Below are 72,089 nucleotides of genomic sequence, written 5' to 3'. Positions count from 1 at the left end.
CACCAAGAACAGCAGAGGTGGAGTGGATGAACTGTAAGACTGGAACCATCTTAATTTACTGGATCCCCTGAATGAACCACGCAGGGACAGAATCGATGCAAATCGCATGAGGGATTTTTATTAAAACCAGCATGCTGGGGCTGCCTTGCACACAAAGAGAATGACCCTGCGTCTTGTGCTGCGCAGGCTTTTATACTCTCCTCCATTAAGCACAATGATTTGCAGAACAATGTTACATTTAAACTAATTGGTTGTTAGGTGGCCAAGAGTCATTCCTTCAGAATTTGCCTCCACCCTTAAGTCTGCCTCCCCTTTCCCCTCTTTCTTCCCCTCTTTCTTCCCCTCCCCCTTCCCCTCTCTCTTCCCCTCCTCCTTCCCCTCCCCCTTGCGGGCAGAGGAATGCAACCCAGCCTTTGACCTTTTTAAGGTTTCCTGAAATATCTCGTTCAGAACCTGAATGAGTGCTAAAAAGGGCAGAGCTGGAGAAGTGATGCCTTTGGAGGAGCCCAGAAGATCATGTGTGGATCCCAGACATTGAAACAAGAAGCTGTAACACTGAAGTTGCCTTGGAGACCCCAAGATGTTCAAGATGCCAGAGCCACAGGATGCCTGCCAAGGGAAGCTGTTAACAAGATCCAGCCCAGGAGAAAGAACCTTGTTGCAGTCAACAAAGATGAAAAAGGAGTTGAAGATCTGAAGACGTTGACATCAAACATGGAGATGCAGAGTTTGGAGTTTGTCCAGCTGGTTTCCTGTCTTGCTTTGTGGATTACAGTTAAGTGATTGAATGAATCTCAAAGATCTTGAACTTTGGATTTTTAACACTGCTGAGACTGCTTTTGACTATGGGGGTCTTTTGAAGTTGGACTAAATGTATTTTGCATTATTCTATGGTTAGGTATGGCCCCATAGACTCGTGTTTGAACAAGCCTATGGGGGGCTATGGAGTGGAATGTGATGGTTTGTATATGCTTGTCCCAAGGGGTGGCACTATTAGAAGGTGTGGACTTGTTGGAGGAAGTGCGTCACTGTGGGGATGGTCTTGGAGACCTTCCTCCTGTCTGAGTATGCACAGTCAGATCCTGGCTTCCTTTGGATGAAGATATAGAACTCTCAGCTCCTCCTGAACCATGCTTGTCTGAATGTTGCCATGCTCTTGCCTTGATGACAATGGACTGAACCTCTGAACTTATAAGCCAGCCCCAATTAAATGTTGCCATTTATAAGACTTGCCTTTGTCATGGTGTCTGTTCACAGCAGTAAAACCCTAACTAAGACACCATCCCACAGTCAAAATTTTGACCCAAAATTGTTCCTGTCTAAAAGAACTGCAGGGACAAAAATGGAGAAGAGACTGGGGGAAAGGCAATCCAGTGACAGGTCCAAATTACGATCCAGCTCAAGGGGTGGCTCCAAGGCCGGACACTATTACTGATGTTACAGTGTGCTTACAGACAGGAGCCTAGCATGGCTGTCCTCTGAGAGGCCCAACGAGCAGCTGACTGAGACAGATGCAGATACTTACACACACTGATCTGTAGTCACGGACGCCTGTGTTTGAATTAGGGAAAAGCTGGAACAAGCTGAAGAGGAGGATGACCCCACAAGTCTCAACCTGGACCCCTGAGACCTATCAGAAACTGAGCCACAAACCAGGCAACATACTCAAGCAGAGGACTATCTGGTTGGGCCTCAATGGGAGAAGACCAACCTAACCCTTGGGAGACTTGAGGCCCCAGGAAGTGGGGAGGCCTGGTGTGTGTATGGGGGCATCCTCTTGGAGACATTAGTGTGTGTGTGTGTGGGGGGGGATGGGATGTAGAGCTGTGGGAGGGCAGACTGGGAGGGGAGTTAACGACTGAACTGTAAAAAAAATAGAAGTTAATAATAATAATAAAGAATGGTGACATTTGGCTTGCTAGTTATAAAAAAGTATGTACAATGATGGGCTAGAATGTCATGACTGTGAAATAAAGTTGTTTTTACTAAGATTGTAACCTTGGTTAGTGATGAAAATGAAATCACTGAGACTACCTGAACTCCTTATGAAAAATAAATCAAGCCAGGCAGTGGTGGCACACACCTGTAATCCCATCACTCTGGGAGGCAGAAGCCGGCGGATTCTGAGTTCGAGGCTAGCCTGGTCTACAGAGTGAGTTCCAGGACAGCCAGGGCTATACAGAGAAACCCTGTCTTGGAAAAAAAAATCCAAAAAAAAAGAAAAAAAAAAAGAAAAAAAGAAAAGAAAAGAAAAAGACGTCTATAGACTTGGCAATTATGTGGTTTAAAAATGTGAGGCCTCTTTGAAGGAATACAGGAAGATAAGTCATTCAGTTTAAAACATCTATTACTTTGGGGTAGAAGCTGCACGGGCAGAGGATGGTTATGAAGGGGTGGGGAGTTGCAGGGGATTGGAGGTAGTGCACAATGAGAAACTCACAAAGAATCAACAAAAAGTTTCCTCAGAAGTCACCGCTCTACTCCTTTATACAAGCATAAGTCGTTTGTACATTCGTTCCTCTTATTTTACTACCATGTACTCTTTGAGGCCAACTGCCTGGAAATGGCATGTGTGCCCTGTTTATGATTGTTCTGGGAGAGGTTATTCATGAGTTTCACGAGTTTCAAGTCTACTAGAATACTCTAGAGATTTTCTAAATGCTGCTTCATAGCAGTATGGCGCAATGCTTTACTTACAGGTCTTTCTGAATCTCATCAACTCATTTTACAGAGCAATATAATTTTCAATCTTCATAATGTGGCAGTTTCACAATATGCAGCCTCAAATTACTCATAAAGTATAGCAATCTGTATTTTCCCAGGAGAAACATGAACCTATATAAAATTTGCAACTGCTTTTCAGAGTCATGTTTTCATCACTGAATTTGTTTCCCAGCATTTCAAATGTGGGCTTAAGGTGAACAGCCGCAGGTTTGCTTCACACCCGACTTCTACTTTTTTGGAAAAAACAAAAAAACAACAAAAAAAAAAATCTTATGACTCTATCCTACTTTGATTCTTAATATGAATAATCTCACTTTTCTTAAATTTTTGTTACATTTCACTCAAAGATCTGGTGTTTGCTTCGTGAAAATATTTTTTAAAACAATTTTTTTTAAAAAAAACAGAAACAAGACTATATTGATGTTTTTCATTTTATATTATTCTTGATCTGCTTGTGTATATAGTGTTTGAGAAGCCCACAAGACCACCAAGGAGCTGATTCCAATGCACTCGCACTAGGGTCATTTTATTCAAGCTCGAGCTTCTGCTCACAGCTAACCCTGATGCAGGAGGATGTGAGGGTGAAGCCCCGAGCCCTCAGAGGAACAAGGTTTTTTAGGAAATGACAAACAAACAAGGTGGTTTCTAGTCTAGCAAGCATCTAATTGAATGACTATTGTAAGCAGACAGGTGAGTGCTCTGAAGCAAAACTATGCATAATCATAAACGGTCTGAAAGTACATCTGCAACAATCAGACTAATCCTGATTGGCTGTTGCTAGGAAGTAACTAGGGCATGGGGTATGGTCCAGAGACAAGTTATGTGGCTCTTCCTGGAACTTGGGTACAGCTTAGGTTCACCTGCAGGTTGAGTTCTCAGCCCCCCTTTTCTTTTGAAATGGAGATTGGTCCCAAAATGCTATAGGTTTGCCCTCTCAATATGAGCCATCCTGTGGTTGTTGTGAATTGAACTCAAGATCTCTGGAAGAGCCATCTCACCAGCCCTCACTTCTTTTTTTTTTTTTTTTTCTTTGTTTAAGCAAGGTCTCACTATGTAGCCCTCACTGGCTGGCCTTGAATTTATAGAGTTCTTGCTGCCTCTCCCTCCCCAGAGCTGGGATTAAAGTGTACCACTTTGCCCGGCTTCACTTTCCACTCTACTCCATTGAGACAGGCTGTCTGTGGTAATTTGAATGATAAATGGTTCCCTTAGGCTTATATATGTAAATACTTGGTCTCCAGTTTTAGAAGTTTATAGGACTGTTAGGATGGGAGCCTGGCTGGAGGAAGGCACTGAGAATGGCTTTTAGAATTTATAGTCTCACTCCATTTCCAGTTCACTCTCTGCTTCTTGTTACTGTCAGTATGCTGTATGATCTCCCTGCTTCCTGACCCCGCCCATATGCCTTTTCCACCGTTATGGACACCACGTGCTTTGAAAACATAACCCAAAATAAATGTTCTGTTTTGTTTTGGTTTTGTTTGTTTGTTTATGAGACAAGGATATATAGCCCTTGTCTGTGTATAGCACTATTCTGTAGGCTGCCCTGGAACTCAGAGATATACTTCTGCCAGCCTCTTGGTTGGTAGGATTAAAGGTGTTTACCAAGTCCGGCCTTAAATTCCTAAAATGACTAATATAGTCTGTGGGAACCAGAAGGGGGTGAGGCAGGCTGAGTCACAAACATGGGAAACAGACTCCAGAGATTGCATTGAGGTGCAGATTTATTGTATCACACAGCAGTAAGTGATTTTATTCATCATTTGGACCAATGGGGAATAGACAGGAACTCTGTTGTAGCCATTTATCTCAGTGGCTGCCAGTGCAGTGGTGCCAAGTTGCCAGTATCCAAAGGAACTTCCATAAAGATGGAGAAACCAGCCACTTCCCTGTTTCAGGGCCATTCTGAGGTTCCACTAATTTGCTAGAATCCTTTGTGTGTGTGTCACCAGGTATGCCAGCAGCCATGAGCACTGTTATGATTAGATTCATATAGAAGCCTCCCTCACCATGCACCTGGCTCCATCCAGGTGAAGTGGAAACTTAAACATCCTTTGGAAAGTCATTTGGATAATGTTTTGCTAGGGTAAATGTGAAGGACCGTTTCTCAGAAGCACACACAGGTGAGAGGATGTTCTGCTAAAGCAAGCCTGTGAAAGGACATGTGATGAAGGATTCTTTGCTAACAACACTCATAGATTGGTCGGCCTTACATTGAACAGTTGAGCTGTATTTTTGGGGACGCTAAAGAAAGAAATGCACCAAAAAACCCCTTCTGGTGGTGTGCTGCAGTTTCTTGCCTCTTTCTCGGACTCTGGCTGATTGGCAGAGTGATGCCAGCTGAGATAAACAACAGACACACAAGCTGAGGCAAGACCCGTAAAGGACACATGGTGTTTCAAGGGTATAAATAATACAATATGGATAGTGTCAGGGGCTGAGCTTGGCTTGCTTATAGAGCTACCTTAGAGTGCAACACTTGTGGGTCTTGCATCTTCGCTGATTTTCTCTTCCTGAGAGAGGCACAGCCTAGGACTTGTCCTAGTGTTCCTGCTGGTCCGTCCTGCTGACTCCTGCTGAGGCTGAAGCCTGGCTTGCTCTGTTAGGTAGTGTCACTGCTGCTGATTCATGTTTGCTATCCTGACTTTACTGAGCTAGACTGCTGGTGTATATCCATGAAGTGTTTGTGAGTAGATCAAGCTGCTGCTGCTAACATGTGAACCGAGCTTCTGATTTCCAGACAACATAGATGGGAGTTGCTCCAAAGAACCTTTCTAAACAGGTGTACTCCCCAAGCCCCACCGTATCCTTTCTTTTCCACTACCTCTGGTGGGTGGTGGGCTACAAGGGAGGTTTAAGAACCATCATTACAAATATGTTTTGAAAGAATTAAAGTCACACCATGGGGCCACAGCACCCACAACTGTCTCTAACTGAACCTGGACTTAGACTAGCCCAATAATCCTCTTGGCTCTACTCTCTACAATGGTGAGGTTACAGGGAAATTCAAGACACGTACTGCTTTTTATGTGGGGGCTCATGATTGCCCAGTAAGTGCCTTGGCCCACTGAGCCATTTCTCAACTCCCAAAATTGTTTTTTAGAAATTATTTTTATTTATGCATAAGTGTGCCTGACTATGTATGTATGTCACCTGGTGAGACCAGAAGATGACCTCAGGCCTCAGAATGCTTGCAGCTATAGTTAAAGGATGTTATGTGTATGCTTGAATTCAAACTCTAGTCTCCTAGAAGAACAGCAAGTCCTTTTAACCAATGAATATTCTCTCTCTCTCTCTCTCTCTCTCCCTACTTTCCTCCCTCCCTCTCTCACTCCCTTCCTCCTACTGTGTTTTTAAAGGCATTATCTTCTCCAATTCATAGCATAGATGTTCATACTTATAGATTGAATGTCTATAGTCTGTAATAACATCTATCCTTCCTTTTTATTCCTGTTATTGGTATGACATGAGCTCAAAGTGACATTTTTAACCTCCTTCAAAAACAATAAATAATGCCTCAGCTGTGAGATGTGTAACTTCTTGGCTCAAGATGAATTTCTTGCTATGAATTTCTGTTGTCTGTCGCACTGCAACTATGCCAAAAAGCAGAAGCTAGCAGATCATGAGCATTCATTGCTCTCTGCTACTTGACAATGGACTAAATATAATCAGCTGCCTCAGGATCCTGTCTCCATGACTCCCTTGCCTAGAAGAACTATATCACTATGCTTCTGTTTTATCTTTTCTCCTGTTCCTATGTTAAAATATCTCTGACCCACACAGTTGAATGAAGATAGGATTTATTTTGACTCAGTGTTCATGAGTCAGTGAAATGTTTCACTGCCGTGTGTAAGATAATAACAAAGTTTACATCATTTCTAGGCTGTTCATTCTGCCTTTGTCTTTAACTTGTAAATTTTGTATTTTAAGTTTCTTTGTTTCATTATTTTTGTACTTTAGTAACAGCACTGCCAAGTTTTAAGTATAGGTAAAATGTCAACTACGAATGCAACAGTAAATAATGGCATTCTTTCTAAAAAATAAAAAGAGAAGCAAATTACATAGCATTTTAATAAGATTTTACATAAAAAGATATATTAAACAAACCTGTGAAACTAAGCATATGGTTAAAGCATGTTATACCCTTAGTAACATATTCCTCTTAACTTCACAGATGCAGAAAGCATTAAGATTTGAAGATTGCTTAGATCATTTGAACTAAAGCCTTAGATCTACAATCAAGCTAAAGGACTTGACAAGAATCATGAAACTAATGCAAGCTTAAGCTGAAGCTGGAATCCAACACTGCTAATTTCTAAAACACCTCAGTCACACATCAAGATGCCTTTAAGTGATGAGCAATTACAGGAATGAATGACAACACAGTTTAGTGGAGTGTGCATTGTGTACTCACTAGAGCCAAGAGCTATATAAGCCACAGAGTAAAAGGAACTCTCTAGGAACTGGATACTCTTCATGGAGAGGTGTGACCTGTCAGATGTGTCTGAGGTATATGCACCCACTTGAGTTCCTACTACACTTGTTGCACCTTAAGAAGCTAATACAAGGAAAACAGGAAACATACATGTCATGTGTGTGCATACATGTCTAGTAGGCAAGCGAAGGTAGTACACACTTCAAGCAGATGGTCACATCATGCTCACAACCAGAAAGCAGTGAGCGAGAGTGCTCAGCTCTCTTCCTCCACGTACACAGCTTGTCTCTCAGGAGTGGTGCGGCCCACAGTAAATCAGACCGTCTCCACAGGGACTCCCAAAGGCCTATGTCCTAGTTATTCCACAGTCTGTCAGGTTGATACTAAGCACAAACCTTAAGAATGAATATCAAGCTATGAGCCCAAATAAACTCTTCTTCCAATAAACTGCTTTTATGAGAGTATTTTACACAGCGCTACACATAAAAATTAAGTCAGAAAAGTGGTACACAAACTGAGGGCATTGCTGGGGCCTTGCACAGACCTTACATTGTGGTTCTTAGGCTTTTAGAATTGCTTCCACACTGGACTTTGGAAGAGTTGTTACTTTGGCAAGTAAAGTCTTTGGATTTTTAAAACTGAGAATAATGAGCCATTTCAGTGGGAGAGCGGAAGGTGAGAATGCCAAGGGCAGATGGAGACACAGCTCATGAAACTTTAAAGAGGACAACAGCTATCAGGAATAGGACCAAGAATCGTTATTGCTATTTTGACCAAGAATTTAATTGTATTGTGTGCATGGTCTGATCATTTGAGTAAGGTTAACTCTGAAAATAATCTACAGTTCTGCTTGACAGGAAATCTCCATATAGTGCCTAACCTGTGGCATAGCTGCTGTCTACTGTGCACCCAGGTATGTACTGAAAGAGAACAGAAACAGGAACAGAAACAATTTTAAATGCCTCTTATAGGGTGAAGAGTGTGAACAAGTTTGAAACTGTCAATGAGGTAGGCTTGAAAGTAATTGTTACAGGGCTTGGCACCATTAAGAAGAAATCTAGAACCTTGTACTGAAACAAAAGAGAAATGTCCTGAGGAAAGACCCCACACATCAAAGACTCCATTTCCTGAAATGAAAAATCATTTGAACTTTTTTTTTTTTTTTTTTGGTTTTTCAAGACAGGGTTTCTCTGTGCAGCCCTGGCTGTCCTGGAACTCACTCAGTAAACCAGGCTGGTCTTGAACTCAGAAATCTGCCTGCCTCTGCCTCCCAAGTGCTGGGATTAAAGGTGTGTACCACCAGTGCCCAGTGAAAATTCATTTGAAAAAAGAAAGCATAGACTTCCACAGACTTCCACTGAAGGAACACCCTTGCTCCTCAAAGCATCTGCCCAGAAAGATGTTTCTAAATGATCTGCACACCTGGCAACAGTGTTCACATGTTACTGATTTTGCAGTCATTAAAAAAAAAAAAAAGCAAGACTGAAGAGATCATGGAGGCTTCCTCTAAAGTTCCTAGAGCTGCCAGGCCATGGTGGCACACGCTTTTAATCCCAGCACTTGGGAGGCAGAGGCAGGCAGATTTCTGAGTTTGAGGCCGATCTGGTCTACAAAGTGAGTTCCAGGACAGCTAGAGCTATATAGAGAAACCCTGTCTTGAAAAAACCAAAACCATAAATAAATAAATAAATAAATACATAAATAAATACATAAATAAATAAAAGTTCCAGAGAGCCACTGAGGGTCAGAGTTACCAGCAAGCGGAAAGGTAACTACTGATCAAAGACCAGACTCATGAAGACCAAACCACGCATGGAAGAAATGAGGAAGAAAATTAGAAAGTTCTAAAAATTGAATTAAAATGAAAAAACAAAATCCACCCAAACTTAGGGAAACAACTAAGGCAGTCCTCAGAGAAAGTTTATAACGCTGAGTGTTCAGGTCCAAGATTCACAAAGATCTTAAATAATGGTATATCTTAATGATTTGGAAAAACAAGAGCAAACCAAAACTAGTAGTTGTAAAGAAATAATATAGATTGTCAGGGTCTGAAAATTACTGAAGACCCCAGGTTCAGATTATATGCAAAGACAAAGAGTGTTTATTCTGCAGAAACAACCAGCATGCTGGGGTCAACCATTCTTTACAATGGCAACCCTAGACAAAGACATGAAAGCCTTCTTATAGGGAACCAGGAAAACTCTCTAGAAGCATTGGCTACTGTAGTGGCTATTCCTGGTTGTCAACTTGACTATATCTGGAATGAACTACAGTCTAGAATTGGAAGGCTCACCTATGATCCTAATTTGGAGGCTCAGAGATATAAGTCTCTGACCTGGATCTTGGCATGGAGACCTTGAAGCACGGGCGGCTAAAACAAGGAGATCTCTGAGTTCAAGATCATTTGGGATTAAAGGCGAGGATGCACACACCTTTAATCTGGCTACACCCTCTGCTGGAGACCCACACGCCAATACGTTCCGTGACTCTAGAGAACCCAAACTAATACAGCTACTATGTTAGTTCTTCTATACTTAGAGAGTGGGTTAGGTAATTTAAGATTTCATTGGTGGGTCACAGTGGTCGGCTTCTGATTAGCTTGTGCCAGGTGGTCAGTAGTCCAAATTTTTATATCATGAAAGTTTAACCACATGATGAGATAGGGCTGCACAGCACAGCTGGCCCATCTTGAGATAAGGTATTTTTCCATTCTTGTGGTTATCTCCAGGTTGTTCTTTGGGAGGGGGTTTTAATACGTTACTCCTGAAATTTATGGTTTGTTTCTGGAGCTTAGTGACCTATGGCCTAGTTCCTAGGACTAGGATTTTAGTCCAAATTTTAAAATCAGGCCTGGTCCTAAAAATGAAGACAAATAAGGTTATACCATCCTTTCAAGACCAGGGCAGAAACCAATGAAATAGTAACAAACAACAACAAAACTCCAAGGAAACAAGGAATTGGTTCTATAAAAACAATTAAGAAGACTGACAAACCTTTAGTCAAATTAACCAAAGAAAGAACAGAACCCAGGTCCTCTGCGAGAGCAGCCAATGCTCTTAAACAATGAGCAATCTATTCAACTCCCCCCCCTCCCCCCCGCCCCATATGACTATTTTCTTTGTTGGGGCTGGGTTGAGGTAGGGTTTCTCTGAGTGGTCCTGCCTGTCTCCTGGAACTCTTAAACTAGGCTGACTTCTAACTCAAGAGACCTACAAGCTCCTGCCTCCAGAATGCTGGGATTAACGGTGTGTGCCGCCAAGTCTGGCTCCATGTGACTATTTCTGATAGTCTTGGAGAATGACATCAAGTGTATCATTCAAGATCCTGAACTCATGTCTTTTATAGGATTATATTCTAATCTGTTTTCTTCCAATTCCTACATCCAAACTTGTGATGGGTTTGGGACAAGTGTTAAGTACAGACAAAGTCTTATGATCCTTAAGATTGTGAGGTTTTAATGTGATAATGTAATTTGATGAGGAATAGGATTACTCACTATTTCAAAGTAAATCCTACAAAATATTTATTAATTACAAAGAGAAAGAGGCTCTTCAGAATGGAAAATAAGTTTGCATATAATTACCAACTTCGCCAGGGAAAAATGTCATTTACCATAGGATGATACAAAATCATGTATCATCAGATTGTAATGAGCTGTGAAAAGGTAGTGTCAGTTCTGTGAAGTTATCATCAAAGATACATAATCTGAATGTAATCTTGAGGCAAGATAGCATTTAAGGACAATCTACAAAATAATAAATGTGTATCAAGTTTATCACAAAGACTGAAGAAGTGTCACTAAAAGAGAGAGTCTAAAGATCTATGACAATTACAGGTGTCCTGATTCAAGAATAGTCAAAAAAGATACCTGATTTGATGGATAGGATTATGATGGTCTGTAGGAAAACTACGCTAATACAGTAGCAGGTAATAAAGTATTGGGTCAGTTTTTACCCTTAAAGGGTCAAGATAAAAACTTAATTATATATTGTTTGTATTCTTTCTGTAAATGAGATCACTTTGAGAGCAGAAGAGCTGCTGGGCCTGCCCCCTGCAGCTTTCAGCATTGGGTGGGTTGGGGGGGCAATGCTGGAGCTCTCACCCTGCTGGGGCAGGTGTGGGACATCTGGCAGACTGACCAACTCAGCTACCACCCAGGCCCAGGTCCAGGGCTTTGGGTTGAACAAATAAGGCAATGAATATTAGCTAATAGATAACATGCAACTCAGATTCAAAAGCAAGTTAAAGAAAATATGTGTCTTAAACACATATCTTTAAATGTAAGTTTTAAATTTGTGTCAACTCTTTTGTTAAATCTAGAATAAAATTAGTCTAACAAATAAATAAATAATAAGTAATGAAGCTACTTTAAAAAAAATCCATAAAATTGCCTTATATAATCTGGTTTATTTTCCCATCTGGAAGCTAGATAAACTGGTCTTTTGTCATGTAGAAAATCCAGAGTATTTATCTAAAATATAGATAATCAACTCTTGAAGGTAACTTTAGGGGCCGTGAAGAAAAGATTGCATTAAGAGGTTAAAAAGTGGGTGGGGCACACCCATATAGAGGCTGGGGGAGAGGGGATGGAATAGGGGGGTTCCAAAGGGGAGGCTTGGGAAGGGGAAATCATTTAAAATGTAAACAAAGAAAATATCCAATAAAAAGAGAGAGGCTAAAAGGAAAAGAGTGTAACCGTGCCCATCCCTCCTTCCAAGCTTTGCCCTCTCTATCGAAAGAAATCTACTTAGAAGCTTACATTACTGCATTCACCTTGTTGCCTTAAACCTGACAGGGACTCAAGTCACCTAGAATAACAAATGCAAGTTCAGCTTCAGTCTTCAGCCAACCCTTTTAAGAGGAACTGTTTTTTTCTTGCAGACCCCACCTAGGGGGCCTTTGGCCAAAACAACATTCTTAACTTATCCAGGTGTGGTTCAGGATGCAGTTCATACTTATTACTCATGAAGACTCATTTAGACTTATAGCTGTCCATAGGTGTGTGGATTTACTTCTGGTATTTAGATTCATTCCATTGATCTAGCTATCTGTTTTTATTTGTCTTAATAGCTCAAAATTAGCTAAAAAAAAATCAGTATTCCTCATATATAACAAATGATTAATGAGCTGAGAAAGAAATTAGGCAAACAATACCATTGACAATAGTTCCAAATAACTTGCTCTAACCAAGCAAGTGAAAAAGTGATAAGTCCTTCAAATCTTTGACAAAACTGAAGAAATCTTCAGAAGATGGAAAGATCTCCCATGTGCATGGATCAATAAGATTAGCATAGTAAAATTGGCCATCCAACCAAAAAGCATTCTACAGATTCAACGCAATTACCATCACAATCCCATCACAGTTCACTCTTCTATTTGACCAAATAGTATTTACTTTCGGGGGGAAAAACAGACCACTACTCTCTACCAACCCAAGTGTTAAGAATGTTGCAAGGTAACATTTGAAACTTAAGACAGGAATTTCCCTGATTTGCTATAACCTGCCTGTCCGATGTTCCCAATAATACATTTTAAAGGTGCCTTGATTTGTCTTTCTTTTGTTCTGTAATTATAAAAACTTCATAAAACTGTCACTACTTTGGAGCATTCATTTGAGAAAATGAATCCATTTTCCAAGGACCTGGACACCAGTGTTTGGCTCCAGGACATATTATCTTTTATTTCTTTTGAGGTGGGAGCTCTGTTTTTATGCAAACACAGTTCTTTATCAAATTTCTCATAGCCTCCTCCTTATATCTTTTTTAAACATTTATTTATTTATTTATTTTTATATATGTGAATACACTGACACTGTTTTCAGACACATCAGAAGAGGGCATCAGATCCCATTACAGACAGTTGTGAGCCACCATGTGGTTGCTGGGAATTGAACTCAGGACCTCTAGAAGAACAGTCAGTGTTCTTAACTACTGAGCCATCTCTCCAGCACTGCTCCTTATATCTTGAATCTGACCTTTGCTTCATCTTTGCTACTGGTGTAGCCTCTGTGATTAGACTGGGTCTGTAAGATTCTAGCTGTTGCTCAAGCCACAGTACCTTGCAGCAGCTCTTCCCCTCCCTTAGATACCCACAAGAACACTACTTAGGGCAGTCTCTATGAAGCTCTAGTTAAGAGACTCATAGGTGTCCCTTCCTCCTAGCCTGCCTCCTTCCTGGGAACCAGAAAGTCTGACTGTAGGCTCATGCTATAAAGCTACCTTTACCTCAAAATGATATGAGACCTCATCTTCTACCACATGGGCCCTCATTTCCATTGTAGAGCCTGAATCATATTGTCTATGGCTTTAATAACTCTTCTAGTAAACTCTTTACTCTCAACAATCTGTCTCATTGTTCTTCTTGAATTCACATCTGATTGTTTACAGGATTCCCATATATAATTAAGAGTATCCCCCATCCCTTTCTTAAAATCCGTGACTTTAATCACATATACAACACTCCCTTGCCATGCAGCATAAAATATTCACAGGCTCCAAGGACTGCTTGTAACAGGACCTCAGACATTAATAGGCCAAACCTTAGGACAACTGATGTCAGATTAGAAACACCATTCAGGCCTTGAATCCAGCAAACCAATGCCTGCCAAAAAATGGAACAAAGCCATAGCCCATCTGCCAAAGTAGGAGCAAAGTCAACAGAATAGGAATAAGTCAACAGTCTGGGACATGTCTGGGAAAGTCCAAGTGAAAAATCCCTAAATATACTAACCATACTATTTCACTTCTGTAGTTCTGCTTCATGCTAACCGAAATGTACCAACCAGGATATGGCTTTTGTGCATAAAGGGCTAAAAGAAATGCTAAGACGCAGAGCTGTACAGTTTGGGCAAGATCCCCATATAGATTCTGGACTGCAATAAAGACTTTCTTGTCTGCTTTCAGAGTGTTCACTTGGCCGTCTCTGGTAGGCTTACCTCACAACAGCTTATACTCTTATTTTTTCAGGACACCATTTTTCTGCCTACCACAGTGACTATCCTAAAATTATTTTCAGGCATATCTCTTACATAATTTGTTCAAATATCTCGAATCATGTGGCTTAGTTTTGGTCAGATTATTAAGTTTTGTTTGAACAATGAAGGGTCTAGAAGTCCTTTGAGGAAGTTATAATGAACCAGACTTTAACAGTTAGTAGAAAGAGGGTCTGATTATGTTACATAGAGGAGGGAAATACCCAAACAAGATAAACGATCCAATAAACCCTTTACTTAAAAGAATCAAGTACATATGACAGCCATGTGGATGTCTGTTTTATATAACTGCACAGTTAAACAATTGCTACGTTTATCTTTATTTCAAGCATTAACTGTTTTCTGAAGGGGTAACTCTGCTGTTAATAGGAAAGGTAATCTACTTTGCACACTACTGAATTTATTTATTTTGGTTGAAATGAAATGATAAAATGTTTTATTCCCCTAGATTCTATAATATAGAGTTGTAGACTCAATTATTGGACAGGTAATATGTCAGATAAGAAAACAGAAATACAAGTACAGCATTATACTTCTGGCCTGTAGTGAAAATGCCAGGATACAAATGAATAAATTACAACCCTGTGCAGTGAGGTATTTGGTGAAGCAAGTTTAAGAACAGTAAGTGGTTTGCTCTATGGGAACAGGAAGGCAAGAGTCTGAAGGACAGGATAGGAGGAAATCCGAGCCAAGAGCACATACAAAGGCACTACTTATAAAAAAGCTCAGTGTTTATGGTAAAATAATGGTGTTTCTGGAAGGTAAAAAAATACTGGGCAAGGGATGAGAAGCCAATAGTTAAGGCTTGCCACTTCCCCGTGGTTTACTGAAGAAGCACTCCTGGTCCAATCATTTTGCTCTGGGAAAACACATGATCAGACTTGCAATTCTGAAAGATAACTTTCCCAGCAGAAGAGACTGGGTTAGAGGTTAGTTACAAACTGTAGAACCAGTTTTTGTGAGACTGACATACAGCAAGCTCTAAACAAGAAAAGGAGTGCAGAGAGATGAAGAAATTGCAAGAGATGTTAACGGAAGATCCATTATTCCACCTAGAGGCAAAATTACTGACAAGGGAAGGCAAGGGAAGCAGAGGAGGTCTTGACAGCTAACATAGGAAGAAAATCTTGGTATATTATCTAACTTAAGGAATTAAATTATTAAACATTAAAAACAAAGGGAGAGGGGTATGGTGATTTACTGACTCCTTGACCCGATTTAGTCAGGTTCCTTTTATGACTTTTCACTGGTACCTGTCATCCTTTGACCTCTGCCTTGGCCCTATGTCCCATGTTAGCAAGAATCCTCTAAGTTGGTATACAATGAATCCTCACTCTTGGTAATTGTCATTCTCACCTCCCCTCACCAAGGATCTGCTTCTGTTCTGCAAGCTTGTCTGTTACCTTTGATGTGATGTCATCTCTTCGTAATCTTCCATCCAATGACCACCTGCTTTGCCTACTGTTCTAAACTCCACTCTTTGTTGTGTCAGAACTCGGCGCTGACAGCTCACTATGGTAATAGTTCTGACCAATCTTTCCACCTTTTCAACAGATATAGTAAAAATAAATAAATAAATAAATAAATAAATAAAATAAATCAAGAACTAAAGTTATTTCCAATCCTTTCTTAATTTTTGGCGTACATATTTGAACTGTTATGTAGGTAGTTAGCAGCTAATAAACTGCTAGGGTTTACCAGACATTATGGTAAACACAACCTAATATCTTATGTTCCCCAAATGCCTAGTATGCTCACTCTTTTTAAATTTTTTTTTATTTTTTATGGGAAGGAAGTGTCAAGGTCTCCTTATGTAGCCTGCCCTTAACTCGAGTTTATAGTCCTACTACATTTTTAACCTTTGTAATGCTTAACCTCTGTAATCCATAACCCCTTAATCAAAAACTGTCAGTGAATCTGGTAGCACATGTAATGTCCTTCCTAAAGGGTTTTACAACAATTTTCATTTTACAAGGCCTACAGCCCTCTGCTACCCTTGAAGGTGACACTGAAGCCCTAATCTGATGGTCTAGTTAACTAGTTAACACTAGACCAGTGGCGGGTTGTAGTTTGCCTCCCTGGTACACAAAAATTTCAAAGTGTGTTGATTACAGGACCATCAGAGGGGTAGTACACGCCAACTTCCAGAGGACGGTATATGCAAAAAAAGCTTTTAAGTTGACAGATTCCCTAGCTGTATTAGAAACAGGCAAAGAGGAGTTATCAGCACAGCAGGATCACAGAGTCCAGCCAGGCTGCTCCCGTCAGCCCGGCTGAACAACCAGGCAACCAGGTTGCCGGCAAGCAAGCAACCAGGGACTCAACTCTGAGACAGCACTGATAGTAAAAACCATTGATCTCCTAGCCGTCACAACAGACCATAAAAGTATAACTTGCCCCTTCCGAAGCCGCGCCTCTCCCAAACACTCGGCTCCAAACTTCCCACTCCCTCCCACCCTCTCTCCCACAGCCACGCCTTATTACGCAGGCCTAGGAGAGCAGAAGGCAGGAAAAAAAAAAAAAAACAGGCTCCAGGGCTTGCGTCACTTCCTCTGGGGGCGGGGCGCAGCGGAGGGTGGTGCTAGTGACACCAGTGTTTGGGGTCCGGGCGCCGCAGCTGCTAGAAGCCGGGCGGGCTAATGCGGACCTCCGCGCTGGCGGGAGGCGAGTGGCGGCCGCGGCGCCCGTGACGACTGCCTGCGTCCCGGTGAGTGGCCGGAAGCCGGCAGGGTGGCAGGTAGCCTCCGCGGCGTGGGCGCTCTGCCGGGCTCTCCCGCGGGCGTCTCGGAGGCCCGATGGGCAGGCCTCTGGGTCCCGGCAGGCGCTGGGCCCCGCTGCCCCGGTGCGGCGGACTTTGCCGCCGGGGTGTTTTGGTTGGCTGCGTCCCGCCCCCGCCGGTGGTCCCGCCCAGCCCTCTCGGCCTTGCGGCGTCTGTCCTGAACCGGGTGTTCTCTGGCAGTTCACTGGAGACTTGACGTTTTCTCTGTTCTACACCGTCCTTGACTGGGCAGCGTACACCTTGTGTTTTGGTGGCTGGGTATTTTTACTTCTCAGCGATTTTTTTCTTCCCGTCCGCAAATGATCCTATCCCAGAGCGCTGTTGCTTAAGCAGAATCAGACGTGCGTGCCTTTTAAAAGATGAAGAAACTGTATGAGTCAGCAGGTTGCAGAGCCTCTTGTTACAGCCATTTCTGTCATGATGGGTTCAGGGGGTTGGGGGGTGTTGACCAGTTTCCACGCCCAGTACAGCAATAACTTTAAAGAAAAGTGGCATTCAAGGAATATCTTAGGAGATAGATGTGACATAAGTGGCTATTCTAGAATACGTTTAAAGTTACCATTTTTATTTCCAAGAATAGTTGTATTCTGGGGCCGAATTCCTGATTGTCAAAAATACATTTTAGGCTCTTAAGGTAGTACATTATCACAAGGAAATGTGAAGATTGTTTAAAAAAAAGTGAGGACTTTTATAAAAGTACATTAGACTGAATTGGAAAGCTTATGTCTTAGTGAAGCAGTCAGTTGTACCAAATTCCATATAGCTATTTTGTAAAATATGGTATGCATGTTAGATGAATCTCCAATATAAAGACCTCACTTCATAGTTTTTGCTAATTGTTCTTTTCTCTATCTTGTTTTGTATTTCTCCATCTAATTTTAAAATCTTGATAGCAATGGCCCTCTTCGTAATGATGTCAAATTAATGAAAAGGTCAGCTTCTCTAGTTTATATGAATACATCCATACTTTGACATGCAGAATTGATACAAGAACAGTCTGTACTTGGAGTTGTTTTTCTCAGTCAGTAAAGACGGGATTTGTTACTTCATCTGGGGAACATACCTTTGTACAAAGGTCAGAGCTAGACTCTTCTTTCACCTCAGTTCCAACTCCCAATCTTTTCTTTTTTATTCGGTTTACTATCCTTTGCTTTTAAAAGGATACTTCCTTCAATGCTTTCTGGTTTGCCTGAGTGCTTTTTCTTCCTGTTCCTAACTTTGGGTACTACTCAAAGCTATATCCACATTGTTCTCCTCAAAACAAATGTAATCTTTTGAAACCAACATCATACTAATAAGCTCATAAGTATCCTGAAATGTCAAGGGAAATATAGGGAGTATTTATTTGTAGCTGAGCATTTTTAAAAACAGCTTATTTTTGTTAGGTCCTGGGCTGTCCAAATACTATAGGCCATCCCATTCAGTTGTTATTGTGCTGATTTTATCATACTTAAATGCAGTCTCTGTATTTCTGTTTCAGTGCCCTGTCATTACTGCATTCTGTAAATACAGAAGAAAATCCAGTTTCCTTTATGTTAAACTGTCTCTCCTTTCCAGGTCTTTCATATTCACAAGTGGCATTTTCCCTCTGTGTCTGATTTGAAAACTTTTTAAGAGTTTTCTTGGCAACTTCTCCTTATTCCATTGATGCTTGTCACCAAGTCCTGTTTTTTTTTTTTAAATATATTTTATTTTTGTCTTTAATATGTGTAGATGTATGTGTCTGTTTGTAGTTAATGCAGACATGAGTGCAAGTGCCTACAGAAATAAAAAGGTGTCGGATCTCCTGGGAAGTGCAGACTGTAGTGAACTGCTAGCTGCAAGCAGCCTAATGTGGGTTCTGGGAACCACGCCCCAGGCCTCTGGAAGAGCACACACTCTTAACCACCTAACCATCTCTTGAAAATGTGGTTCACAGTAGAGCCCACTTGTGTATTACTGCACTGTTACTGTATTCAGACCCTTGTTGCCTTTTTGCTGCATTAATTGCAGCTGTCAAATGGCATGCTCTGTATATTCATTCTGTCCACATTGGGCCTACATCTTGCATTTCCCGTGTCTCTCAATGTCCCTTAGTTAAAATTCCACTCCTTGCCCTAGAGTAGAGCTAAATCTCCCTTTCTGCTTACACCTGCACTGTGCTGTTTCATAGCTCCGTTCCCTTCTAGCTCTTTCCCCAGTTCACAGCACTCTTCCCCTTTTCATTCTTTTTCCTACTTTTGCTGTAATTTTCGTTGTGGTTGACTTTCCTCTCAAAATATTTTCAATGCATTTTCTAATGTTGACATGTTTAGTAGCAGTAAAGCCTGTTGCTGCTCATTTCTGTGTTAAGTAATTGTTGCTTGATAGTTGTGGTTTCTGATAGCTATAATTAGAATCTCTCATTTTGTTTACAAAATTGTTTTTCTTTAATGTTTTCCATTTTGGGGGCTTTATATTCTGTTTATTGATGCCAAAATTGATAGGTATATATAATTAAGTTATTATATCTTTAAAACTTTTAAAAGCACTTCATGATTAGCATGTGTGTCTGTGAGTGAGAGTGAGAGTGTTTGTGTGTGTGTGTGTGTGTGTGTGTGTGTGAGTGTGAATGTGGGTGTGAAGATGTCTTAGGGATTGGCTCTTTCCACTATGAGTTTTTGGGATTGAACCTGTCCAGTTTGCATGCAAGTGCTTTTACCTGCTGAGTGAGATCACTGGTCCTAGATGATTGTGTCTTTTCAGAAAGAACTAATGTAGTCTGTATAAGCATAGTCTAGACTTGCATTGCTTTCTCTACTTCCTTAGTCTTGGGCTGATTGTAATGAATCTTCTATGTTTTTAGCCAACTTCAGTATAAAAAGCCAATCCTATCACCAACGTGCTGCTTGCTTTTTCTTCTGCCTAGAATTTTTTATCAAGATTCTCACAAGACTTCATTTCCTCAATTCTCTCAAAGAGCCACTAAAATCCCAAAGTATTAGTTCTTCAGGTTGTCCCATCTAATTAGTATTCTTTGTGCCCTTTCTTTTCTGCTCTAATTCATGACACCATTGTGAGCACAAACTAATTAAAATTTATGTTTTTGCTAATAATTTGTCTTGATCTACAAGAGTGAAGTTGAGTAAGGTCATCTTACTGTTTCGTCCATTTTTTTGTACATTTTCGCCCATGCAAGGTGTTTCCCTTAAATCTGCTTTTATTTTTATTTTTCACTAGGTTATCATCATTCCCAAACTTCTTGCAGTCCTTATCAGTAGGTTATAGGTATAGTTCAGAGCTAGTATGTAGCCAGGAGTATTGACTTTTAATATTTTAGAATTCTTCTTTACTCGTTATTCTTAGTTTTTCTTATTGCCTCTGGTATTTTTATTCTTCCTGTTATCTTTGGACATTTAGCCTTTCTTAATTCTGTGCTGTTTCTAAAGTTTGGTTGCACATTTTCTTATGGCTGTTTGTGCAGATCTCTTTAGGTGGTAGTTCATCTAATGGCATGTTTTGAAATCTTTCTGAGTTAATGTTCAGTGGTGGCTGCCCATTGCCCAACCTTGAATAGTGACTTTGCCTTGGAGTTTTAGTTGTCTCTTGTGAAATTCCATGTGATTAACTTGCTCAGAACAGTATTCATTTGCATAGGATTTCAGTGCTATGATGGTAATGGGACTGTAGTAGTCTTAAGCATGGCTTTTGTTCTTGCTGGTTTATGTAGATAGAACCCAGGGCTTTCTGAATGCTAGGTAAATAAGTATTTCTGCCTGTTGAGTGACATTCCCAGTCCTTAGCAAGACTTCTTATCCTACACGTACTTTATCAAGTTTTTCTCTGTGGTGGTAGTTACCAGTTTTATGCTAACTAAACATAATTACATTCTCTGCAAGTTGTGAGAAACTCAGAAGAGTCAGGAAGGCAGACAGGCTTGTGAGTGTATTAAAATAAGATTTTGGTTCAGACTTTTTCTCCCTTTGCATACAGTTTACGAAACTGTTGTTTTGATTTTCTCAGTATAATTCTTTACTGCTCCCTTATATAAGCTACATCCTGTTTGTACTCTGGGAAGATACCTTTTGTGCTTTGTTGCATGCATTTTGATTGTGTGTGTGTGTTAACATTATTTAAAATTCTCTCCTCATCTTTACATGTGAGTTTATTTTTAATTTGCTATTTTAATCATGTGTGCTGTAGCCCAGGCTGGTTTCAAACTTGTCTTCTTTCCTCATCTTGCATGTTGGGATAACAAGTATATGTTGCTATGCTTAGTATCTTTACTGTTTTAACCAAGCATTTGAGGTGATTCCATTGTTTTTCTTTCTTAGTATTTTTGTCATAGATTTAAAAGAATACATTTATTTATTTATTGTGTGTATGCATGCAATAGGACATGGAGGTCAGAGGATGACTTTGTGATTCAATTCTCTCCTTTCACCACATAGGCTCTTGTTTTTCTAAGATCTTGAGGTATATTACTGATTTATTTATTGTTATTGCTTTGATTTCTAAATGTGGGCCTTCATAGGTACGCAATTCACTCTTTAAACTGTGCTATATAGTCTGTTATGGTAAATTGAGTTTTCATTTCATTTTCTTTTTTTCTTTTTTTTCTTTTTCTTTTTCCTTTCTTTCTTTCTTTCTTTCTTTCTTTCTTTTTTTTTTTTTTTTTTTTTTTTTTTTGAGACAGGGTTTCTCTGTGTAGTCCTGGCTGTCCTGGAACTCACTCTGTAGACCAGGCTGGCCTCGAACTCAGAAATATGCTTGCCTCTGCCTCCCAAGTGCTGGGATTAAAGGCGTGCGCCACCACCTCCCCACAGAGTTTTCATTTTCATTTGGTTATATGAGTTGATCCTCATATAAATTCCATAAAAATTCTGTATCTTATTAGATCAAATGGAAGAAACCTAGAAATAAACAGCAAGAAAAACTAAAGGAAAAAACATTTAGGTATTAGAAAATACACTTTTCAATTATTAGTGGGACCTCAAAGAATTTTTAATAATTGGTTAGGATTTGTTTTGTGGCCTAAAATATGGCCTGATTTAAAGGAATTTCCTTGAGTTGCTGAGAATAATGCATTTTTTTCCCCACAGCTGTTGGTGAAATATTCTTCAGAGCCATGTTAAGCTCATTTGATCTCTGTTAAATTAAAGTTTAACTTGAAGCTTCTTTATAAGTTATGGGGTCAGCTCTGAAATATTCTGAGTAATATATTAAGGTCATTTGCATTATTGTAAATAACCTATCTACCACTTATGACCATTAGTGTCCATCCATTTTTATGAAGTTAAGTGTACCAAGGTTGGTGCATACATTAATGGATTAACCCCTTTAATAAAGTGACCCTATTTATATTTTTGGACTAATTTTTTTGACATGAAGCCTTCCTCGTCAGTTAAGAACTAGTTTCACCTGCTTGCTTAAATACCATTTGTTTGAATATCGTTTTCCATCCATCTTTGTCTTTAACAATGAAGAAAGTTTCTTATAGAGAATAAACAGTTCTGCTTTGTTTTTAAATTAGCAAATCTTGTTTTATTTTGTTTTAGAGCAGTGGTTCTCAAGTTTCATAGTGGAGGGTTGTGTGGGGGGAACTGGGGCTAGCCACTAGAAAGTCCTAGGGATGACATTAACTAAAATACCCAAAAAAGAGGAGAAAGAACCTGTAAAGAACCTGTAGAGACCACCTCCAGTAGATAGGCATGGCCCCCAGGTGAGGGACGGAGCCACCCATCCATCTCAAAATTTTTAGCCCAGAATTGTTCCTGTCTAAAGGAAACTCAGGGACCAAAAAAAAAAAAAAAAGGCGCAGAGACCGAAGGAAAGGCCATCTAGAGACAACCCCAACTAGGGATCCATCCCATCTGCAGATATCAAACCCCTGACACTATTGGTGACAGGAGCCTGGTATGCTGTCCCCTGAGAGGCTCTGCCAGCTCCTCACCAAATATAGATGCAGATACTCACAGACAAGCATTGGACTGATACTGGGGACCCCAGTGCTAGGGGAGGGACTGAAGGAGCTGAAAGGGATTGCAACCCCATAGGAAGAACAACAATATCAACTAAGCAGACCCTCCAGAGAGCTCCCAGGGACAAACCACCAACCAGAGTATACATAGAAGGTCCCATGGCTCCAGATACATATTAGCAGAGGATGGCCTTGCTGGCATCAATGGGAGGGGAGGTCCTTGGTCCTGTGGAGGCTGGATGTCCCAACTTAGGCAGATGGTAGAGGTGGGAGTGGGTGGGTGAGCACCCTCATAGAGGCAAAGAGGAGGGGGGATGGGATGGGGGATTTGCAGAGGAGAAACTGGGAAGGGGACAACATTTGAAATGTAAATAAATAAAATAAAACAAAAATATAGTTCCTCATGTGATGATCCCCAGCCATAAAATAATAATTATTATACTTATCATTATTATTATTATTTACAATTTATTTTTATCTCATGTGTATTGGTGTTTTGCCTGCGTGTACATTTATGTGAAAGTGTCAGATCCTCTGAAACTGGAGTTACAGGCAGTTGGCTAGCTGCCATATAGGTGCTAGGAATTGAACCCAGGTTGCCTGGAAGAATAGCTGATGTCTGTCCTTGACCATTGAGTCTTCTCTCCAGTCGCCATAAAACTATTTTGTTGCGACTTCATAACTGTAATTTTCAACTGTAAGGAATTATAATGCAGATATCTATGTTTTGCAATGGTCTTTTGGTGGTCATTATCCACAGGTGGAGAACCTTTGTTTTAGAGACTTTGTTTTATGTAATTCTGGTTTTCCTGAACTCTCTGTGTAGCTAAGGATGACTTAAAAATTTCTGATTCTCATTTTTTCACCTCCTGAGGATTGGGGTTACAGATATGCACTGTTATGTCCAGTTTTTGCAGTGCTAGGGATTGAACCTGGGACTCTATTCATGTTAGGCAATAAATTTATCACCTGAGTTTCAGTCCCAGCTTCTTAGTGTTTATTATTATTATTATTATTATTATTATTATAAGTTAAGACAATCTGTATTACATTCAGGGTTTTTAAAAATAACTTATTGTATTTATTTTTGACAATGTCATTTGTATATAAACTATATTCTGATTATTGAAACGACCTCCTCTCTCCCTATACTGCCTCCCATTCTTATTATACCACCGATACACATAAGTCCCTTTCTCGCATATACACACCCCTTTAGAGAAACCCAGTACATTCATGGATTTATTCCTATCCATTAAAACCTGATGGGCTTCTCAGTATGTACACAACTTAAGATAAGGACTGCTTCCCTCCATTCTGTAAGTAGCCAGTAGTTCAGCAGGGATGGGTAGAGCCCCATAAGTCTCTCCCTTGACAATGATTGACCATTGATAAATTTAATCTTGTCAGTCAGCCATAGCTATTGTCAGGTCATGACTGTTGGCAGCACTCTGTACAAAAGACAGCATTTTCCAGTCCTTCTCCCTAGCATTTGGCTCAAAAACTCTTTCTAACACTCAAGCTGTCACATTCTCAGTACCTTTGTTCTTTGAACTGTTCTCTGTACTGTTCTCTCTCTGTACTGTTCTCTGCACTGTTCATGGCAAAGAGAAGCTTCTCTGATTAAGGCTGAAGAGCTATTAACATAAAATGTTATGTTATTTTCTAACGAATAAACCAGTGTTCTGGGCCCACCTTGCCATCACTGGTCACAATAGCACCAATAGGTTGTCTAGCTTGTACCACTTTATTCATTCTCTTCCTCCCAGGAAAGAGTAATTTGCTGGGTCCCTCGGTTATTCAAAGGAACAAATGCATTTGCATGCATAATTGGAATTACATGATTAACATTTCAAAATGTTGACTCTTTGTGTTTGCCTTCCTTCTGTGTTCTTATCTTTGTTAGCTCTTGCTGGAATATAACATTCTGTAATATGTTGTAATATTCTCAAACTGTTCTGAGAACAAGGAAAGAAAATGTTTAAGAGAAAAGAAAATGTTACAAGAAAAACAATAATCCAAGTAAGAATTTTATAGTTTTACAGTGTGAACATGTGTTGTTAGGTAAGTGTAGTTTGGAATAAAGTGTAGTTTGGAATCATAAGTGTAGTTTGGAATCAGTTTTTCTTTAACAAATTCATAAATTTGTTTAGTATGTTGCTTTGATTGATAACATATCAGCCCCAAATAAAGCTCTATAAATTTCCTTGGACATAGTTGTCTTATCACAGCAGTAGAAAAGTAATTAAGACAAAAGTTGGTGTCAGGGAGTAGAATATTGCTGACAGGCCTGACCATACTGTTTTGGGGTTTGGAATGGAGGCTACTTTGAGGAGTTTGGATTAGGAAAACAGTTGCAGACTCTAAGCAGGTGCTTAACAGGCCATTCTGATTTGCAAGACAGTACTACCAAGAGCAATGTGGATTATGGAGGCTTAGCACATGAGGTTTCAAAAGAAAATAATATTAGCAACTGGCCTTTAGAGAATTCTTGTGATATTCTGACAAAAAAATGGTTGCTTTCTACCCCTGTCCTAATTTTTTTTCCTGAGGAAAAAGAGTGGATTCATTTCCTTGTTGGAAATGTCAAGACTGCCTAAAATATTGTTTTTGTCATGTGGTTACTTGTTATCACTCTTAGGAGAGTCTCTAATGAAAAGAGCAAGCAGGGTAAAAGGAATAGAAAATACACATTTCGAAGTGAAAATGATCACCAGGAAATTTAATGCTGGAGCCAAGGCTTGTGCTGAAGGAGATGAAAAGTTAAAGGCTTGTTCCAAAGTAGGATAAAGGGAGGATACTGTTAAACAAGATGTCACCCAGCTATGCTTCCAACTTGTAGAAAGGAATACCCGAGGAATAATCTGCCTCTAAAAAGCAGCTACAAAGGGAATCTTATGCAAATGTGATTCAGTGGAACCAGGCCTCATCCAATGTTGGTAATCAAACTTGTAGTGTCATCCAATTAGTTTGGGCTTTACAGTGATGAAGGAAGGACAAGTGAGTAAGAGGAGTAAAGGGTTTGTGGAACCTTTCTCCATGCTTAAGGAGAATTGGTAAGGCCAGGCAATGTGTGACAGGATAGGGTCTGCATGACAGCCCCAAGAGGACAGAGGCCCTAAGAGGCCATTGTGTGAAAGTAAAACTGAGATTGCATTAGAGACCCCAAGCTGTTGGAGCTACTAGAGTCATAAGGCATATGCCAAGGTGAACTACAGACTGTGAGTAGGACCTGCGCAAGAGAGAGAAGTGTGTGGTCATCAGCTAAGCTAGAAGGAGAGAGCCCTTAGACATTATACATAAAGACATCAGATTTGGAGTTTGTCCTACTGGTTTTGGTCTTGCTTTGGCCCAGTATTTCTTTACTTGTTCTCCCTTTTGAAATGGTAAGGTATATTCTATGCTACTTTATGTTGGAAGTATATATAATTTGCTTTTTGCTTTTGCTTTTGCTTTTATAGGGCTTACAATTAAGAGATTGCCTTGATTTTTGTTAGAGACTTTGGACTTTTAAACTCTGAGACCGAAAGATTATTGAGAACTTTAAAGTTGGACTAAATTTGTTTTGCATTATGATATGGCCATAAGCCTTTGGGGGTTGGGCAGGGAGAATATGCTAATTTGAATGAGAATAGGACACTACATTGTTTGACTACTTAATCCCTAGTTTGTAGAACCTTTTGGGAATGATTAAAAAGTGGGCCTTTGTTGGAGGAGGTGTGTCACCTGTGACAAGCATTGAAGTTCAAAAGCCCTTCCTATTCCCAGTTAGCTTTCTCTGCCACCTACTTATGATTTAAGATATAAGCTTATGGTAATTTGAAGGAAAATGATCCTCTGAAGGCTTATATATTTGAATGTTTGGTCCCCAGTTAGTGAAACTGTTTGGGGAGGATTAGGAGGTATGGGATTGTTAAAAGAGTGTCACTAGGGTGTCCACTTTGGGGTTTTAGAAGCCCTCACTAGGCCCAGTCTGTCTCCTCAACCCTGCACCCTCCCACACACTCCCCATCACAGTGGTCATGAACTACCTCTCTGAAACTGTAGTTACACCCCAAATCAAATGACTCATTTTATATGTTGCTGTTGCCTTGGCCATGGTGTTTTTATCATGGCAGTAGTAACCCTAACTAACTAAATAGCTGTTCCTGACACCATGGTTGTGCTTTGCCATGGACTCCTAACTAACCCTCTGAAGCTGTGATCCCTAAGTTTTTCTTTAATAAGTTGCCTTGGTTATGCTTTCTTACTATAGCAATAGATGGGTCCTAAAGCTAAGAATATTATTTTTAAGGTAGGAACCCCTGAAACTTACCGTTTTACCTCCCTTGCCTATGTCTCATCTTCCTGTGGTTCCCCATTGCCATCCAGATCCTACTACCTCAATTTGTGACTGCCTTTGCTCCATAACTAATAAGCATCTTATATAACCACATCTACAGTAGAACATGCTATTTTGCTCACCCTGAATCTATGTCTTCAGATCATAATCATTCATATTTGGCTCAAGAACAAACTTGTTTTTTTCTCTTTAATGTGAAAATTGTGTTAAACATTGACTGACTTCTTTATTTCCTAGAATTCCATCTCTTCACAGGAAATAGCATCTACTTTGTTACTCTAACTTTTCTCCATCTTTAAAAATTAAATAAAATTTAACTATCTAACTATCATTTAAAATATAGTCAAATGGCCAGGCGAATGTGGCAAACCCATTCCTTTTACCTCAGCAGTAAGGAGGCAGAGGCAGGTGGATTTCTGAGTTCAAGACCACCCTGGTCTGCAGAGTGAGTTCCAAGATAGCCAGAGAAACTCTTGAAAAGTCAAACCAACAAATAAACTAACTAATTAATTAATTAATTAAAATTTCATCAGTCAAGTAGCTTCTGTATTCTGTTTTCCTAACCCATTATTAACAGTGGATAGCATCCATACTTTTTCCAGTTATTACCACCTATGCCTAGTAGTAGAAATTGATTCTGGGTACTTCTGAGTTATTTCTGCAACCCCCACTTTTACTAGTTAAAAGGATAAAATACCTACATAGGGTTTTTCTTGTTTGCTTTTTTTGTTCAATGGGTCTTATCCTGTATTCCAGGCTGCTTATAACCATGAAGTTCATACTAGCCTTGAATTTGTGATCTTCTTGTCTAAACCTTCTGAAAGTTGAGATCGCATGTATGTGCCATCAAACCTTGTCAAGATAAGTTTTAATTGATCTTTCTTGGCTTATAAATATTTCTCATCAATGTACTGTTTTAATTTTCACTGAGTGAATATTTGTCTATTTGAGGTTATTCCTATTTATGTTTTTCTATATTGTACTTATGAACCACTAATATAATATTATAATTATAATAGTCTAGTCTGTGTATGTGTGTATAGGCTAGAAGTGAACTTCTTTTGTCATTCTTTTGTCTCTGTTGTTCTTTGAAACAGGCTCTCTTACCTACCACTGGTTTAGCACTGGGTAGACTTAGGTCAGTGAGCACCTGGATTTCTCCAGTCTCTGCAGGGGTGGGTGGGTGGGGTTGGCTTATAAGAATAACTTGGGTCTTAAGGCTTGCACAGCAGTCATATTAGCCATTGAGCTGTCACCCTTCACCTTGATTTAATGAACCATTATTCGGTAAGGGAACTTAGGAAGCCTCTTTAATGAGCAGTTATTACTAGATTATGGGGGATAGTCTTGACATGGCCATTTCTTGCTTTAAGCTGGAAGTTCTTTTGTAACCTGTGTATAGCCCCAAAACTTTATACCATGCTCATCCTGGATTGAGATGTCTATAACAATACACCACAGACTAAATAAAGGCCTGACCCTTGTCTTCAGAGTACTAACAGGTACTGATCTAACAGGTAGCTGATGTCTCAAGCTACCAAATAATTTAATAATAATAATAATAAAAAGAAAAACCTACTAGGAAATGTCTCTGAATTCTTTTCTTAAACATTCTACTTCCCAACTCTCACTGATATCTGCAGTGAATGCTTAATTCTTTTCCCTTACTTTAAAAATTAAATCTTATCAGCATCTTGGAAATACAGTAGTCCATCTTTTAAATTATTCACATATTGTTGTTTTTGTTTGATAGTTTTTCCTGTATATATATATATATATATATGTATGTATGTATATATATGTATGTATGTATATATATATATGCATCTGTGTACCTTATTTGTGCAGTGCCCTTGGAGACTTGGAAAGGGTACCTGACCCCTCCCCCGGAACTGGGAGCTGACCCCAGTCTTCTAATGAGTAACAAGTGCTCTCTTTACTGCTGAACCATCTCTCTAGCTTTATTCTTTTTTTTTTTTTTTTTGAGACGGTTTGTTGCTGTGGTACAAAGTCATATGAATTAACTCAACTTTGATTTTTAACTTGAATGCTAATTAATCTTTTTTTGACCATTTCAGGTAAGACCGTGAATTATGGAATTTCTTACATGACACATTCAGGAGTGGAATGAGAGAATGTCACATAGAAAATAAATGATTTTTAAGTTATGTCTATTAATTTGACTCTAGATATATATATTTACTTCCTTAATAATGCAAGAAGTCTTTGTGGGAAACAGAGAAGCAAACAGTTGCATTTTGTGTGTTCTAAACAGTATTGGCGCATGAACCATGTCATTGTGCACAGAGAGTTTCACACAAGTAAGAAAAGCTGTAAATGGAACAGAAGTGAAGTGCATTGCAGCAAACACTGGCACTCTCCAAGCAACCATGGTTTACATATTGGAATTGTGAAACTTAGCACTTCTGCTCCCAAGGGACTTACAAAAGTGAGCATTCATATGTCCCGTATTAAAAGTACTTGGAATTCAGTTTCAAAGGCTATTTTTGGCAGTCAAAATGAAATGGTTTCACGATTAGCTCAATTTAAGCCAAGTTCTCGAATATTAAGAAAAGTATCAGATAGGGAATGGTTAAAACAAAAAAATGTTAAGCAAGCAATTGAATCTCTGAAAAATTATAGTGATAAATCAGCAGAAAAGAATTCTTTTGCAGAACAGAAAAGTTACTTTGCAGATAAAGAAGAAGATTCAGGTAAACACAGCCTTTTCCACTACACATACGGTATAACCACCAGATTTGGAGAGTCATTCTACTTTTTAGCAAATCATATTAATTCATATTTCAAAAGCAAGGAAAAAATGTCTCAAACAAAGGAAGATAAACAGCCTCAGGACAAACCAGGCCTTGAAGAAAGGAAATCCAGTTCTCCTGACCCTGACATCTTGACAGACAAGCCAGACTCTTCCCTAGAAGTTGAAGACAAACTTTCCAGCCCTACCCAGACGGCCGAGGTTCACCCAGTGTCTGCAAAGCAGAGTATTGCTAACTTCCTTTCTCGTCCCACTGAAGGCGTGCAAGCCTTAGTCGGTGGTTACATTGGTGGACTTGTACCCAAATTAAAGTCTGATCCCAAGAGTCAGCCTGAAGAACAGGAAGAGCCTGCTAAAACTGAGCAAGCTGTCAGCAAAGACAAGAAGGCAGAGGAGAAAAAGCGTGTGTTACTTCAACGAGAAAAGGCAAGTCCTTTTTCAGTGTGGGCTTAAGACATGTTAACCACTTGTAGAGTAACTCTATCTTCTAATCATGTATGTTTCCTATGACTTTATAGATCATTGCAAGAGTGAGTATTGATAACAGAACTCGAGCCTTAGTTCAGGCCTTAAGAAGAACAACTGACCCAAAGCTCTGTATTACTAGGGTGGAAGAACTGACTTTTCATCTTCTAGAATTTCCTGAAGGAAAAGGAGTGGCTGTCAAGGTAATTTTTAATTTATTTAACATTTGTCTTAAAATAAAAATTCAAAAAAACCTATTAAAGTGTGGAATGCAAAGGCTTTTTTATTTGAAAATTTTTGTTCTTTTAAATCATACAATAAATATTCAGGAATTGTCCCATTATTTTATGATACACATTAGACTAATGAGTTCCTTTTGTTCTGTGATCTATATTCTGTTATCATAAGTATTTATACTTTGAGCTGGGCCTATGTAAAAGTGGAGCATAAGTTTAAGCATGTTAGTTGTATTGCTTCATAACTGTCAAGTCCTTAATTGCAATGCAGCTCTTACTATGTAATCATTTTTCAAGATAGGAAATAGCCAGATGTGGTCAAACACGTTTAATCCCAATATTTAGATCGTAAACGTAAGACCAGCCTAGGCTATTTAGCAAGATTCTGTGTAAAAACAAAAAGACAGGAAATGATATGGAAAGCTATTGCTGATGGTTATTTTATAATTCCACCATGGTTGTTTTACATTTGAAGTCCAAAAATTTGAACTAATAATTGAATTGATAAAACAATTAGCATTCTTTGCTTTAGTATTTTGCGTATATAATAGTGAACAAAATTTAGACTTCATTAAATACACCATTTAAAGAGAAGCTAAGTGACTAAAGAAGGTGAGCCTCTTTATCTATACTAATTTTACTTGTACACTTTATTTATTTATTCATTATTTATTGGATATTTCATTTATATTTCAAATGTTATCCCCTAATTTGGAAATACCATAATGATATTGTTACTATTTCATTAAAACACCGTTAGTGCTTTTTTTAACCTACCACTCAAAATTGTTAATTCATACTTTCTCTACTGTTTGGTATCTGCCTTGTAGAAAAATATTTCTTTGAAATGTACCCTTCAATTTTTACATTGTATAACACATATATTCAGAACTTAAATATTTCATATTCCTAAAATTTGAGATTTATCTTTCATATATTGATGTATTTTTAGAGATATATTTTTGAAATACAAGTGATCTTTTAAGGATAATGTTCATATCAGGGATACCTAGAAAGGAGAGATCTAAAATATAATTTCTGTTTTAGTCCTTCGAGTTGCCGTAACAAAATACCTTACACTGGATAGGTTGTACCCAACAGCAGTCTGTTTCTCATAATGTGCATACTGAGAGGCACAGGGAAAGGGCTGGCAGGTCTGGTGTCTGGTGAGGGTTTGGTTGGTATATGCTGCAGCTGTGACTCACACACAACAGAAGAAGCAACACAGCCCCTCATTTCGGCTACTGGACATGTACATTCAGGCAAAGCCTAATGAGTTCAGGCCTCCAAACTCATGTGAGGCAGAAGTCTTATGTCCTAAGCACTTCCTGAAAGACCTTACTTTTTAATATTGTACTTGGAACTAAGTTCCAACATGAACTTTATAAGAGGCCTAGCATTCAGACATAGCATTTGATTTAAAGAATGATTTAACAGCATCTTATGCAAGAGTGCCATAGGTACTTTTGTAAGTGTCAATGTAAGTTCACAGACTCAGCACAGAAGCAAACAGAACATCATCGCCAGTGCCCAAGAAGTCATCATTGCCAGTGCCTTAGAAGTCGTTCTTCTACCTCTCAGTCTTAGTCTACAGAAAAGGTTAATTTGGATTCCATGTGTGATTGCTTTCTTTCCCTCAGCACATTGATAGGGTTTACTCATTGTTACAGGTAGTTGTAAATGATTTGTTCTCCTTTTATTTATTATGGTGGGTCACAATTTATTGTTTGTGTTGTACTGTTAATCTGGGTAGTTTTCAGCTTTGGTCTGTTATAAATAGCCATGATAGTTGAACTGTTGAGGATTCTCTTATATTTGAGAACTGATCCCAAATCCAAGAAACCTTCAGTACCAAGAAGAAATGTAGTATAGAAACTCTAGTCAGAAATGAAATTCTAGGTGGTTGGAAAAATTGTCACCTTTCCCCTAAATAATAATCTAAACCAAGAAACTGAAGAACTTGTTTCATCATGCTTTGCTCGGCTGTGATCTTTTCCAACTAAACTTTTCTTGTTGCCAATTTCTCCCATTGTTTTAAGCAGCTTCAAGGTTCATTATGTACGTTTACCTAGGCCTTAAATTTACTGTGTAGTTCATGCTGGCCTGATCATTGTCATCCTCCTGCCTCTGCCTTTCAAGTACTAGATTTGTAGATATATACCACTTTGAATCAGCTTTTTCACTGGTTGATAAAGTTCCTTTGTGTTAAGTTATGGTTTAAGTTTTCCAAGAGAATGTGTGCACCATATCTTACCCACCTGTCCTTACCTTTTCAATCTTTGTTTAAAAAAAAAAAAAAGAACAAATACTAGTTTTAATGTAGTCCAGTTTATATGTATTTACGTGTTCAACTTAAGAAATATTTGGATTTCCACATTTTGTCTGCTAAGTGTAGCTCTCACCCACTTATCAGAGAAGCTTTTTGGGGGGTGAGGGTGCAGGGAGAACTGTAGTAGTGGTAGTAGAAAAATTTTAACAGCCAGAGATTCAGGGTACTTGTTGCTGGATTTTGCCTCATGGACATTACAAGGAGAATGCACCTACTAACTCACAGCCAATTTCTTCCACTGTTTTAAGCATCTTTTCTTTTTCTTCTTAACTAGACAGGCATAATGATACCATCAATTGAAATGCTAATGTGGGTGGGAGAAATTCCAGTCTTCTACTTCTAGATGAAGAAATACATACAGGTTGTCAGTGGCTGCTGAGAGGGAGAACCAGTTTCCTTCAGGGAAGAGCTTCCAAACAGGTTGTCTAAGTCCAAGTGGTTTGTCTTGGACATGTAAGTTCAGGAAAAGCTTAATGGACTCAATAGGACACACACACACACAAGCTTAATGGACTCAATAGGACACACACACACACACACACACACACGCGCGCGCGCGCGCGCGCACACACACACACACACACGCACGCATGCACGCGCGCGCGCACACACACCATCTTTACCATCAATCACCACCATCAACAACAAAGAGGAGCTTGTGAGTTTGGGAGTGAGGGGGGTATAGGAAGAGAGGAGGTAATGATGTAAGTGCAGAACTCATATATGAAGTTCTCTCTCCCACAAATGAAATTGCCTAACCTAAGTATTTTTCTGTTTCTTCTAAAATTATGTTTTTGCCTTTCACACCTGTATGTATTCTTCATCTAGAATAGACTTGGTTTTACTGTATAAGGCAGAAGATTTAATACTTAATACATACTTCCAGTTAAACAAGTGACCATTTATTGGAAAATACTTGTCATAAATGAGGCAATTATACATGGGTTCATTTTTATATTCTGTTTCTGGATACAGTATTTGGTTTTGCTAACATGTCTATTGTTGCTCCAACATTGTATTTCCTAAATTACTTTAGCTTTATAAAAAAAACTCAATGTCTGGTCTTGTCTTTTATCTTTGGTCTCTTTTAACGATTTATTTTATGTGCCTTAGTGTTTTGCTTGCATGTATGTTTGTGTAAGGCTATTGGCTCCCTTCTGGCTGGAACTACAGAGACAGATGGGAGCTGCCATGTGGGTGTTAGGACTTGAACCTGGATCCTCTGGAAGAACAGCTAGTGCTCATAATTGTACCAGCTCTGTAGCCCCTTAACTTTATTCTTCCTTATAATTTCAGTTCAGCCATTCTATAAAAAGATTTATTTTAATATTTAAAACTTACCTCTGTGCATGTGTAGGTGTATGTACATGCAAGTAAAGTTGCCTGCGGAAGCCAGAGGAGGGTGTAGCTCACCCAGAGGTACCTGTGCTTGGGAACTGCTGGTTAGGGATGTTCTGACCCAGCCTCTGAGTCTGTGCAAGATCAGTACATGTTTTTAACCACTAAGCCATTGCTCCAGCCTCTTACTTGGCTAAGAAAATTATTTTTTCTTCCTTTAAAAAAATTATTTTCATCTTTATGGGTATTTTTTGTCTATATGTTTGTCTGTGATAACATGAGTCTGGTACCCTGTTACAGATGGTAGTTACAGATGGTAGTAAATTTACATGGTACTGGAAATTGAAACATGATCTTGGGAAGAGAACCAGTGATCTCAATCACATACACATCTCTATACCCTCTACTTTGACTATTCTTAACATGCCGTATTTCCATATGAATTTTAAAGTTAATCAAAAAGGAGAATAAAATTATGCTAGAATTGCATTGAATAACTAAGACAGTTTAGGGTAAATTAAGTATCAATTTGATCTTTGTTTTCCTTCAATATTTGAAAATTCTTCTCCGTGAGTGCCTATGTATCTTTAATTAATTAGGCTTTGATAATTTATAAGTATGTGACGCTTTCCGGTATAGGAGAATTACCTCTGTGGTTTGACTATGTGATACTGACTTGACTTACATTGTGACTTTTCTGTATGTTGGGCATTGTGAGCTTCAAAAAGTTCTAGATTTCATTGTCCAGAAAGTTATTTGCTCTTCAGATGACATACAACCTTCAGTAAGTTTGAACAGAGATGAGTTATAGATAGTTAGAATCTGGGAAAGACACCTAGCTCTCCCTTTTCATAGGGTATATTCTTACACTGACACCATGCCTTGGGTCCAAAAACTGAGGAGTTCAAAATGTTTTTTTTTTTTTTTTTTATAGAAAACTTGAGTTTAGCATTTTTCCCTCCCAGATATCCTATGTTGAGACTTCTTCAGGTGTGTTAAATTGAAATCAGCCCTGCAGTGGAGCCCCCAGCCCCAAGAGGACATTGTGCTTAGCTGAGCTGGTTCTGTGTTCCTTTGTGGCCTTCTAAACCAAGCCCAGCTTTTGCTGGTTCTTTGTCTTCCCTGAACTGGCAAATGCCTGAGGGGAGGAGAGCCAGTTTTTCTGCTCCAGGCAGCAGTTATCCTTGTCTGGTGGAAAGCTGCTGTGGGCCACTTCTGCAGCTCTGTACTGGCTTAAAAGACGGTCTTCCTGAGTTCGCTCAGGCGCTTCTTGCTCTCGGCATGTCTGCCATGGTTCAGATTTCTGTATATTGTTCAGATTTCCTTTGGTGCTCAGTACTAACTAAACAACAACAACAAATGAAACAACAGAAGAACAATAGTATTTCAGTTTGGCTTATCAGAAAGAGAAGCAAAGTGAATAAAACCCTGGAAAGTTACTTAGTTTATTCAACCTTAGGCAACTCAGCTTTTCCCTTAAATATATGCAAACTTATCAAAATTGCTACTAATTGTATTAAGAGATTTTATTTTCTATATTGAGTATTGGATTTTTTCTTTTTAAAAGCAATCTTGCTATATAACCCAGACTGGCCTGAAGTTTATTCTGTAATCCAGGCTGGTCTCAATCTCCTATCCTCCTGCCTTGTACCCTTGAGTACTGGGTTTATAGGAATGTAAATTATTGCAAACATTGTACATTTCAAGAAAATATTGGGTTTTTGGGGGGAGTTTTTTTTGAATTTGGTTTTTTAGAGACAGGGTTTCTCTGTGTAGCCCTGGCTGTCCTTGAACTCACTCTGTAGACCAGGCTGGCCTCCAACTCAGAAATCCGCCTGCCTCTGCCTCCCAGAGTGCTAGGATTACAGGCATGCGCCACCACCACCCGGCTCAAGAAAATATTTGAACAGACACTATTTTTTTTTCTCAACTTAGGACAAATATATGCTAAATTGTTATTGATATTAACATGTCATAAAGTAATCATTTTTAATTACAGAAAAAGTAATAAACACTTTGATTTTATGATCTCATGTCAGCTAAAAATACTTGTTTTATTTTTGTTACAGGATACCGCTGTTTAGCCCAAGCTGGTCTTGAACTCCAGATAACCTTTCATCTATCTCTTTAATGTTGGGATTCCACAAGTATGCTACCACACCGATTCCTTCTTGGTTCGACATAAGTAACAAAATATCTTTTTTCTCAATGTAGGAAAAAATTATTCCATATTTATTACGGCTGAGACAAATTAAGGATGAAACTCTTCAGGCTGCAGTTAGAGAAATTTTGGCCTTAATTGGTTATGTAGATCCAGTGAAAGGCAGAGGAATCCGCATCCTTACGATTGATGGTGGAGGAACAAGGTAAGGCTAGGAAAAATGGGTTTTACGACTGCAGGCTTCATTGAGCTTTATAGAGTTAAAAAAAATGGTTTAAGATAGTTATCATAAAGTCAGGGTTTTTGTTTTGTTTTGTTTTTTGAGACAGGGTTTCTCTGTAGAGCCCGGGCTGTCCTGGAACTCACTCTGTAGACCAGGCTGGCCTCGAACTCAGAAATCCACCTGCCTCTGCCTCCCAGACCTCGAACTCAGAAATCCACCTGCCTCTGCCTCCCAGAGTGCTGGGATTACAGGCATGTGCCACCACCACCTGGCCATAAAATCAGTTTTTAAGAGTAAAGCATAAAGCCACTTTTATTTATGAATATAAAAGACTGTGACATATTTGGATCATTTTTATTTTGGCTTAATCTTTTTATATTACAGATTTCATCTTTAGGAACTTACCAACTATTCTCTCAATAAATGAACTGTTTTTTTTAACTTACTTTTTTTGGTGTTTAGCTTTTCAATATAGGCCACAAATCACATAATAAGGTGATGGTTAGAAGGAGAGTCTAGTCTATCAACTTGTTGCTTCTCTCTGTCTTCCCTCATGCCATTGGTACAATGCCAAAACACACACTTTTATTCAGGAAACAATTTTACGATCAGTCTTAACTCTTATTCCCTATAATCATCATCTGTGCTTATTCTTTCATAGTTTATTTTGTCATAATTTACCTGGCTTTTAGCCTTGTCTTTTGAACATTTTCCTTAGAATCTTTTAGGTTAGATATCTGTTTCCTTTGTCTTTCCCCTTTACCTCTGACTTTGCTCTCCTTGTCCACTGCTGTGTACAAGCAGTGCTCCTTTTATTCCATTTCACAGTTCTCCCTGTCATCAAGTCCTTCACCCTTTGACTTGGATATAAAGTGAAGCCGTAGATAAGAGAAGGAAGCTATTTTACAATCTAGGTATAAGACAATTAATTACTAGTGTTAATTAGTAGTTAGTAATTAACAGTTCCAAAATAGGAAGAAAAGATTTATATGAGAATTTTGAAGAAAATGAGACTAGATATAGTAAACATCAGTTAAGATCATGTTAAGTATAAACCCTGAGTGATAAACAGAATTGCAGAGACATAGATGATTGGTATTCAAAAAGAGGTCTGTTTTGAGCAATTTGAATATAAATTTATATATTATAAACAGATGCTCAGTTGTCAAAAACTGACTCACATGAAGAGAGAAAAGCTATAAGAGATCCTGATGAATATTTTGTTTCTAGGATTACAGGGTTTTATGGTAGCTCAGTCTGGTCTCCAACTGGTGATCCTCTTTGCTAGCCTCCCAGGAGCTAAAATTGCATGTGGGCATCCCCACAACCAGCTAGCATGGTGGGTGCTTAATGGAAAAGCTAAATAATCTACTAAGGTGTTCTTTCTTTGTGGGTTAACATAAAACAGTGATGAATTGGAGAGAATTGTTATACTTCACTGAATGAGTCCTAAGACTTAAGTGAAAAAGCAAGAGTCCCCTTTATCATTACGTTCAGGGATTTAGGGTGGGTAGCTTCATTCTTGGAGTCAGCTGGTTGAAAGCCTTCTGAGTCATAGAAGCTCATTTAGATATTGGAAACAAAATAGACAAAACCAGTGTCTTAATAATGCTTCTATTTTACAGGGAATAGGGGAAGATGGGAAGAAGGGAAGATAATCAAAATGCATTGTAGACTTGAATGGAATTTTAAAAATTAGCTAAAAACCCATTTTTATAAGTGTTTAATCTTTAGGCATTTCATAGGTCACACAGAGAGGAAACTAGTGAGGATATAATGGAAAAATCTAGGAGTGTATGTGAATGAAAATTAGATAAGCATTCCTCCATTGGCAGTGTCTGGAGATACTTCTGGTTCTCACTGAAGGACTGTCTTCCTACATGCAAAGTGCCCTAGAGCAGTGTTAGTTGACCCACAAGAGTCCCTCATTCTGCATTTGAGGAACTTGGGTTTGGAAAAGTAAGGGAAAATAACCAGGAAGGGAGGTTTTTGTTGAAGCACTGTGATGGAAGGGATTGTAAAAGAGTCAACATATTTGTCTGATTGGTTTTTTTGAGGCAAGGTCTCACTGTGCAACCCTGGTGGTCTTGCAACTGTCTGTGTTGCTATGTCTCAGTCTCCAGGGTGCTGGGATTACGAGCATGTGCCCTCACACCTAGACCAAGAATTATGTCTTTTATTCTGTATATGTAAGAAACATTAGTTACATAGTGCTAGGCATACACTGGCAACTTAGAAAGTCTCTATAATTAACTCTGAATTCATTAATAAATATTCCTTATTAGTTTCTTTATTTAAATAAAGTTACTTTGTCCCTATTCATATATTTACTTAGGAAAGTTTTGGAAGGAAAGAGAAAAGACAGTCATCTATAAATCAAAACTTCAATATTTTGATTTATTTTCCTCAAGTATTTTTCTTGCGGATATATGCATTCATATTTAATTCCTTTGCAAAAGGTAATAGATGTCATATTGTTAAATCTACTTTAATAGCACCATGTTTAATTCTTTATGTCTTACCTGGCGTTATAATACAGCAGCTCTCTTTTAAGCCATTGCCTCACAGCTCCTGACATACATATTCCTTACCTCAGCTTTAAAAAAAAAAAAAATAGGAGTCATAATGGGTGTGGTAGTGCAATACCTTTAATTACAGCACTTGAGAGGCAGAGGCAGGATCATCCATCCCTCTGACCTCAAGGACACCCAAGACTGTATAGTGAGCCTATAAAGAAAGAAAAGGAAGGGAGCAAGCAAACAAAAGTCAGCACTTGGTGTTCTACTACAATCTAGATACTTTTTAATGACCTCCATTAGCCCCATCAAGGTACGATTTGAAACTCTTCATTGTTGTGTAGTACTGACCTACTCCTCATCATGTGTTGGGAATTGAACTTGTCATTGTTTCTTAGAATTGTCAACATATGTGATACATCCTAAGTAAGCTGAAATCCCCTAGACTGCTTTTACATTTCCCATTCTTATCAAGAATTATTTACTACCTTTAGTGACAATCCAGAAATAAACAAAGTGTCAGTAATATTTCCTAACTCTTACACTCATAATGTACAGATGATTCTAAGTTTAGTGTTTCAAAAAAAAATGAATGAAAAACTAAAGGAAGTAGCTTGAAAATCTGACCAGTGAAACATAAATACAAATACATGGAATTATAGGTGATCAACTATATTAATAAGAGAAGAAAATAGTTTATAGTATTTCAGAACCACTGAAGATGGTTTTTTAATGTACTTTACAGAATTGAGGTTTTAAAAATATAATTATCATATCTTTGTATTACTTAAAAACAATACTACAAATGTATAAGTACATTGTCATTGCACAGGCTTTGTGTTAGTATTTTGAAGTGCTCCTAAAATTTGGTCAGATGATTTTTATTGGTGCTAGTTTGAGTTGTTTTCATGTCAGTATATAAGCTGTAAACGTTTTTAGAATTGCTTTATACTTTACTGTGAATTTCCCTTGAAACAGAATTTACCAATTTGTTTTCTCTTTCATAGAGGTGTGGTTGCTCTTCAGACTCTGCGGAAGTTGGTTGAACTTACTCAGAAGCCGATTCATCAGCTCTTTGATTACATCTGTGGTGTAAGCACAGGTAATTATCGTCATGTGCTTGGCTGTGTGCCACCAGTGGGTCACAGACTGAGAGCATGCAGCCCAGGCTTGAGATTGTGGGCCTCTCTAAAATGACTGACAGTAATTTCACAACTTTAATGATGAGTAATCGTTTGTTTAATGAACTTTTAAAACTGATTATAGTTTAAATATTTAACTGTTTAAGTTTAAACATTTAAAATTACTTACTTTTTATATTTTCAACCAGTTGCATTGGCAAGGAATAATTATAGATTCCTGATTTGGGACATAGTCTCTTGTAATGGGATGGTGGTAGAAGGATACAGTGGTAGGTGGTCAGATGGCACTTGAGCCAACAGGAAATTAAAGGTGCTAATTTCTAAGTTTTGTTTGTTTCTAAGAAATAGCAATGAGTAATTTTTTCCTATGTTATTTATATGGTGATTTGAAAGTAGAATTTAAAGTAGCAAATGTGTCTTTGGTTTTAAATAGCTACTTTTAAATTTTGTTAGTTGGTATATGTATGGGGAAAAAAAAGCAGTGCCAAGTTCAGTTCATTTCAGATTTACAAAATAGAAAAATGAGCTCTACCTCCTGATAGGGAGAGAGCTGCAAAATTACTGTAAAGAAAGATAGCAAAGCCAGGCAGTGGTGGTGCACGCCTTTAATCCCAGCACTTGGGAAACAGAGGCAGGAGAATTTCTGAGTTCAAGGCCAGCCTTGTCTACACAGTGGGTTCCTGGACAGCCAAGGCTACACAGAGAATCCCTATCTCTAAAACCAACACTCCGCCCACCCCACCCCCAAATAAAAGGAAGAGGCAGCAAGTAGCTAGGCATGGGGGCGGGGGATGTGTTTAATCTCAGCACTCCAGATGCTGAGGCAGGACAAAACTAGGTCTAGGTTGTCTAGTTTGTTCTAGGCTTGCTTGGGCTCCACAGATTTCTTTTAATATATTAGAATTTATTATTACTCTTAACAAAAGAAAAGGTGATTTGACTCTGAATACTTGTCAAAGAGACATTTCCTAAGGATATTATTTGTGGGCTAATTTGTTTTGAAACACTACCCATTTCTGTTAAATTTGGAGTAGTATTGGCAGTTGAAACATCTAATGGTAGCCTCTTGTTGAATGACTAATAAAGTACAATCCCACAAACAGTGACCCATCGTGATACTATATAATATGTAGGTTTCTGTTTTGTAGCATTTCTTTCCACTATACTTTTTTACTTATAAGTGCTTCATAATTTATCTTCATTTTCCCATTTGGTTTATTCCTAAGTTGGTTTATAATTATGGTTTTTATGATGGCAACAATCACATATTTAGTTTAAGGGTAGTATTCTCACTAACAATAGAATTAATTCTTTCTTAAGTATCTGTTTTTCTTTATAGAAGTTCTTTTTGAAAGGAAAGTGCTTTGCTAGCACTTGGGAGACAGAAACAGGAGGATCTCTGTGAGTTTGATGCCAGTCTGGTATACAGAGCACACTCGAGGACAGCCAAGGCTACCTAGAGAGACCCGCTCCCCACCATCACCTGCCCCCAAATAGGCATTTAGTTATTTTAGCAAATTATTTATTAGGATTATTCTCCAAGTTAAAAATATTTTATATAGTTTAATGCATAATACTGCCTTTTTTAAATTATCAGTTATTTAATCTTTTACTGGAATGATACCAGTTACAATACAATACACTTTGGGGGCGCTGGAGAAATGGTTTGCGGATTAAGAGAACATTGTCTGAATTTCTTCAGGACCGGGTTCAATTTACTGCCATCTGTCACTCCAGTTCCAGGAAATCCAGTGCTCTTTTCTGCACACCAGGTACACATATGTGGTGTGCAGACATAAATGTATTCAGAACACTCATACACATGAGACAAAAACTTCAGAAATTAAAAAACACTTAAGCTACATTGTTATTTATTTCTTTACATGTTAAATGGTTAAGTAGGTCTCTGTCTTGCTGACATCTCATCCCTGACACCCCATCTTCCTCTTTAGTTACGAGTTAGGCAAGTATAGCCACTAGGTGGCAGTATGTCCCACCAATTACAACTGGTATGTGAAATCAGCTATTTAAAGGACATCCTAAAATATTTAATTTCTTTCATCACATTGATTCTAGGATCAAACTGAAGGATATCTTATTTAATGAGTTGTCAAATACACTGTATTTTAGTAAAACATGATTTTACTTTCTGTGATATCTTATATATAATTTAATTTAGTGTAAAATTTATACCCATTTCTCAGGTGGGAAAACTTGGGATTCTGAGATTTGCTTTGTCTCACGTTCACTTAGAGAGTATCAGAGCTAGAATTTCATCAGGTTGGTTGTCTCAGAGCCATGTGTAAATTGTAAGAGCAATCACATCACTGATGATAACTAAGAATGTTCTTTTCAGGGGCCATATTAGCATTTATGCTGGGATTGTTTCACATGCCACTGGATGAATGTGAGGAACTCTATCGAAAGTTGGGCTCAGATGTGTTCACACAGAATGTCATTGTCGGGACCGTCAAAATGAGTTGGAGCCATGCATTTTATGACAGTCATACGTGGGAAAAGATCCTTAAGTGAGTTTCAATCCCTTTTGTAATATTTTGGGTATATAGTGTTTATACATATTAAAGCTTAAAAAGTATAGAAAATAGAAAGAATAATGTTCTCACTAAATTGGAAATAACCACTATTACTGTTTTGGTGAGCTATGTTCTAGCAGATTCTCAAGTTTGGTAAGATTTGCATGTAGGAATTATAGTTACCTTTTTTGGTTGTGTGAGAGCATATATGTTCATCTCTATGTATGTTTATGTGTGCGGATCCATGAATATGCAAGCGGAAGCCAGAGGTGGATGTTAGGTGTCCTCCTCCATCACTCCAATGTATTCCTTATTTACCTATTATTGTGGGTACGATGTGTGGGCATATTGTCTTAATTAGGACTTTACTTCTATGAAGAGACACTGCCACCAAGGTAATTCTTATAAGAGAAAATATTTAATTGAGGCTGGCTTACAGTTTCATAGCTTCAGTCCATTATCCTCATGGCAAGAAATCTGGCAGACTGCAAGCAGATGTGCTGGACGAGCTGGGAGCTCTACATTTTGATCTGAAGGCAGCCAGAAGGAGACTGTCTCCTGCAGGCAGCTGGAGAGGCTCTGGATCATACTGGCCAGACTAGAGCCTGTATTTGAGACCTCAAAGCCCCACCTCCACAGTGATACACTTCTTCCAATAAGGCCCTGCCTCTTAATAGTGCCCCTTCCCATGGGCAAGCATATTCAGACCACACATGAATATGTTGTGGTGTGTATGTGCAGGCCAAAGGGCAATTTTGTGGAGTCAGTTCTCTTCAACCTTTTCATGTGTCTAGGGATTGAAGTCCGAGTACCAGACTTGTCAAACAAGTACCTTTACCCACTGAGCCATCTTTCCAACTCTACTTATTTTTGGAGACATGGTCTTTCACAAAACCTGGAGGCCATCAATCATTTGCCTAGGATGACAGTAAACAAGCTGCAAGGATCCGCCTGTGCCACTTTCCCAGTGCCAGAATTATAGTTCCACGCCCCCACGCCCTGGGTTCTGGGGACTGAACTCAGGGCTTCATGCTCCTGGGACAAGATTTCACAGGTGGAGTCCTCTTCTTAACTGCTGGTAGTTGCCTTTTTAGAAAAAACATGAGGCCATATTGTACATAGATTGTATTTGTATACTGTTGTTTTTCTTTGTCTTACAATCTATTCTCAAGTCATTAATCTGAGACAACCTGTAATATTAAAATTTATTTCCAGAATAAAATCAATACGAGGATCAATACTAGGATATTGTGATAAAACCGAAACTAGAGGTAGAAAGTTGAAATTTAAATCACCCCAAATTTATTATTGAACCCTGTGTGACTTGTAATATATTTAGTTTTTTTCTTGATTAATTAAATTTGTGTTTATGTGGATGAATGTTTGTGCATGTGTGGGCACATGCATACATGTATGCAGGTGCAGGTCAGAGGTCAGCCTCCAGTGTCTCTCCTCAGGCTGGAGACAGGATGCTTTCACTAGGTTGGACCTTAGGCAAGCAGGCTCTGCTGACTGGCCATGAAGCTCCCCGGCTCTACCTGTCTCTAACTCGCATCTCACCATTGCCAAATTTACAAGCACATGCTCAGCTTTCTGTGTGAATTCTGAGGATGCAAACTCTAGTCCTCGTGCTTCAGTGAGACATCTCCTTAGCACTCTCTGTTTTCCTCATATAGTATACAGCTGATATTATTTTATACTTGTAAATTTATATTTCACTTGTTTCCAAATTTATTAAAACTAGTAGCACTTTTGAAAGTACTACAGTGTTACACTACACCAGTGGGCTGGTATCATATATTCTTAAGACTTTCTACCTAGGATATTTATGAACACATAAAATTACATTTTTCTTCCTTTTGTGATTAGGATTAGCTATGGTAGAAAACTTTAAACTTCTGCCAACATTTCAGAATATATCAATCTTGTTAATGCTCATTTGTTCAAATGCTGTCTTTTTAAAGTAATGAAATATTAAAAGAAACACTGAAAATAACCTATAATTCCAGTAAGAACAAAAGCGTTTAACATTTTCCTTTAGAATATATAGCCAAACAAGTATTTGCCTTTGTACATGTGTGTATTCCTCTTCCCCTCCAGTGGAGATGATAATGCACACATCCTGCACTTCACTTAGCATCTGTCGCAGATGATCTCATTAATATATAGAGTGAAATCATTTTTAATGGTTGCTCATTATCTCATTTTATTAATGTATTATTTTTGGTTTAACATATTTCCTATTAGAAAAATGAAAAATCTTCCTTAAGATGTCTTATTTTTGTAGTTTACAAATGGACATGGATATGTCAGCTAAAGTCTGCTGATATCTTTAAAGGGAAATCCTAGACCTAAAATTGTCAGAAATGTTACACATATTTTGAAAGTTTTGAAAATAAAAGAGCATTTGAATGTGGGAGGGGAAAGTGGTGATGGGGAGAGGGACGGGCTTGGAGGGCAAGGAGTCGAGGTGGATTTGCTCCAAAAAACATTAACGTGTATGAAATTCTCAAACAAAATTCTTGAGATATATATGTGTATGTAGTTGAATTGTTCTTTAAAATAGGATCCTGGTTTACTCATCTTCCAGAACCAAACTTTTATTTCTATTTTACAGAACCAAATAATTTCATTTTTAAAATATATGAGTTTGGGAGGTTTTTAGTGACCATCAACCTTTTAAATATTTTTTATTACATTCTTTTTGTGAATATTGTGGATATATGATCTTTTACTCATTTTCATATCAGGGCAATGCTCATTATATTGTGAATATATTAACCATATATTGAAAGGTATATTCAATTGTTTTTTTTTTACATTTATTTATTGTGTATACCTGGGTGTGGATATTTGTATTACACACTTCTCTCTAGTATTATGGGTTCCTACAAATGAACTCATGAGACTTGTCAACAAGCGTGCTTATGCTGAGCCATCTAATGGGTCCAGAATACATTTTTAAAGAACATACTTTATTTATTCCTTGTTTCTCTTTAATGTATTTTTAAAGGAGGAATATGTCCTAGTTTGCTTTTTATTGTTATGATAAAGCAGCATGAACAAAAGTATCTTTGGAAGGTGTTGATCTGGCTTACACATACCAATCACAAAGCTACAGGCAAATGTGTAGTCCTTAGTTTTGCTATAACTCATGTGTTCTTGTTTACTAAAGGGATAGAATTGGATCTGCACTAATGATTGAAACAGCGAGAGACCCTGAATGTCCTAAGGTGAGTGACGTCTCCTAGACAGATCATCACAGGCTGGAAAAAAACATGTATTGTGAGAAGCATTTTTGGGAACTTCCTGTAATAGATATTATTGATTCCTTATCTATTAGGTCATTCTATTAAAATACAGGATGTAATTATTAGATTGTAGTTAAAGTAATAAAAGTTTTAAAAAATGAATTTTTTTAAAAAAATTTCTTCTTGTATTCTCCATCCCTTCTGGATCTTGTGCTTTTTCACCCCTGTTTGCTGCTCTAGTTGGTGTAAGACCTGGAAGAAAGGAGCCAGTAAATGAGGTAGAATAAAATTTCACTCAAGAACCATCTTTATTCAGACAATTTATACCCAGAGGGTTAAGGAAAGTCATGTCATAGTTATTTTAACAAAATCTAGTGATTTAAGGAAAATGAAAGTATTTTCTATCTTAGATTTTCAAAGAGAAGGTTTATATAATATGTAAAATCAACAGAATTATATTAATGTACAAATGGAATCCTGATTTTTAAAAATTGAGTCATTTAGGTATGCCTCTATGAAGGTCATTTCATTTGTTTGAAACCTCCCAATCCGAAATTGTTTTAGCTTGCTTTTAACAATAGTTGCTTGCTTGAGGATTATAATTGATGTGCTTAGAGATCCCACACCACTTGTATTTACTCTTGAATGGCAAGCTATAAGAATGTATAATCAATGTAGTACTCTCTGAGCTGGTCTTCATAACTTCATCATATCTTCATAACTTTCATACCTTCATTTTTGTGACTGCTATATGCCTTTGTGACAGCACTGAATTTGTGCATAATAATGCCGTGGCTTTATTAGAATCACAATGCTTTCAAAGTATATAGAAATAAGGATCATTTGTGAGTATATTGTATTTGTTAATTTTTAGTGGTTTTATTTCTGATAATACTGTATTAAAGTAAGCTAGACACATGAGACCACGGGGCTATGGATCATCTACTTAATGTGATTATTAAGCAAATAATCTCATAAAATGAAGTAGTTCTGAAATGAATGCTATGGAGCATACTAGCAGTTCTCTGAAAGCATACATTTCAGGGGATGTAAGGAAGGCTACTTTGTGAGACCTCATTGTGAAGGCTAGTAAGTAGGAGCATTCCTGGCAAAAGGACAAAGAGAGTGGTCTATGTAGGGCTCAAAGAGAATTCCAGGAACTGTAAGCTTTCCCAAAGACTAGGGCCCAAGGATCTGAGGGCAGCATGTGGGATGAGACTGAACAGTAGGGAGATTAGATCACACACTGCTTGAAGGCCATGACAAAGAGATGACTTCATTCCTTGGGAGAGGACCCTAGGATGTGCCCTACCTACCCCTCTTGTTTGTTCTTCTGGATTACTGGGCCTCTGTTTTTGTTTGAATACTTGTTTACAAATTATGGGAAGTTAACTTTGGGTAAAAGAATATCTGCACAGGAAATCTTGAGCCAGTCGCAAAGGTTTTTATTGTAATAGAGCAGATATCTACCGATAGGATTCTTAATCCTCTTTTTTTGTATCTTAGTTATAGAAAGACCCTCTGGATGTTAGTGGATGGCCAACTGGTATCCATAGATGACAAGAGTCATGAAGTCCAGAAGTCTAGGATAGGATCTTTGTTTATTAAGTGACAAAGCAAACAGGGCCCTGGCCAGGTTTGACACAGGACAGGAAAACTTAGGCCTATCATTTGAAAGCTTTGAGAATTGTGCAGGACTATAATGTGACTCACTAAAATCATGTATTTTTCCCATTCTTTTATGCAAAATAGATTCTTTTCTCATAAAATATCCTGACTACGATTTTCCCTCCCTCTGTTTCCTGTTCCTTTACATCTCCCATTCTCTTCAGATCCACTCCCTTTGTGTCTCTCATTAGAAAGAACAGGCTTCTAAGAGAAAACAGCCAGGCATGACAAAATAAAATATATTAAGATAAAGCAAAGTCCATCATGTTGAGGCTGAACAAGCCATTCCAACAGAAGGAAAAGTGTCCCAAGAGTAGACATAGGAATTTGAGACCAACTTGTCGAGTAACTTAAAAGGAGTCCCATGAAAATACTAAACTGAAAGCTATAATGTATATGCAGAGGACCTAGTGCAGACCTGTGCAGATCCTGTGCTTTCTGAGTTTATACAAGCCTTGCTCAGTTGATTCAATGGATCATCTTCTTGTATTCTCCATCCCTTCTGGATCTTGTGCTTTTCCACCCCTGTTTGCTGCTCCAGTTGGTGGTAAGACCTGGAAGAAAGTAGCCAGTAAATGAGGTAGAATAAAATTTCACTCAAGAACCATCTTTATTCAGACAATTTATACCCAGAGGGTTAAGGAAAGGCATGTGAGTGAGTAAGGTTTTCATGAGTTCAAGCTGTATATGATCCTAAGGAAAAGATGTAGGTGAAAACATGTTTCTCTATACAAACAAATAATGATAGTCACTTGTAATGAGTAATCTGAAGTAAATTATCATATCCACTACACCAGGAAGGAACATATTCCAAGAACAACCATTTTAGGGAGGACTAGAGATTACAAGACTTTTGTCTTGTTTACTTGGAGTTTTCTTACAAGGTCTCAGCGATCCCCTCCCACAGCCTCATTCGTGAACTTGTTCCAACGTATTTCCTCTTCTGAGGGGTTCCCTGAGCTTTAAGGGGAGGGATTTGATGGAGACACCCCATTTAGAGCTGCTCCAAGGACTCTCTACATTATGACTGGCTATGTGTCTCCTCTCTCCTGCGAGAGGAAGCCTTTCTGCTGAAGACTGAATAAGGCATGGATCTATGAGTATAACCGAGTATCATTAGGATTATTTTATCGATACTTTTTCTTTTATACCAGAAGTGTTTCATTTTACCCTAGGTTTTTGGACTATCTAATCTCAGGTTCTTGGTCACCCAAGCAGTATTGAATAGGGGTTCTGTTTTGTGGAGTGGGACTTAAGTCAAATCAGACATTGGTCCACTGCTCCCACAAGTTCTTTGCCACCATTATCATAGCATATCTTGCAGGGAGAACAGATTGTAGGTCAAAGGCTTTGTAGCTAGGTTTGTATTTATGTTTCTTTTGGAAGCCAATAGAATAACTTCCTGCACCAAAGACATAGAATGTAGGGCTGAAGGCTCCGTATATGTGCCAGCTCTACTGCTCCATGGTCAATGAGTTGTGTGGGTGTTGTCCTCAGCATTGTCACTGGCTGTCAGTTTGTGGAGAGGAACCCCTTATCTTAGCAACAGCCTGGGTTTGTTTGGGGATTTCAGTGGGACCCCCTTGACCCAGCTCAATTAAATGCAACCTAGTCCTGGTACTGGAAGCTTTGTTGGTGACAAGAGATGACCAGTTGGGTGACCTGTATCCTCCATCATTAGGAGACTTCATTAGGATTGCTTCACATGTTTTAGGAAGTTTTCCACTGCACTGTGTGTCCATATCATCACTCAAGTGCCCCTCAATTCCATCTGTTTCTCTCTCTCTCTGCATTTCCTCCCTCAACACTATCTCCTCTCCTGTTCTACTTGATCCTTCCATTTCCTCTCCCACGCCCCTACCTCACCACCAGCACCACCACCACCTCCTGTGCCCCTGTAAAATCTGTTTTATTCCCTCCTCCTAGGGAGACCCATCTGTTCCCTCTTAGACCTTTCCTTTATACCTAACCTCTTAGGGTTTGTGGAATATAGGTTGGCTATCATTTATTTAATGACTAATACCCACAAAAAAGTGAGTAGATACCATATATATTTTTCAACGTCTTGGTTACCTCACTCAGGATGTTTTCTTCTAGTTCCATTCATTTTCCTGCAAATCTCATTTTTTTTTTTTTTGGACAGTTGAGTAACATTCCATTGTGTAAGTGTACTCCATTTTCTTTTTCCATTCTTCTAATGAGGGACATTAGGTAGTTTCCAGTTTCTGGTTGTTATGATAGAGCAACAATGAACATGGTTGATCAGGTACCTTTGTGGAAGGATGAAACATCCTTTGGGTGTGTGTCCAAGAGTAATATAGCTGAGTCCTGAGATAGATGGAGCCCCAGTTTTCTGAAGAATCGCCACACTAATTTCCATAGTGACTGTACTAATCTGCATTCCCATCAGCAATGGGATGTTCTCCTTATTCCTTGTCTTTGCAAGCATGAGTGTCACTTGTGTTACTGACCTTAGCCATTGTGGTAAGTGTAAGATGGAATCTCAAAATAAAATATTTTCAAAGCACGTGAAAATTTTTTTGTAAATTACATTCAAAATACTGCACTTGTTGAACTTTAAGAATAAATTGTCAACACTGTTACATCAGTTATGAATTTAGAAATATGCATCTTACTGAATCTTCTTAAATATGTATTCTTCATGTATTCAAATGCATCTTCTATATGGTTCTCATCTAATATATCTCAAACTTGTGTCAAACCTTATCCTTTTGTTTTTTTAATCTTTTCTCTCTCCTATGTAGTTTTCTATAAGTATTTTGTGTTCATACATTGTTCTTGTTGGTTTTGTAGATATATATCACTAAATAGTATTCAACTGTTCATGACAGTTCACACTGTAATTGTAGCACTTAGGAGATTTAAGCAGGAGAATTGCACAAGTTCAAGGCCAGGGTACGTTATATGATAAGTTTTAGGCCAAGTAGGACTACATATAGAATGAGGCCCCTTGCATTTAACAAATTAATAATAATAAATAGCATTCAGTTTTTAAAGAATCTAAATATTGTGGTTAATAGTCATATTTTTTGTTTACTTTTTAATTCTCTAGGTAGCTGCTATAAGTACCATAGTAAACAGAGGACAAACACCAAAAGCTTTTGTGTTCAGAAACTATGGTCATTTTCCTGGCACCAACTCTCACTATTTAGGAGGCTGTCAGTACAAAATGTGGCAGGCCATTAGAGCCTCATCGGCTGCTCCAGGCTACTTTGCAGAATACGCACTGGGGAATGACCTTCATCAAGTAAGTTGGTTGACCTGTGGGTAGTGATCTTCATCAAGTAAGTTGACCTGTGAGTAACAACACAAAGCCAGCTGTGTGCTAGACAAGCTTCACATGTTATTTATTACTTGTTGCTACTAGGGAGACAGACCTGTTTTCATTTTACAAATAAGAAATTAGAGTCAAAGGGCTATTAAATTTTTCACATTGAAAAAAATCTGAGTTCATAACTTATACTAAATAGTAAAAATAAGGCAGTTTGAAGCTTTTGAATTAACACTTCCAAAGTATGTATTTTTATAAATGCTGAATTTTCATGTGACTTCCCACCTAAAATCAATCTTAGTTGAAGGAATCATGAATTCTTTCGTTTCTAATCATTGAAGCATTTATGTACTCTTTATGATAATCAGTTATGTGGGTAAAAAAAGTCTATTACTGCCAAGAACCTTTAGCTAGCATTCAAACCTATCTTAGTGTTTTACTGCTGTGAACAGACACTGTGACCAAGGTAACTCTTATAAGGGCAACCTTTAATTGGGGCTGGCTTACAGGTTCAGAAGTTTAGTCTGTTATCATCAAGTTGGGAACACTGCAACATCCAGGCAGGCATGGTGCAGGAGGAGCTGAGAGTTCTACATCTTCATCTGAAAGCTGCTAGCAGAATACTGACCTCTAGGCAGCTAGGATGAGAGTTTTATAACCCATATCCACAGTGACACAACTATTTCACCAGGGCCATACCTTCTAATCCTGCCACTTCCTGGGCCAGAATATACAAACTTCATCACAAAATCCATGCATAGAACTTCTGTATAAGCTGTCTGTCAGCTATATAAACTTGAAAAGTTCCTCACAGAATTTTAGTTTTTGACCATTTTTATATTAATGGCTGTAATTTCTCAATTTATTTTGAGCTATTGCTAAAATAATTTATGTAAAGGATACAACTACATGGAATAAGAGATGTACTCTGATATAACCAGTGGATTCCAGGAACAAAGACACATTTATATTAAAAAATATTCAAATGGCATTTGTAATTTTAGACCCTACTTAAGTAAATACTTCCATAATATCTTTTTCTAAATCTTGAGGAAAAAATAAGATAGTTTTCCCCTCAAAAAATAGTATTTTATTCTAAAATATGAATAATCTTGATTGCTTAAACAAAACTTGGAAGGAAGCAAAGTTAGTCTCTGTCTTTTTCTTACCCTTTAGGAAGTTGCCAACGATAACATTAAAATATAGTACTTTCATAACCTTTTCATACTAAATTCTTTACATTTATATTATTTTTAATCTCATTTTAAAATATAGCTTTACTATCATGTCTACAGGTATCATCCCATTTTAATTCATATTCTTTTGGAGGCAAGTAGAGTATAAATTATGGAGCAGGATTTAGAAGAAAAAAATGTTAATTGAGAAAAGGCCTCCCTAGGACTAGCCTATAGGAAAGTCTATAGGGCATTTTATGGACTGATGATTCACCAGTCATCAAGCTGCAAAGGGTAAGGGAAATCTCCCTTTCCTCCCATGTTACTATTGGCCATGGTGTTTTATCATAGCAATAGAAACCTTAAGACAAAACTAAAGCAGGGCTTCTTTCTCAGTAGCTTAAGTTACTTCCTCTTAAACTACTCAGAAACTAGTATAGTATTATCTTGAACTAGTATTTCACACAGAATTATTGTCTCATTGTTTTCATCTCTACTTCCAAAATTGTTAATTTCCATTTTTACTAAAAAGAGTCCGATACATGATTTCATTAGTTGGGGTTCTCTAGAATTAACAGAATTTACAGAATTAATTTCTTTATTCATGGATCCCTCTAAAAGGCATAGCTGAGTGTGGCCAAATAACTCATACTACAACATAAATATTTATAGACTGAGTTGATAAAGTCACTAGTAAGATAGCTAAATAATACAGATGTGGTTTATTCTTTACAAAGAAGTTTTCATCTGAGTTGTCTATAGAATGAATAGTCAATTAGATAAAAGGAAATGAGGAATGATTACACAGTTTGGGTAAAAATGTTTTTGGAAATGTTACAAATAAAAGTTTTAAGACAATGTAAAGGTAGCTAATGCCATTGAATTATTCCCATCAAATGAGTTATACCCTTTAAAATTTGCCTATATTTAATTTATTACCAAAAACTCCTCAAATTAAAAAAGTCAATGCAAGAAAGGGTTTAATCAGGGAGAGATAGCTCAGTGGTTAAGAATGAATACTGCTCTTCCAGAGGACTTAGTTTGGTTGCCAGCACCCACATCAGAAAGTTCACAACAACCTGTGACTTCAGTCCCAGGGAAATCTGATGCCTCTGGCCTCAGTGGGCATCTGCATGTCATAGATACATATTAAAACCAGTAAAATTAACACATAAAAAAGAAACTAAGAAAGAAGGAGTTATGCCAGCTCAGAAGATAAGGTGGGAAGATCATGAGAACCTAAGATCTGACACTGAGATCCAGTCTTAAAACTGACTCAATAAATAAATAAAAATTGGGAACTTTTTGGAATAAGAAAAGTAGGAAGCTGAGATGTGAGGCATTGGTGTTCATTCATTAGAGAAACACCATATTTGTGATATCAGAGAGAAAATAGCATTTTCAGAAGGTGAGGTTACCCTGTGAATTTAAACCGTGAATATTTTTCTTAGAGCATATGGAAACAGCTTAAAGTATGTAGAGGAAGAGGACTGTTCTCAGTGGCGAGAAAGATCAGAGAACTCTGTGCCTTTAGGGCAAGTATGGTGCACTGAGGTGATAGCGACATACTGAGAACAGAAGGATTCTTTGAGGAAAGTGAGCTTAGCAGCCAAAAAAGTTATCCAACCTACAGCGAGCCAATTACACCAGGTAAAGTTTCAGTTTATCCCTATAAGCTTTTCATTCTGCACAAGTATGCAGATGCTTACTTAGACTTTTCATGAATGAGCTGAAATAATATACTTGACTTTAATTAGGATTTTGCTGTTTATTTATCCTCTGCCATGCTACTTTGACTTTAGAAATGATAAGCATTAAGTTAAATCACTAAGAAACACACTAAAACTTCTATAAACAAAGTAACCATCATCCCCAGAGTGAGAACCAACTCTGCTGATCTTGTCCTGTTCTCAATACAAATTGCCCTTTTCCTGGATGCAGGCAGAGGGCAGATATCAGTGCCCTTAGGACAGCTGCAATCATTCAAGTGGCAAACAGGATGAAGTGTTTTCTCTTTTATCCCGGATGTGTTCTTTTCAGAGATCTGTTTTCTGTTGTTTTAGTTTTAGAGAGTGTCAATATTCAGCATCATGGAAAGAGCTGATGGTGTGAAATGTTGACATCTATTGATAAGGAATACTTCCTATTGTTATTTATTTAGAGGATCTCACTGTGTTGCACTGGCTGGCCCTATGTTGTTGAGTTTGCATTTAAATATGCAGCAATCCTCCTTTCTCAGCTTCCAGAGTGCTGGACTAACAGATGTGTACCACAATGTGCAACAAGAGACATATTTTAAAAGAATATCCTCTCATGAAAGTCACAGCATAGAAATATACAGCACAGTCCTTCAAAGGCATGTAGTAAAGATGGTGTTGGTCAGCAATTCAGAGATAGAAATTAGATCATGAAATGACGACTAACAGCCCATACTGAAAGGTAGAATGAAATAAGCAATGAAAAGGTGTAACCAAACTGCTTTTCTCCAAATCTGATGGCCTCATGTTTCCCTGGAATCTCAGAACTTCTATTAGCAATCTCTGGCATTTTGTATCTCTGCTTGTTAGACTGTTAACTGAGGAAGCCTGGTCAATGTGTGTGTGTGGGGGGGGGGGGGTGTAAAGTGGAGCAGAGTCCAGAAATAGACCTATATGCATATGAGCTATACGGATAGTACCTTGGTGGAACAAGCTGTGCATGTGTATATTGTACATGTGAGCAATCTATTAATATCAGAGGTTAACTGAGTGTCTTTGCTCTCCAGCTTGTTTGTTGAGAGAAGGTTTCTCTCTCTCATGGAGCCCAAAGCTTAACAATTGACTAGACTGCTCGTCAGTAGGCTCTAGAGATCTTAATTAACTAGACTGGCTGGTCAGTAGACTCTAGAGATCTGCCCATCTCCACCCTCTAGTGCTGAGGTTCCAAATACAATGTATGCCACCACAAATAGGTACTTGGTATCTGAACTCAGGTTCTGTTACTTGAATAGCAGGCACTTTATCCACTAAAGCATCTACATAGCCCCAAGGATACTCTTCTCCACAAATTGGTTTGAAATATATGACTACTGTTCCCGCACCTCTTTCTGTTTCTCCCACACTCCCTAAACCTCACAGCTTATACCATGAACATTTAGTGGATTGTAATTTTGACATAAGCTTCACAGATTACACCAACAATATTCAGTAGATTGTAGTTTTAAATGTAAAATATTTAGAAGAGTAGTGTTGTGATTTAGGGTTAAGTAGATTCCTAACAGTTATTTTTTTTTAAAAAACTTATTGTTCATCCACAAAAGTCACTTGGACAGCAGACTTTATCAAAATTAGAAATTTTTGCTTTACAGAGCTACTCTCAGAAACTCAAAAGCTAAGTGACACACAGGAATAAATCAAACATCTACAAAGGGAATATATGTGGAAGTCATATAGGAAGAAGTCTAAGTAGTTACTTAAAATATTTTCAATCATATGTATGTCCCTAGATTTTAAACTCAATATACAATATAGTAATGAAATAGATTTAAATATTTTGTATGATTCATTCTGTTATAGTATGACTGTAATTTTAATTACTTCTTTATTTTTATAGTACTCAACCCTGATTTTCATTCAGTTTTTTTCTACGTTATACTCTTATCAGTGTATTTTACATTTTTGAATTCTTTAAAATCATATTGCTACTGATAAACACTGGTTCTCAACCTTCCTAGTACTGTGACCCTTTAATATAGTTTCTCATGTTATGGTGGCCCTAACCATAACATGATGGATATGATATCTTAAAATTATTTTGATTAAATTTCACTTAATTTGGTTACACTGAACTTGTGAAAGATTGTTTTGTTCTTATTAAGTATCAAGTATCCTAGTGTCTTTAAAAGTTGATTGGCTCAGGGACCAGAAAGATGGTTCAGTGGTTAGATGTACTTGCTTCCAAGTCCAATGACCTGAGTTCAATCACATGACAGTTTTCCTCTTACCTGCATGTGGGTGTGTACACAATTAGTAAATGAATATACATGGGAATGTTTTCAAGATTTTCATTTCATTTCAGTATTTTTAAGCAGCATACACAAAGCAATCCAAAATAGGAAACTAAAACCTAGCCTTCTAGACAGTGGTTTTTGCAGTTGTAGCATATGAATAAACTCATTTGAAAGAATCCTCTTGTAAGTCAATCACTACAGTGATAGCTTTTTTTTTATATTAAGTTCTGAACTGACTGCTCTTATGGCTTGTGTTTTACAGGATGGAGGTTTGCTTCTGAATAATCCTTCCGCCTTGGCCCTGCATGAATGTAAATGTATCTGGCCAGATACCCCACTAGAGTGTATAGTATCCCTGGGCACAGGACGGTATGAGAGTGATGTGAGGAATACCTCAACATACACAAGCCTGAAGACCAAGCTCTCTAACGTTATCAGCAGTGCTACAGACACAGAGGGTTAGTCTTTCTGTGCCTCCTTCAGGCACTTCAGCTTACAGTATTTTGATTTAGGTAAAATGTGATCTCAACTGTGAAAAGAGTGGCTTAGGTCTGTATTGAGAGCTTAGGAAGCACACAGGAGCTTCTCACCCTTCCTTTGTTCAGTGATCCTAAAGAGACTGCTCTCCTGGCTTAGTTAGAGAAGTATATAAAGTTGACCTGGTGGAAAAGCTTAGGTGGAGACTTGCCAGTTAAGAAAAAGAAAAGCAACAAGGGTTAGATGGGTCTAAATGTTCAGATAATAACTGAAACAGTTGTAGGATTAAGAGAATTGGATTCTGGCAAATGTGGAAATTGCCTGGCATTGGAATACTTTCTTGTTTTTGCTCCTGGTGCCCTTCTAATAGAGTATAGAAAAGACCACCGTGGGCCATTAAAATATCAGTTGTCCTTCCTCCTCTTAAAGCTCTCTAGGCTTTCTGTCTGTGGAACAAAAAACCAAAAGCCTTCCTCCACTATCCCTTACCAGTCCTTATAAAACTGAACCCCTGAATGTGCCTCTTCTCTATCTACCACATTAATCCTTACTGTTCTCCATACTGTCTAAGAACTCCTGGGCCTCATGGCCTCGGCTTTGCAGGACTGTCCCGATAAGGCTCTCCGCTCAGACAGATGTGTGGCCTTTGCGTCACTCAGGCTGTTTGTTCTTCAGAAACCTTTCCAGACAACTTCAGCTTCCTCACCTTTTTATTCCAGCCACTTACCCAGCTTTTCTTCCTCCCTCTCCAAGCACATTTTCCTCTTACAGCTGTACATTACATGTTTATTACATATCTCTCTGTGCCATTAGGATATAAGGCAGGAAGTGAAAGTGTAGCTCAGTATTAGAGTTGTTGCCTGACATTTCTGAGGCCCTGAGATTTATTTGTTGTTGATTCCAGTTCTTAGCACATATTATGCCTTTGGTAAGTGTCTATTGAATAGTGAGTTTTGAACCTTAGCTTTGGTTATATCTCTATCTTACTGCTTTATGTTTAGGATCTAAAATGGGTTATTAATTTCTTAAAGTAGCATGTAACAGCTCCATGTTTAAGTTATTCTATCTAAATCATCATATCTTTAATTAAATTCATAACTTAGTGAGGTTCTTTGCATTCTGATAAGGACCTTAATCTTTTAAAAGTAACCCACAAAAAACCATGATAAATGGGATTTTTTTACTATCTGAAAATTTTTTGCTAAATTAGTAAGATATCATTTTTACTTTGTTAAAACTGACAAAAGCTGCATAACTCCTTCTTTAAATTTAAATAGAATCTGTATAATTACTGCCATACGCAAGCTAAGGAATCTTTTCCTGGTGTGATTAACTCTGGTTACCATAACTGTATATTTAAATACTAGCATTTTTTCAGCTGTAATGATTGAAAGTTTATACCCTTTGGCCGATATCTTTCCCATCCCCCAAACTCTGGGACAGCTAGCATTCTGTATTCTTCTCTAAGCTTGAATCCTTTAGGTTCTACATACAAATATCATGCATTATTTGTCTTCATGCATCTAGCTTGTTTCAATAAGTACGATGCTGTTTAAATCCATCTGTCATTTTACAGATGACAGGATTTTTTTCTGCCTTTAAAGCTAACATCCTATTGTATATAAAATATATACTGGAATGCATATCTGGACTGTTTTGATAGTGCAGTGAACAGGGTATGGCAAATACCTTCTCAAGATTCTGATATCATTTTCTTCAAATATATACCCAGAGTGGCAGAAAGGAGAGAGGCTATGTCTACCTTTAGTGTTCTGACCTATGGACATCTGAATGATGGCTAGCTTAATATTCCCTTATCTTTTAATAAGAGCTAACATTATACTGTGAGATTGTGGTTTTAATTTGCATTTGTGATGAATGAATACAATTTTCTTGTGATAGAAAATTTCTTTCATCTACTATAGATAGTCTTTAGTGAATTGGTCTCATATTGCATAAATCTGTACGTCAGGCAGTGGCAAGATCTTTTGGAATTTTTATAAGATGTGAAATGTTACCACACTGTCCTTATGCTATAGTTAATGACACAAATATAGAGGTTTGTGACAGTTAACTTTGAAAACAGTGGTGGCGCATGCCTGTAATCCCAGCACTCTGGAAGGCAGAGGCAGGTGGATTTCTGAGTTCAAGGCCAGCCTGGTCTACAGAGTGAGTACCCGGACAGCCAGGGCTATACAGCGAAACCCTGTCTCAAAAAAAACAAATCCAAAAAAACCCAAACAAACAAACAAACAAAACAAACAAACAATAACTTACAATAAATTGTTATTGAAATATAATAGCAAGTTTATGTGGCCTCTCTAAGCAATTACTGATTAAGTGGTGAGTTTATATATGATTAATTAAGAGGAGGATAAGACAGCTAACATGATGATAAGGATGTTTTTCTGGCATCCTTTATAAAGGACTGGATAAAGGATGGTTCACTATGGAGACTCGGAAACCTTTGGAGGGAATGTGTATGACTTATGGTAGTAAAACTAATGCTTATCCACTACCAGATGTTGTCAAATTACACAGTTAAAAGTGATGAATCTTAACATGCATAAATATTTAGACCAATAAAGATTATCCCCCAAAAATGAAAAGCAAAAGAAAGGAAGTCATTTCATCAAGGAGAGAGGTCAAGCAGGGTCCCTAATTGAGTAAAATATTTGGAAAGTGAATCGTAATATGTAGATTTGTTTTTGATATAGGTTGAACCTGATGTGAGTAAAGTAAACGTGTTTGTAATGTGCCTACAATGAAGAGAGTTTTAAATGAGAAAAGTTAATGGATCACTTCAAAATAACCTACCTCATACCTTTTCTTACCAACCCTTTCTTCATTTTTGTTTTAACAGAAGTCCATATAATGCTTGATGGCCTGTTACCTCCTGACACGTACTTTAGATTTAATCCTGTGATCTGTGAAAACATACCCCTAGATGAGAGCCGAGATGAAAAGCTGGACCAGCTTCAGCTGGAAGGAATGAAGTACATAGAAAGAAATGATCAAAAGATGAAAAAAGTTGCAAAAATATTAAGTCGAGAAAAAACAACTCTTCAGAAGATCAATGATTGGATAAAATTAAAAAGTGACATGTATGAAGGTCTTCCATTTTTTTCAAAATTGTGAGTAGGGTGTACATGTGTTCTCATAAATGAAGGCCATCTAAAGATCCACCAATTTAGAGAGGAGCAGTGTGCTTCAACATGAATTTTCTGTAGGACACTTAGTGAAATTATCCCTGAATCAGATAATGCTTTGAACAGCTCCAACTCACAGAAGATATGATTGGTAACAGAAGTTATATGGGAATTAGGTATTTAAGATGTTCATAACCTTTAGGCATTTTATTACTATGCTAGTTGGCTTTAGTATCTATTGGTCTTAAATTGTTTACTGTTTGAAAATGTATTAATATATGTGCCAAACAAGAAATGGGGAATGTTATACTTTATGCTTTACTTTTAGTCATTTTCAATCATGTGGAATTTGTGTGATTGTTGATTTTTCTTTCATGTCAAAAAGGTGACTTCTCTTTACATTTACACTACTTAGCATTTCACTAGGTGCACCCACAATCCATGTGTTACCTTTTACTGTAATAATCATTGAAAAATATATAGGAAATGAGATTTTCTTTATTAAAGTATATTTATGTTTGAAATATAAAAAAACTGGATACAGTTTTCTATTCAAAAAAATTGATGAATCTCCAGTGAGCTAACTTTTTCTTGAGATTTCAAGATAATGTTCACTTTTGTAGATCGAATGCTATCTTATCATTTACTGTTACAGAATTAATTATTCAATTTTAATATTCTTATCATTAACAAAAATAAATTATTGAAGTGACCAATTGTTCAAGGCTAATGCCATTTTAAAGTTTTTTTATTGCTCATAATGATTGCCTGGTTTCTTGTATCATTTATGGTGAAATGTTTGTCTAGTTAGATTTACAGAAGTTAAACATGTTGGTGTATGTCAAATAATCTTCACTGTATTATTTCCCTTGTAAATCTTTATATTGAATTGAAATTGTTTTATGAAAAATGAAACCAAGTTTATATACTTTGCTTAGTACACATGAACAAACAGTGCTGTCTGTGTGGTCATAGTGTCTGCAGTGCTGTATGACCGAAGCGATGAGATGGGGGAGAGCTGTGGAGTGGCTGAGACTGTGGGTGTTGGTTGGCTGAATAGCCAGCCTCTGGGCATGACCTTGACGGCAGTGGACAGCTTGTAAGATTCAGCTCTTCCACTTGTAAAAGTAGGAAAGCTAGCTGTCAAATTTCGTGTCTTCATATTTATTTTTTAAGAACAAGATAAATAAGTTTTTGGTTATTTCAGAAGATGGTTTAAACACTCCTCTTTAGCCTTTAAATACAAATAAACTTTTATGTAACTAGACTGACTTACTAGTATAAGAAAAATAAAAACTAACGGGAATCTGCATATTCTGAGGATTCTCTGTAATAGGATAAGGTACTGCATGGCCCATATAAGTGTGTCTCTTGTCCTCAACTGGTATAGTTCATGCTTTGCCACTTAAATCCACTCTTCCTGGTTTGTACTTTGCTAGTCATTTGCTAAGGGTACTTGGGCCACAGTATTTTTGTTAAGCCACATATATTGGGTGCTACTTATGAACTTGTAACAAAGTATAGCCATCTGTGTGGTATGCAGGTTTTTGTTTATTCTCGTCTTCATTGGTACCTGATCCTGGTTGTACAAAGAACTGAGTAAGTCCCTGGGACAACCTCCATTTTATAAAGAAGGAAGTGTTCTCTGCCCAAATATCATTCTATTTTTTTTTTTTATTTTGGTGTTTTTTTCAAGACAGGATTTTTCTGTATAGCCCTGGCTGTCCTGGAACTCACTCTGTAGACCAGGCTGGCCTTCAAGTCAGAAATTGACCTGCCTCTGCCTCCCAGAGTGCTAGGATTACAGGTGTGTACCACCACCGCATGAGGAAAGAAGGAGAAGATTAGTTATAACCTATAGGAAGTATCCCATCAGCATCAGTTGGCAGTAGTTTGACTCAGCATAGCAAATGTGTGCATGCTTAGTACATATGAGCAAGCCTGAGGTGAGTATTGTTGGAGTCTTAGAAAAAGCTTTGCAAGGTACCAGGACTCAGAAAGGCAGAGAACTAGGACCCTTGCACACTCTGATCAGACACTGTCTTTTAATGAAACACCATCGCCCAGCAAGCATAATAAATTTCTTCTACAGGAAATTGAAGCTGTAGGATGACCTCAGATACAGGTTATGGAAGTAAATATGGATAATGTGTGTAGTTGGTGAGGAAATGTTCTTATCTCAGTTCATGACACCTCAGTCTTTATGACTTTAGAGCTTTTTGCAAAAGCAAATTGTCCCAGTGTTCAGTTTGGTCACTGTATCTTGGGTCTTTGCTTTAGTTACCCTGGGCTTTGTGGTTCTGTATTGTACTCTACTGATCCACACCTCTAAAAGGACTCAGAAATCCATGGTGAGGGGGCCAGAGGAGAGGAGGCCTGAGCTTTCCTATCCAGTTCACCAGCATTGCAGTCTTTCAGAAGATGCTTCCTGTCCAGAGAATGGCCATAATAAATTTCTTTTTTCTTTCTTTTTTTTTTCTTTTTTTTTTCTTTTTTTTTTTTTTTTTTGGATTTGTTTTTTCAAGACAGGGTTTCTCTGTATACCTGTCCTGGAACTCACTCTGTACACCAGGCTGGCCTCGAACTCAAGAAGTCTGCCTGCCTCTGCCTCCCCAGAGTGCTGGGATTACAGGCGTGCACCACCACCATGCTGCGGACATAATAAATTTCTTGTACAGGAAATTGAAGCTGTCCTCTGGGCAGTTAGGATACATAATCCATTTGGAAAATTCCATAGTTGGTCCCATCCCAACGAATTCTTTTCACATTCATGGCTCTGTGTTCTTTTTCTGTTATCGTTTCTTGCCAAGTTTAAATACAACAAAACTGTTCTTTAATTTGACTTTTTTGAAGCAAATCAATGGCAGTTACTCTTTTATGACAAAGAAATAGGAAACACATCAAAAAACAGTTTTTCTTTTCCTGGCAGGAACTATCCACAATCCAAAAAAGGATTTCCAAACTACTGATGCTCCTGTGCTAGACTGTTTGCATATGTTGGTTCATCACTTTGATAAATGTCTGTCAGAAGTCGCACTCATTGCTTTGTTCACTATAACTTTTATTCAACTGATCTGAAGAGTTTTAAATTCATCACATGCCACAAATATGCATGAATAGTTTGGTTAACTCGTTTGTTAAAAATAAATTATTGGATCAGTGAGATTGCTCAGTAATAGGCACCTGCCACCAAGCCTGATTGATAATCTGATGAATTCTAAAACCCACATAAGAGAGAACTAGCTACCACAAATTGACCATACTGGATGTGTGTTAATTTTTTTTTCATTATAAAAAGCTGTACTTTTACCTCATTCTGCTTTTAGACACTACATACTATGAGGTATGATAGTTAATATTGTCAACTTGACAGAGTCTAGGGTCACCTAGGAGGTAATGCCTGTGATGGTTTATCTAGATTAGGTTGCTTGAGATGGGAAAACCCAGAACTATGGTAGCACCATTCTATGACCAGGTATCCTGGACTCATCTAGAAGATGCTGAATCCTAGCATTAATCACTCTGCTTCCTAGCAGCAGATCCACGGTGACCAGCTGCCTCAGTGCCTTCCTGGACCATGATAAAAAATGCACTCAAATTATGGGCCAAAATAAACTCAAGGAATTCCTTAAGTTGCCTTTTTCAGATAGTTTGTTATAGCAGGCAAGTCAGTAATACAATACATTCTAAAGATTGCAGTCTGATTTAATATGAACAGGTTAGGTGGTCAAAAATGGTCATATAGTCCAATAATGACATTTAAATACTCTTTACAAGAATCTTACCAGGTATAAGTGTCACAACTATTCGTGATCTATGTAGTATCACTGAGTAATACAAAGTAGTTTTTGACTGTTTTCTCAATGTCATTGGGAAGTTAAAACCCTGGTATGAATATATCTATAATCTTTCAAAAATTAAGTACTGTATGATTAAAAATTTTGTCATATCCTTTCAGATTCTATAGTATCCACACACTTAAATACCTGACTTATTAATGTACTTTAAATGATAAAAGTAAATCTCTTTCATAGAAGAATAAAACTGTTAACAGAGGCTGAAGAAGATGGCTTAATATTTAAGAGCACACACAGCTCTTCTAGAAGACCAGAGAGAGAGAGAGAGAGAGAGAGAGAGAGAGAGAGCGCACGCAACAGTTTATGGAAGATAAAGTAGTTGGCAATAATCCAAAAGTCCATCCTGTTACCTGAGGAGAGGACAGGCATGGCATATTATCTCATTGAATGCTTATTAGGTATAGTCCTAGCTACAGAAAGAAGAAAAGAAAGGCAAAGAAGGCCATATCTTGGCAAACTAAAATATTAAGAAAAATGAAAAGGTGCTCAAATATTCTATGTCAAGATATATAGCTTTGGTTTTCATCTATAATACCTTGCTAAACAAGGGTTCTATCTTTTTCTGTTGTACTATTGAATTATCCCCAGAAAAAAAAAGTATTCTAGGGTAACATTTTGCTTTTGTGTTGATCATATGGTCATTCTGAAGAATTATTAATAATCGCTCAAGTTGAAAAAGTAAAAACCACTTTGTTTTTTTTTTTTTAGATAATTCCTAACATGCTTCATTCTTGTACAATGCCAGTAAAATTGAGTCGTTTAGAATGAACTTGCTTGTTCTATTCTCACTCATTGAAGCCACATTCTTCTACATCACAGGTGGTGTTATTTAGGTGGTTTTGGATAACCGTGTCTGATATCAGGATACAGTTAATCCACACATATCTAAACATGCCCTATGTATCCCTTGCAATTCTTGATTATGTGGGAAATGCCCAGTACTTAATGCTTAGAACTGTAGAAGCAATGGAATGTTATAATGATGAATTGTATGTGTCAAGTGTTCTGGTGAAGTTTACCTAGGATAGATTGACAATAGCATTCCCAGTTTTTGTCACAGAAAATTGTGACATCCTTTTCTTCAGAATGGCAGTCCATGTGCCCATGATAGCATGTGGAAATTGGTGTGTCTATCTCCATATGAACATAATAATCTCAATAAGAAGAGAGTTCAACTTAACCCTCTTTTGGCTAATTTTCACAACTAGAAGATTCTTGGAAAAATTTGTACCCCCCAAAAAAACCCCTCAAAAATATTATGAAAAAAATCAAGAAAATTATTTTGATTTTACAGCTTGAGGCTAAACTTATATCTGCTTCTTCCTGGCTCATTAGGCCACTACTACTACTAAGGACTGCTCAAGAGTCTCATATCTCTGGGCTGGAGAGGTGGCTCAATGGTTAAGAGCACTGACTACTCTTCCAAAGGTCTTGAGTTCAAATTCCAGCACCCATAATTTACAATCATCTGTCTTACTCCTTCCTCTGGTGTGTCTGAAAACAGTTACAGTGTACTTATAATAAATACATAAACCTTAAAAAAATAATCTTATTTCCCTTCCCACTCATTCTAGGGTCCTAGGCTCTACCATTCACTCTCTCACACACAAACACACACAGGTAAAAATTGGAGGTGAAGATCTGTTAATGAGAGAGAATGTGGTGTTCACCTTTCTAAGCCTGGGTAACCAAAAATGAAATTTGAACTAAGCAATAGATAAGTAAAACAGTTAATTTTTATCTCATTACATGTTTCCAGTTCAGCTTGCCACAAGCTTGTTGGAAGTGTCTCATACCTTTCCAGCACTGCTACATGTGTTCTGGCCTTTTGTCTTTTTCTTAAGTTTGGTTAGACCAAATCATCGGCTTTGCACTATTATGGAGAATTGGACCAATAAAATGCTTTTTAAAAGTATCTTTTGAAACTTTCTGTAAGTGAAACTTGTTTCCTATGCTGGAGGTAGACTCATGACTGGGATTCCTTCCTTTTCTAGAAAGTGTCAAAAGATTACTCGCCTGTCAGTGTCCTTTCACCTGGTGCACACATTTGCATGCTTAAGTTTCAACAGGAACTCAGAGACCATTGAGCGCAGAACAAAAGGTTTCTTACATTCTATCTCTCTGTGAGCAATATCTACTCATTCTAAAAAACCTTCTAAAACATCTTCAAGCATGCTTCTTCTTATTCTATTGTTTGGCCAAACAAGGCCAGCAGTTACTCCATAAAAACTTGTGCAAAGTTCAGAACTAAATAAGGCCAAAATCAGTGGCCTCCCAGCTCAAGACTTATCCACTGCTTTTCAAGTTAGGGACTGTTTGGAAGGTGGGGTGAGGAGTGGGTACACTTACTAAGGGTTGATCATAGAGGAGATTTGCACTTTGTTGTAACTTGTTTACATTTATTACACTTGTTTAGTTAGGGTGAGATCATCTATCTGGAGTTGATTATTTCCATCACGTGGATTCTAGAGATGGAACTCAATATATCACCTTTACCCACTGAGTCATCTCCCCAACCCAAAAGGTATATTTCTGTGGACTTGCTGTTCTGTTTTTTTGTTTGTTTGTTTGTTTTTAAAATGGAAATTCTTGTTATCTAAATGAAATTACCTTATCTCTATATTGTTTCAGTATGCTAAAGAACATTTTCTTTAATGAACTAGGACAAAATAATACAGAGAGCGATGAATTTTACATTGTAAAAATACACAGAGCCACATGTGATGGTGCGTGCATGCCTTTAATCCCAGCACTGGGGAGACAGAGGTGGGTGAATCTCTTGAGTTTCAAGCTAGTCTGTGCTATAGAGTAAGTTCTAGGATAGATAGCTAGGTCTACACAGAGAAACTCTATCTTGAACAAACAAAAGACAAAGGGTAAAGTAAGTTTTATAAATGTATAGTTTTTCAGATTTATACCTATTTTCTCTAAAATATCTGGTCACTGATGAGTTTTATATTCACATGAAGGGCTAGGATGAAAAAATGGAATACAGTACATAATTTAGTAACACACATTAGTTAAACCTTATAGATAGGGAGGAAAGCCTTTAATAAAGTTCAGCATCCCTTCACTGTAAAATCCCTGAAGAAACAAGGCATAGGAAAAAATAGACCTTAACATAATAAATGATATATGACAAAACTATTGAGTTCATTAAATGGGAAAACTAGGATGCAATCTCCTCAAACATCCAGAACAATACACATACGTACTCATCCCACTCAGAACAATACACATACGTACTCATCCCACTCTGAATTTTTAGAGCAATAAAGCAAGAGAAGGGAAAAAAATAAAAGCAGCAAAGAGAATTCAAGTTATTCACATTTGCAGATGACATGGTTTTACCCTATAACAGGCTTAATCAGAAGACTGAGGTTTCCTAATCATTTTCAGAAAAGTTGCAAAAATTTTAACAAAAAATCAACATATAAAACTCGAGCTTTGCAATATTCCAATAGTGAATTTGCCAAGAAGGAAATCAGAAAAAAAAGCTCATTTGCAATAGAGTTTTAAAAATAATAAAATTTCTACTATAAACCAAATAGGGAGGAAAGTCTCTGTAATGTAAGTCACTGAAGAAAGAGATTAACTAAAAAAGAGACCTCCTATTCTCCCGGTTTTTTCAGAATTAATAGTGTGGCAATGGCTGTGGTATCAGTCTCAGGACTAGAAAGAAAGATCCTACCATTCTTGTGAATCACACAAGCCTGTCCTTTATCTACCAACCAAAGTATCATTTTACCAATTGGGTTCTAGATCCTTAATTCATTTGCTTCATTTCTACTATTTTTTTTCTAAAGCCTCTACCTCACCCCACCCAATGCACTCTTTCCTTCACGTCTGCTCTCAAACTTGGAGGAGAAAGCTCAGAATCCTTCAGTGGCCCATAGTTCTTTTTTATTTGCATATAATGGATCATACAAAAGAAAGAGTTCCGTTCAGTGTTCCAAACTCTTTACTAAGGCCGTAGCACTTATCCTTGGCTTTGCCTGTCTCTCCAGCCCCATCTCTTGCCTTCTCTTGGCTTTCCTTACTGTTCTCTAGGACCTTCTCTTGCTTTCAGTTGCTTAAATGACCCAAACCCTCCTGGCCTCTGCAGAATGCTGAGGAATTGGTTGTTCGTCTTGATCATAACAACCTCTTCTTGACCTCATTCATTTAGAATGAAAGCTCAGTGAACTGCTCTTCGTCACCAGCCTCCGAGTCATTAGATTGTCTTCACATTTTTACAACCTTCCTGAGGTTGAACTTTTCCTTCATTTCACTAATTAAACTAAACTCATTGGATAAGTATTTACTTGTTTGGTACTGTTCTCATTTCCAAGCTAAAAGTCCCTGAGTTAGCAACTTCTGCCCTTCTTATCTCTTATTGCTATGTCTCCTATATAGAATCTGATACACTATAGAGAACTCAAACTTGTTGGCTATTAATGCAATGAAGGAATAAATGTTTCTGATTCAAATTTCAATTGAAACTTCTTACTATATAACCCTAAACAAGTTACTTAACCTCTGGGAGCCTCCTCAGCACCCCCATTCAATAAATGTTGGAACTCTTTACTGTAGTAATATTCCAAATATGGAAATTAACGGTATTAAGTTTTATACACAGTTGTTTAATTAGCAAAACAGATAACAATCCATCAATATTTAAAATTTTGTCATTGAAAAAGATAATGGATCTTCAGTAACAAATATTTTATGCTTTGTATATTATATAAACTATATTGTTAAGTTGATACTAAAAAATGATTTTTTTTATTACTTATTCCCTTTATATCCTACTCACTGCAGCTTCCTGTCACAATCCGACCCCAATCCCTCCTCCCATTTCTCTGAGAGGGTGGGGGCCCTTCTGGGTACACTTCAAATCTCTTTGAGAATAGGTGCTTCCTCTCCCACTGAGGCCAGACAAGACAGCCCAGTTATAAAAACTAATTTTTATTAGTTCAATGGGATGCTTTTTAAGATACTGTTAATTAACATTAAAAGTGAAAAATTTTAAGACATTTGGATACTAGGATAAAAATTTTCAGCAATCTTAATCAAAAATTGAGATAGCATTAGTCATTTTGAAGAAAAATTTATTGTTCCAATTAATCTTGCCTTCTATCCTGTTGCCATAAAAAAACAAAAACAATTAGTGCTTGATACATTTTTGTACAATTTATTACTAAACTCAAATTTCTTGTCCCAGAAGTAATATTAATACCTGCATAGTGAATCTGATTGAATCTGTAACATTTAGAGATTTACTTCCCTAACAAATGAGAGCTTGAAGAAAGAAGACAATGGAGACCTTTATGTCCAGACATTCAAAATTAAAGACCTGGAGTCAAAGTCAAGGTTTGAGTTTAGAATTCTCAAACACTTTGGAGTTGTGTAATAGAATACTATGTCTGGGGAGGTGGAATTAGCCTTTCACCCCAGCCATGACTTGGTTACTGAGCTGTTAAGAGTCCTCAAGTACATAAAGTGAAACACTTTAGCCTGTACCCAAGTTCAGTTCCCACTTTGCAGACATTTACACCCTTGCACTACACTCCATGTGTACACACCAGCAGAACACTGATTGTTCAAAGTACATGAAAATAATTTTCAAGATCCTGGTGGAATTCTTCAATCCTAGGAACTCAAGCATGGTCTAAAAGAGATGTGAAATAAGTCAAAGAGGAGCCAGAGGAGGGCCTTCAAAAGCACGGCCTGTGCTTGATGTCCTGGAGATTTTATACTGTAAAGTAACACTCATTAGGATGCCTATCCTCAGTGTTGTTTATAAATAAATGAATATATAAATGGGTTTTCATGAAGGTAATTTGTAAAATTGGTCTAACTAATGCTGATCTCAGAAACCATAGTTATTAAAAAATTTTCAAGAAGCATGTCTAAGATACTTTCATAATGAAGTATGGTGATATGGTCCCAGAGACCCTCAAAACAAAACAGGACATTGCCATCTCACCTGGTTGCCTACCAGAACTAAGTGACCTTATTGATGAAGATACCTCATAGCTTGGGTACAGTACACAATTCAAACAAACTGAATTGGAAGCCTCTCTTGGCTAACATAGTAACAAGTGTAAATCACTGCAGAAGAAAAGTTAACCAGTGGTCATACCCAGCTATGGACATACCAGACAATAAATACTTACTCAATAGTAGCATGATTTCTATGAGGACAACCAACTACTTTTTGATTGGAATTAAGTCTTGCTTTGTAGAAGGAATTCATACTTGGTACTGTTTAAAGCCCCATGGATGAGAAGGCCACAGGCCATGGTGAGGGATTTTCCACAGTTACTTTCATAAATGGATATGCTCTCAAATGTCTTCTAAGTACTTAGAAGTTCATATCCATAGGATAGCATTGTGTTTTGCAGTGGGTAGTGGTTAATGCAGAGACTCATAACTGGCCAAAGGCTAACAATGAATGTTGAGTGAGTGCTCAGTCCTATCAAGAAAATCTGTGCCACCACTTCCTAGGGCCAGAAACACCTTAGGAGAGAAGCAGAAGAAAATGTAAAAGCTGGAGAATGGGACAGAGTGCTCTGAAATGCTGTCTTCGAGGCAGTAGGTGGCCATTGCAGTAAACTCACAGCCGTTGTTACATGAATGAGACTGGCACAAGATTTGGCCTTTCAACATCCCATCACAGATTGGGAAGGGGCTCATGTGGTCCCCTTCTTTAAGGGGAGTCATTTTCCTCAGTGATGCTCCAGTAAGCAGCTCCCTACCAGGATTATACAAGCAATCCTGATTGAACACAGGTCACAAAGACAGGACATGTAGTAGAGGGAGACTAGTCAGAAAGAAGGGGTTAAGCAGGACATAGGGGAGAAGTGAAAGAAAGTAATGGGGTGTGAATCTGATGAAGATCTGCTCTAGAGCTGTATTACTCTGACAGCTCCACACCCAATGCTTTATATATGTATAAAACTCTCAAGAAATGTAAAAATGTTATTAAGGATATGGAAATGTGTGATCGTTGGGCACAGCTGGGAGAAATGTAAGAAATATAAACAAGTAAAAGAAATGTAAAGCATTAACTACATTCACTGTGGAAAATAATACAACAATCGTTTGGAAAAAAATGTATGACTACTGAATGTCACTTCTGTGTATGCAACTAAAATAATTTAAAACAAGATCTCAGAGATACTCATATACCCATGTTCATAGCCTTATGAATGCCAAGAGGTAGATGCAACCATGTGTCCATCAACAGATGAACAAGTAGTGTGATTTGTGTATACCATCAAGTATTATTCAGCCTTAAGGAAAGAAAGTCTGATACATGCTACACCCTGGATAAAATGTTAGTATGTTAGGCTAGTCAGAAAAAGAAATACTATATTGTTTCATATATATGACATATTTACAGCAGTCAGATTCTTAGGCAAAGCAAGGGCAGTGGTAGTTACTGGAGCCTGGAGGGAGAGGAAAATCAGGAGATGTTTAATGGCTATAAAACTGTGCTTTCTAAGATAAGAGTTCTGGAGACAGATGATAGTAATGGTCACATAACATGACACTGTCAAACTGTACATTGAAAATGACTAATATAGTTTTATCATGTGTATTAAAACAGTTTGAGTTAAACTTTAAATCAAGGTTTAAAAAGAAAGTACAGGAACCGGGCGGTGGTTGCACACGCCTGTAATCCCAGCACTTGAGAGGCAGAGGCAGGCGAATTTCTGAGTTCAAGGCCAGCCTGGTCTACAGAGTGAGTTCCAGGACAGCCAGGGCTACACATAGAAACCCTGTCTCAAAAAAAACTAATAATAATAATAATAAATAAGTACAGAAAGAAACATATCAATGTATATTAACCTAAGACCCCCTTCTTAAAATGTGGCAAAAGAGCCAAAGATTAAAAATCTACTGAATCACTCACTCCTTTAGACCAGTATTCTGTACAGGGATATTTTCCAAGGCACTGACCTTCATTGTACCTGTCATCTGTGCCCCTGAAAGGTGCACAGTGAAAGGTGCACATCAAGAGTACCTTTGAGTATGTCTGCTTTCCCTGAGAGGCTATTTCCTGTTCTAGACGACCCTATCTATCTTCAATGGCTGGCTGCACATTGACCTTGGCTAGTCTTAAATCTATTCACTGTAACTGCTGTATATTCTTTTTTTTTTTTAAGATTTATTTATTATATGTAAGTACACTCTAGCTGTCCTCGGACACACCAGAAGAGGGCGTCAGATCTCATTACAGATGGTTGTGAGCCACCATGTGGTTGCTGGGATTTGAACTCAGGACCTTCGGAAGAGCAGTCAGTGCTCTTAACCGCTGA

General features: G+C 37.9%; 1 protein-coding gene and 1 pseudogene across 3 annotated transcripts; both read left to right on the top strand.

The window, feature by feature from the left end:
• The first annotated feature begins 16,710 nt into the window (after window positions 1-16,710).
• Pnpla8 (patatin like phospholipase domain containing 8) lies at window positions 16,711-62,763 on the top strand. 3 transcript variants are annotated; one of them, XM_052185905.1, is made up of 11 exons: window positions 16,711-16,857; window positions 27,966-28,045; window positions 29,288-30,408; window positions 30,501-30,650; window positions 36,565-36,716; window positions 40,258-40,352; window positions 42,749-42,920; window positions 46,102-46,159; window positions 50,919-51,113; window positions 56,563-56,758; window positions 59,641-62,763. In XM_052185905.1, the coding sequence occupies exons 3-11, from the start codon at window positions 29,377-29,379 to the stop codon at window positions 59,913-59,915; spliced, it is 2,325 nt and encodes a 774-aa protein (XP_052041865.1). In that variant the 5' UTR covers window positions 16,711-16,857; window positions 27,966-28,045; window positions 29,288-29,376; the 3' UTR covers window positions 59,916-62,763. The 3 variants fall into 3 exon arrangements, with proteins under 3 accessions (XP_052041865.1, XP_052041864.1, XP_052041866.1); XM_052185904.1 differs by lacking the exon at window positions 27,966-28,045; XM_052185906.1 differs by lacking the exons at window positions 27,966-28,045; window positions 56,563-56,758 and having other exon boundaries at window positions 59,641-59,733.
• LOC127688254 (uncharacterized) lies at window positions 58,487-58,588 on the top strand (annotated as a pseudogene).
• Window positions 62,764-72,089: the final 9,326 nt, after the last annotated feature.

This window comes from Apodemus sylvaticus, chromosome 6 (genome assembly GCF_947179515.1).
Source record: "Apodemus sylvaticus chromosome 6, mApoSyl1.1, whole genome shotgun sequence".
NCBI classification, from domain to species: Eukaryota; Metazoa; Chordata; class Mammalia; order Rodentia; family Muridae; genus Apodemus; species Apodemus sylvaticus.
This window is presented reverse-complemented; position numbering and strand designations above follow the sequence as displayed.

What these genes read in the sequence shown, in the direction of transcription:
- Pnpla8 (XM_052185904.1), top strand. Translation starts at nt 29,377, where the DNA reads ATGTCTATTAATTTGACTCTAGATATATATATTTACTTCCTTAATAAT. An exon ending in ATTGATGGTGGAGGAACAAG is followed by an intron (nt 36,717 to 40,257) that starts GTAAGGCTAGGA and finishes TCTCTTTCATAG; the next exon opens with AGGTGTGGTTGCTCTTCAGA. An exon ending in CATCTGTGGTGTAAGCACAG is followed by an intron (nt 40,353 to 42,748) that starts GTAATTATCGTC and finishes TGTTCTTTTCAG; the next exon opens with GGGCCATATTAGCATTTATG.